This window comes from Saccostrea echinata, unplaced genomic scaffold (assembly GCF_033153115.1).
Source record: "Saccostrea echinata isolate AGI-Se365-2 ecotype Australia unplaced genomic scaffold, CSIRO_AGI_Sech_v1 ptg000014l, whole genome shotgun sequence".
In the NCBI taxonomy this organism is placed as follows: domain Eukaryota; kingdom Metazoa; phylum Mollusca; class Bivalvia; order Ostreida; family Ostreidae; genus Saccostrea; species Saccostrea echinata.
Genome location: NW_026889763.1, coordinates 11,924,579 through 11,996,667, shown reverse-complemented (window position 1 = coordinate 11,996,667; position 72,089 = coordinate 11,924,579). Strand labels below are relative to the sequence as shown.

At 32.9% G+C, this 72,089-nt stretch overlaps 3 protein-coding genes across 5 annotated transcripts; 1 reads left to right on the top strand and 2 right to left on the bottom strand.

Moving 5' to 3' along the window:
• Positions 1-5,824: 5,824 nt before the first annotated feature.
• On the top strand, positions 5,825-12,716 carry LOC133187225 (monocarboxylate transporter 12-like). Its single transcript, XM_061322582.1, has 5 exons — positions 5,825-5,855; positions 6,119-6,262; positions 9,536-9,679; positions 10,449-11,237; positions 11,789-12,716. The coding sequence occupies exons 2-5, from the start codon at positions 6,136-6,138 to the stop codon at positions 11,905-11,907; spliced, it is 1,179 nt and encodes a 392-aa protein (XP_061178566.1). The 5' UTR covers positions 5,825-5,855; positions 6,119-6,135; the 3' UTR covers positions 11,908-12,716.
• Positions 12,717-15,538: 2,822 nt separating this feature from the next.
• On the bottom strand, positions 15,539-23,433 carry LOC133187224 (probable cytochrome P450 CYP44). 3 transcript variants are annotated; one of them, XM_061322580.1, is made up of 10 exons: positions 23,353-23,433; positions 18,470-18,709; positions 18,115-18,346; positions 17,824-18,014; positions 17,489-17,687; positions 16,917-17,082; positions 16,566-16,732; positions 16,365-16,443; positions 16,020-16,226; positions 15,539-15,886 (listed from the first exon to the last, which is right to left on the bottom strand). In XM_061322580.1, exons 2-10 carry the CDS (start codon positions 18,696-18,698, stop codon positions 15,779-15,781), a joined length of 1,578 nt encoding a protein of 525 aa, XP_061178564.1. In that variant the 5' UTR covers positions 18,699-18,709; positions 23,353-23,433; the 3' UTR covers positions 15,539-15,778. The 3 variants fall into 3 exon arrangements, with proteins under 3 accessions (XP_061178564.1, XP_061178565.1, XP_061178563.1); XM_061322581.1 differs by lacking the exon at positions 23,353-23,433 and adding an exon at positions 19,115-19,311; XM_061322579.1 differs by lacking the exon at positions 23,353-23,433 and adding an exon at positions 19,122-19,311.
• Positions 23,434-63,176: 39,743 nt separating this feature from the next.
• On the bottom strand, positions 63,177-65,648 carry LOC133187223 (uncharacterized). The gene is made up of 5 exons (XM_061322577.1): positions 65,592-65,648; positions 64,914-65,046; positions 64,692-64,748; positions 63,365-63,456; positions 63,177-63,237 (listed from the first exon to the last, which is right to left on the bottom strand). Exons 1-5 carry the CDS (start codon positions 65,646-65,648, stop codon positions 63,217-63,219), a joined length of 360 nt encoding a protein of 119 aa, XP_061178561.1. The 3' UTR covers positions 63,177-63,216.
• Positions 65,649-72,089: the final 6,441 nt, after the last annotated feature.

Sequence of the window (72,089 nt, the reverse complement as noted above, 5' to 3'; positions counted from 1 at the left end):
CAAAGCATAAGAAATAGTGCATTTGTTTTAATTCATTATAATAATTAAATTCCTTCACTAATGTTTGTCTTTTAAGGTAGATATTTACCAAGTAGATCTAGAAATATTAGTTTAATTTGAAAAATTCCTTGGAATATCATGTTTTTATACCTTATGTCAAAAATCTTGACGCGAGCCCATTGCAGAGGTGTCTGAGAGAGAAACGAACGACAACTCTGCATAGGAGATTGCAAACATACAGTAGACTGTGGCTATGCTGTTGCACTTGAAGCGCGTATCATGGAAAATATACCAGCAGAGGAATTGCTATTTTTACCACCATGTTCACTGAATTTCGTTTTTTATTATTTATATTTGCATTCTATGATGTTGACAAGAACGACAGAGGAAAGGCTGACTGTAATATTTGTAACACGGTTGCTTACAAGTCAAATGATGAAAATAAATCAGCAGATTTACCTGTTCAGTTCAATTTAGTTCCATACGAATTACGTACCACATTCACGATATTTCTAAATACTAATTTTACACTACCTGTTTACATGTTCTCTTTGCCAACTTTTTGTTTCATTTTCACTCGTCGTACTTCATAAACAGTACCACGGTATTATTCGAAGTATTTTACTCTCTGACAGATAATTATAGTAAAAGAAAAGAATTTTATGTTTTATGTAAGTTTTTGCCTGTTTTTTTCCCTTCATTTTATGAAAATAAAATAAATTCTGAAATGCAAATATTTTAAGAATATTCAAAACAATGTAAAGTTCACGACATATCACTGATTGTGACGTCATTTTGCTACGTAAGAACTAAATTTACCCTTGTGAAGAGTTATCACATAATTATGTATAACGTTACGTGTTTTACTTGGAAAAAAATTTATTGTACAATTTTAAACGTTGCTGACAATTAAGGGGGACCGACCCTCTGATAAAGAGAGATAATCTTCCAATATTACTCATACTTTACTTAGCCAGAGTTCAATATTTGAGACATTTGAGTAATCAATTCGATCAAACCTGATTTTTTTTTTTTTTTGAAACATTGATTTCTATTTTCTTTTACATATACTTTTCAAATTGTTTTATTATATTTGACAAAAAAAATTTAAATCCAGTTTTCAAACCCTTTCAAATTGAATAGGTTCTATCTTTTAATGGGCCATTTTAAAAATGCTTTAATGTATCAAGTTTTATTAAAGTTACATTTTTTTTCATTGAAAAAAATATTTATCAGAAAGATAACTCTTGCTAATGGACGTAATCTTTTCTCACAATTACATATAACGTTGTGATATTCTGATTTAGGAAGCAGCGTTTTATTACGTTTTCTAATCTGAATTTAATAGGAATGACACTAAATATTATTTTCATATTCACCTCATATTGTTAATTTTATGTTGTGTTTAGAAATTATGAATCTTCCTATTCTCTGTGTTAAAATTCCTTCATATCATGATCTGACATAAAATCATTTCTGCAAAAATAAGCAGCGCTTCATACCTCATTTTATTTTTCATTTGAATCTAATGCTATAGCTCTTGATGAAAATCAATGTTGGGAAGTTTAAAACAAGAAAAAAAAAATGAAATTGAGAGCAGAGCGTCATTAGTCCTTCTTATCTTATCATTTTTTTGAGTTTATAATAATAACCTACGATTTTTCTAAAACTATATTTTCTAAATTTCTATATATACTCCTGAATAGCATATCCTTTACGTAGTAGATTTTTCCATGTGAGATTTTGGCACAAAATGCGCATATCTTGAGAGCAATTGCATTTTTGGAGATAATAAAATTAATAAAATTAATACAACTCCTAGGTACAGGTTTACAGGGGAAAATAACAGAGCATATGCAAATTTATTACATTATCTACAGTAAAATACTGTAATTTAATATATTGAATAAACATGATATTTTGTTAGTGTGAAAGAAAATTAGAGTGATATTTTGTCACAGTGTGAAAGAATATCATATGTGTGGCAAAACTCTCGATTTTCCTTCCTTTAACGAAAAGTGTATAAAAAATACTTCCTGGCCTGTTATAAAATAGAAAATAAATAAACCATCCTGACAGAGACTAAAACTTCCAAAGATTCTCCAAATGTGTTTTGAAATCCATGCTTACAATGTTTTCAATCTCACTATCTCTATGATTGTGTTACGAAAGGACAAAGGCAAAGGGAAAATAAAAAAAGTAATAAACGGAAAATTCAATTATTTTGAGTATGGTATGGAATTTATTTCACTCGTGAGACAGGACTTTTGCATATTTTAAGTCGTGCCTCGCTCTCCTGAAAATATATATTAAAAAAAAAATCCTGTCCCACTCCTGAAATAAATTCCATATCCAACTACAAAACATTGGATTTCTTCTATATACTTACTATTATATACTGCGCTTTATAATATATACTGTAGGCTTAGCTGGTCGAGATAAAGAAATGGCACGATCTAATAAATGTCACACAATAGTAGGTATAATGTTATCACATTAGAATATTACAATTTGTTCTTCAATGAATGAAAAAAGGCTAACTGTCATTTATGAGATTTAAATACTGAAATTGTGACCGACCAAAAATAAAAGACCCGTTTGACATTATCAGATAAAGAAAGATTAATTCATTTCATATAGCAACAGATCAACGATTGGAAATTTAGTACAACATAGACAATGAAATATGGTCTGTTTTAGCTTGTATAGATTTCTCTTGTAACCGTATCAAAGTCATTTTCCACCTGTCACACAACATGGTCGGAATAGCACCATGCAGGTGGCGCCCTAAGAGGTTGGCTTTTGCACTCTGAATTTCACATTCATTTTCCCTAATGAGCGTAACAAAAGCAAAAAAGTTATTATTAGATTTAAATACTGGTTTTCGAACAAAGACAAACAGAGGAATTATACGTAAAAATCGCCAAGTGGGTGTAAAGTTCGATCAAGACGATTGTGACGTTATCATTTAAGACCGCTGGTAATATTGTCTGTCGTCACAACAAATAGTCATCAAAGTATTATACCACATAAAAGATCCATTTTTCACTTGCGAAATAGCTCATAAAAATGTGCAAAAATACTTTGAATACCTTATCATTAATTTATATTCACAGAACACATGACTGAAGTTTTTTCCCTCGAATTTCCTATTAAAATGCAAAATATTAGTCGTAGTAAAATGTTGATTCTGTACCGTTTTCCCACGATTTCCTTTCTTATTCATAATCAAACTTAAACAATAATTGCAATATAATATTCCATTTGGAAATTGGTCAGTAATTCTTCACTCAAATATTTTTTTCATCTCTGTTGTCCAGATAAACTTGTTTTTTCAATGACCTTAAATGATAGCTATTTCAAAAGCATACATGTATAATAATTATCCTCTTGATGAACATGTAAACAGAGATACGATAATCTAATCTGTAAGTCAGACTGGATGAACCCTACAAGTTAAGTGGTAAATAATTAGCATTTTAAAAAAAAATCAAAATAATTTTAGTCATTTGGCCAACAGAAAATGCATTGTGCAGATTCAAATTTAGATTATGTCAGACATATGCATGCCATTGCTTGAATAACGAGTGCCTTGAAACATTGGTCACATGCACTGTCTGATGAATCATCGATGATACGCTTGTCCAGATGCAGTAACAGAGTAAACTTGGTCCAAATAAGATTGTACATTAACCTATCAACTGAAGTATTCCATTTAACATATAGCATCCGGAGCAATGTATTCATCGTTTGTGACAATCCATGGGAGCTTGATCTTTATCATATTTATATATATGTACATGTGTATCTATCGGTCAGTTGAGCAGTTAGGCCACACCAATAAAATTTTGTTCGTCGGACCCGCGCGCTCGTATTTAAGCATAACTATACAAATAATATTAATTTCAATTCCCCGCACCATGGAAATTCTGTGCTATTTTCTATTCCATTTCCGCTCTATTTTTCTTATTTTAAATCTGCTTACTGTGCAAAACAGAAAAAAATATAATTGTCCGCTCAAATTTTTTCACGCTCCGCCTAAAAATTTTGCCTACAAAAAAGCAATAATATTATTATTTAACCGCTTGCCCGCTCGTACTTTTTTTCATCAAATGTCCGACGAACAAGAAATTAAATTGGTGTGGCCTTATTTATTTCTTTATGCCAAATGGCTCTTTGGCTTCATTGGAAAGTCAAGATGTATGCGTTGAAAAATCACATAAATGATTTTTTTTCGCAATGTTGTAAGCTTACATTTTACAATTATTGCTGTTTTGAGGTAAATACGGTTATTTAGACACCTGAGGAGTACAATATTCATCGAGCCCGAAAGGCGAGGTGAATATTGTATCTTAAAGGTAGCTATATCACATTATTATATAGTCTATAAATAGCCCCTATATAATTTATACAAACGCAAACGGTTCATAACACTACATATTCACTGGATTTGAAGCCGTATTCACCGGAGGGTTAGTGCGCGTGCAGCGGCATTGTGACGTCACAATCAATACCCCAACGTTGAAAACAATATGTGTATCTGAGCAGGAAAAATGTTAGGCAAGTGTATCGCAGGATTATTTTCCAAAAATTTCGATGTCTTACACACAGCGAAATGAAATCACGGAAGTTATAGATTGTAATATGTACGTTTTTTTTTTTTTTGTTTTTTTTTTTAAAAATTACGACAGAGGTTAAAGATAAAAATTTATGGTCACAAAAAATTGTGCCCCCCTCCCCGATTCTATGTGAAATAACTTTCCAAAGCTTTTTGTATCAGTCTGGGGTTTAGACCAATATAGAGAAAATAAATCCTTTTCTTATACCCTTATTAATATTTTTCTATATATTTATTCTAATAAAAGGTCCAACAAACGAAATGTTCATTGCATCGGTCTAACAATTTCATTGTTGACCGGCTTGTCAGCCCAACATAAGAATTGTAAGACCGCAACGTCACTGCCACGTCACAAGTAATTAGTAGTCGTTCAATATCGACGTCACGGAAATAGCCGAAGAGTTGTCGTATGCTATTTGAAAGATAGAGTTACGGAAAAATTATGCTAAGTGATAAATAATTTCTATGATATAATAATGTTATGATTAAATTTTTCATTCTCTGCTATCGGAACATTTTTATTGATAAAGCCAAATTTTCCACAAAAAGTAATTGTTAATATATTGATTAAATCTGTTCAAATGTTTTCATTTCAGTGGTCTATCTGAAGTGAAGGGTATAACAAAACAGTTATAGACTGGGATTCGGGCAACATATGATTTGTTAGACCTGAAGGTGAAAATGTTACCCTTGGCCTGCGGCCTCGGGCAACATTTTCACCTTCAGGTCCAACAAATCATATGTGCCCTCATACCCATTCAATAACTGTATAGTGTTCACCTGGAAGGTCACGTGTAGGTGAACATAACGTAGTATTTTTTCTACAATGTTGGATCTCAGCTAATCAGACGGAAATAAATTATTCAATCATATAATGAAAATATTTGTTAACATTTAAGTGTCACGTATATGTATTAAAGTAAAAACGTTTTTTTTAAATTCATTTGTTTAACATTATAATATTTCTTTGTTTAACATTACAATATTTCTATATGTACATGTTTCCAGGTTTTTTTTCGATAATGAAAAGGACATTCCTTAATTTTGTATGGGTTAACAGTCCAGGGTAGACTTCCTACAAAGGTACATTGAGTACCCACAGGTATATTGACTGAATGTGCTGAGTCTTTGATGTTACTTAGAGTTTGTCACATGTTCGTGACCATGCATACATGTACTTATTGTGTCTACTCGTATTAGAAAATGGATACCGGATATTCTTGGATTGTACTATCAGGTTGAAATTTTAAAATCATATAATAATTTTACAAAGATAATTCTGTATACAGTGAAAAGTTATTTGACAAACCTCTCTTTGCATGTAAATTTACCGAAGTTTGTCTGCTTGGGGGGGGGGGGGGGGAAATAGACCACGTTTTCAGAATAATAACTTATAACTGAAATCAAGAATGTGTGTTTTTGCTCCTGTATTTTTGTCCCTCTCACTTTTAAAAATATACTATAGGCTTGTGAAGTCAATGTTACCGACATTTGTTGTAGCATGCTGTTGTATAAATATGTTGGCGTTTGGTCTGCTGAAATCCTATGGAATGTTGTTAGTGGAACTATTGAAGGTCTATGACGGTGGGGCAGGAACCACTGCCATGGTGGGGTCGGTGACTTCACTAGTAATGAGCTTCATTGGTGAGGATCAAATTACATTATGTATTTGAGATAGTTATTATTATTGTGAGTGAAGAATTTAGCGACAAACATTGATATGATTGAGGTTTACCTTTTAATTATATACTCTACCGCTTCATTTAGATATCTTAAGGTGGGCCTTTATGATAGATGACAAATTGTACTTAGCCACAGGGGTCTGGGGCGCTATACCATATAAAGATCCAGGACAGCTCTTGTCTATTTTATCTCCTGCTTAAAAAGCTAATAAAATTCCCTATAAGCATTACATTGCTGGAAAAACTTGAAATTTTTGCGGAAAATTTGTGGGACCATTACTGCTTTCCTTCTGAGCAATATGTCATATATGCTACAAAAGTTCATATCCCCTGACGTAAAATGTATCAATGTATTTTTTAATACTGTTCTGTATTCACCTGCTGTGTTGTCATATATTAATTTACGTACATCAGTATTGTATGTTCGTCAGAATCGATCATTTTTTCCGTTTATCTCCATCATAGGGGCTCGATTTAGAGAGATGAGCTCCAAATCGAAGAAATTGTATCCGTTTTCTGTGATTAAACGCGTGTTCACGACTGACAAACGCATCAACATTTAGGAAAATCATCACTGTAGGGGACAGAACCATGGCAACGAAATAAATTAATGCTCTAGAAATAGGCGCTTAAGTGGGTGGGGGTATTTTTTTTCCAAGATGAGAGCTTTCGTCCCTTGTAGAGTTTATATATATAGATGTGGTTTTTCTTGACTGAAAGTGTCAGAATCTCTATTTTAACAACTTTTGAGTGTATTTAAAGACGATTTAAAATTTTATTAATTTATTTTACATTTAACAAAATCCGGAAGACAAGCCTCTATGATCTCCATCACAGGCAAGTGATGTTTTTACCATCTACAGTAGTGTGCCGTGAATGAGTTTGCAAAATGGCGTCGTTGTTCCATCTTCCAGTTCTTGCTTCATTTCAGATATGCATTTCTGCATTAATATTTGAGCATTCGCGATCCAATAATATCCGAAACAAATATTTTTTATCCTTTTAACCGTATCTAATCTTTATTGAGTTATTCTTCTTTGGTAAAAACAATTTTATCGTCTGCCTGGAAACGTGCCTTCCCACGGAGGAGAAATGACACCCGACCAGAAAGAAATCATAATTAATTTATCATCTGCGGGTAATTCAAGTTACAAAATTCAGAATGTAACTGCCGAACAATTCAGAAATTTCTGAAATGGGTACTAGACCGAGGGAATATCTAGATAACATGCTGAGAAGTGGGGGTGCTAGAAAGACAACAGCGCGGGATGACAGGATTCTTCTTCGAAATATGAAAGGGGATAACAGACAGACTTTAAAAGATCTCATAAGTAGATTTAATGAAAGAACACATTGCCAAGTATCCACGAGAACAGTAAGTCAAGGATAGTTTGAGTATGGTTACAAATGTCATGATCCCATTTCTAAGACCATTACAATATCTCGTGTTAACCGTGCGAGAAGGATTACATTTTGTGGGCGGAAATTAAATAGGACTGTTGAGAACCAATCAGTCATTTTTAGTGTTGAGACAAAAATTATTCTTGGAATAAAAAAGAGAATGCGTCCCAATTGCTTGGGTATTATGGGTGACAGGGAGATAACATGCAAAGCATCTGCGATGTTTTGAGGGTGTATTACGTACGAGTTGGAACACTTGTACCAGTGGATGGTAATATGAATACAGATAAGTATATTTCTGTTTTGAATGATAATTTTAAGCCAGTTATTGCAAGACATTTTGCTAACAGGCAGTGGATATTACTAGATGATAATGCGCCTTGTCATGTTTCGGCACGAGCTCTCGCAGAGAATATTAACACCCATCAGTGGCCAGCACAAAAACCCTGATATAAATATAATAGAAAATGTGTGGAAAGTTCTAAAATGCAAGATTAACCAACGTTTAAATGAAATCCAAAACAGTCATGACCTAAAACGCATCGTGTCTGACATTTGGAGTACCCTCCCTTTATATTATATAAAAAGTCTATACAGACTTCCGAGGAGAATACGCACTGTGCTTCGATCTCGATGGCAGATTATCAAATACTGAGCCTTACAAGTAAGAAAATTTACTTCCTTTGATTTATTAAAACAGTTTTAATTTTTGCGATTTTTTTTATTTACGTTCATAATGGCGGTCATTTTGCGAACTCATTCATGTCACACTACTGTACATAATAAATCACAGTTTGAGTGATATAAATTATTATTTGTGATAAGAACAATCTATAATGTCAATCGATCAATGTACATTAGCCTGAGCAGGTAAAGGGCTCCGCTTTTCGATTCATTGACCTTCTGATAAGAGAGATACTAAGTAACTCTTTAGGAATAATGAATATTAAATGTGTATTAATTTCACTATAAAAATTGTCAGATTAAAAGTCCAATTCTGTTAAATTTTGCACCGCAAGGTATGCTGAAATTGTTAGCATTTCAGTTATAAATATTCCTTTCGGAAAATCATTATCATTAAAGCAAAATTTTATTTCATGGAACAGATGGACCATTAAACGAAATACACGTGCTATATCGTGCACAGAAGAGCTTAAGGAATTCTAGGCATTTAGAGTGATCTTTCCTTAGATGTAAAATAAAATTAACGGGAATCTACAGTAAAAGGCTCATTTTGTAATACATTACAGTATTCATAGCATTAAATTAGACGAAGATAAAGGAATTGAGTACATTACTTACATGTATTTGCCAATGTAAGTAAACAACTGTTTACTAATCTTCATTGTCTTTGAACATTTTTTTCTGGGGAAATATGGTACCCTATGTGGAAAAGGAACTACTGTAAATGTATGTACATGTACATCTTTTATATACAAGACCGCGGCCTTATAATTTTCTTTTTTCTTTAGTGTTAAGAGCTTCCTTAATGGACTTAGAACCTGGGAGCATAGAGGAGCTTCTCTGTTCTTAGGGAGGATTCTGTTTTTTTTTAGTAAAGTGGACATAACTGACTATCTTAAATTTTGATACTAGCAGCAACAAGATTACATATATAATAGCTTTTACTTTTTTCCGATATCACACTTCAATAAAGGTCAATATAATTCAAACATTAAAAAAATGGAATTTAAAAAAAAAGAGTAGAAATTGAACATTAAAAAATACACGCTTGGTTCCGTCCAAAAATTCGAACAATGAATTTAGTTTTCTGAATGATAAAAAAAAAGAAGCACCGAAATTTCCAATAACGCTTGTATTCTCTATACTAAAGGACTATTCGGATGTACCTTGGGTGAAATGACAACGTTCCGAAAGGTGCTCCTTGTCGGCGGGATATTTCAGTCCTCTGGGCTTTTCTTCAGCGTATTTGTCAATAGATTACCTGTCATGTTTCTGACCTACACACTAATAACAGGTACGTATGAAGTGCTTCAAGAAGCATAACTCGTTTCGAACACTGGACAAGAAAAGAAAAAAAATGAGTTACTGTTCTTGCTATACGCGAATATTTTAAATGTTTTCGATTGATTTTTAGTTAATTGATGGGTGCCTACTTATTTACATTTTTTCTAAAAAAAAAAAAAAAAAAAAAAGTAAATACGAATATTATAGAGGTGAAAGCATGGTTATTTATCGTTCATAAAGGACTGAAATAGGAGGTCATTGAACCTATCTCTTTCATTGTGGGTTATAATGGATCCAAGAACAAAGAACCCGTCTCAAAACGAGTTCGTTGCCTTACTGACGTTTTTTTTTCATTGGGTATCAGGCGTGGATCCAGGAATTGAAGTTAGAGGGGGCACAAAAAGTAGGCAGGGGTCTGGGGCCGCCTTGAGGCCCCCAGTGGGCTCAGGGGGTTGAGTCCCCTGAAGCTCCTGGATTCTAGAGAATTTGTAGGGCAAAAATGAGGTCTACAGAATAGACATTTTTACATTTTCTCAACGAAACTATAATTTCAGCTAACTTTGACTATTTTAGGGGAGGAGCGCCGGGTGCGCACCCCTTAAATCCGCCACTGGATATGGACCATGTCATTGTCATGTATATTTCAGCACTGTTACGGATAAAACGATGTTATGTTTAATAATGTAACCAAGTATCCAGAAAGAATGAAAATAAAATAAAATACTAAAATGAAATAAATAAACATTTTTCATCTTTGAACCGTTTCCCTCATTCTTTAGGGATGGGATATGGACTTTTGATTTCACCATGCGCTACTGTCCTGAACTTCTACTTTGAGAAGCGCCGTGCCTTAGCAAGTGGCCTCCTCAACTCTGCAAGTGGTGTGGGAATGTTTATATTTCAATACCTTTACAGAAGTCTATTCGATGAGTATGGACTGGAGGGTTGCTTACTAATCATAAGCGGGATTGTATTAAATAACTGTGTCGCTGGTTCATTAATAAGACAACCTCAACAGCTAAAGGGGCCTAACGTATCTCTAACCATGACGTCTGATCGAATCCCTCCTATAAACACATTTACAAAATTTCTGAGAAAAGTCTTCAAAACTCGTTTTACGTTGTTCCGAAATCTCTCATTTGCTCTTGAGTGTGCATCGCTAGCCTTGGCCCAGATTGGATACGCTTCTCATTTCTTTTTGTATCCAGCTTTTGTAAAAAGTAGAGGTTTTGATGACACTTCTGCTGTCCTTGCCATGGTCATATTGAGCTCAGTAGAAGTTATATGCAAAATAATGATGGGTGGGCTAGCAGATTACATATCACCCGCCATCCTACACAGCACTGTTATGTTTGTCGGCGGAGTAGCAGCGGTTGTTGTAACTTTCACGAAAAAACTATGGCTTCTTTATGCGTACGCAGCCATTACTGGCGCACTTCCGGGAACTTTTTTTGTTTTCATGCCGCCCATTCTTGTCAGAAGCTGTGGTTTGAAGAATTTGGGAGCCTCATTAAGTACGGCCATAGTAATGGGGGCTCTTTTGGTGGCGGTGTGTGTACCCGGCCTTGGTAAGCACAACTGGGGGTATTTACTTATATCGGAACAAAAAAAATTATACAGGTATAAGCAAGACCTCTTTCAGCCTTACAAAAAATGTAATTATACCAACTTGAATTTTAATCATTATCAAGAATTTTGAGCACTTTTCATTTAAGGAGGCTGGGGGTCAACAAATTAACCACAAATTAACCACCAGATTTAACTTAATTTTTTAGATATGATATCTTAAGCTGTCAACTATCATTTGGCAAAGAAAAATTTCAAAAATTTCAGTTTTAAAATTTGATCATTTTCTATATCTTCATATGGAGCTCTTCTTCTAAAGGAGATCAATATAGTCTAAAATGGCCACAACCCCCCAGCCTCTTTAAGCATCCGTTTTATTTGATGAACTTTGTGCAGCAAAAAGCCATACGAGGCATAGGAATTTGTTGGGAATTCTATGACAGGCAATACAAAAATTGTTATTTATTGTAGATTTGTATCAAATACAGACACCAAAAACGCAGGCGAAAATTGTGTAAAAAGACGAAATAGTTGAAATTTTTATTTTTTTCAGGATTGATGGCTGACTTAACAGCAAACTGGAATCTCTCGTTTCAAGTCATTGGGGCAATATTTTTTACTTCCGGGTTACTTATGGTGGCAGCCGAAGCAAAAACAAGCAGGAAAATTTAGGAACAATTAAGTCGAACGGAAGGCAAAAATTATTATTTTAGCAATAAATTAAGTATACTTTGCCTCCAAAAAGTGTGTTGTTTTAGAAAGAGATGCGAAATACTTTTAAGTGATCTTCAGCGTTTTAAAGTTGACTGGAAGTAACGAAATTTGGAATCTAGACGATAAATCAAACAATAGAATTACAATACTAGTTAAAATAATTACGTGTAAATGCATGCCAAGGATATTGATGCTCAGAACTGATCTTTTACCGTCAGCTGTGACCATATAGCCAAAGTGGAACACCAACTAGGAATGAAGAGACCAGCGAAAAAGTCATTCCGGTGATAAACTAAGCTTTAAATAAAAATATACATAGGCATTGGCTGTGTCTCCTTCGCAGGAATCTCTTTGGCCGGAGTCAGCCGACTCGTTGTCCCTGTCGGGAACTCTGAGAACATAGTTTTGATTTGGCGTAATTTTGACTAGCTTTTCCGAGCTTGCTGGAGACACCCCCCCCCCCCCCCGAGAAGTTGCGATTGCACAATGGTGTCATTTAGCTAGTGAAAAAAGTGACTCCGACCTGACGAGGTCAAGATATGCTGAGTATCATATTTTTGTACTTTTGTTCGAGTTTCAAAAAGTTTCTTCAGTAAGAGGAACGACAGCTCTGAGTTGAAATTGGGACTACAATACGCAGTATCAAAGATCTTTTTGTAGTTCATTATGTTAACTGTTCACATGTTGCTTTGTTCAATTGTTAAACTTTCATTGTACTAACATACCCTATGTGGGGGCTTTAGTGAAATAAAAAGTTTCAAAGTTTATTTCATTCTTGAAGAAATGATCAAGTAAATACAATGTATAACATTACACAACAATAAATAGTGTGTTTGGCGTCTCCTCTAGTATTTGAAATGTAAAAAAAGTCTTCTTAAAAACAAAATAGAGCAAGGAATACGCTTTTGAAGACACGACAGAGTCGCCACATCTGCTTCATATTTAGTTGTTTTACTGACTATAGACAATAATGGCCAACTAATAACTAAAGTGTATGACAAACGGGATGACTTCAGTTTTTCATCGTCAATTTCGATTCCTTTACCTGTGGAGCAATATTGCACATGGTCTTTATGTCTCGCAACTAATTTAATACACAAGAGCATGCTCTGAAAACGATAATTTTTTTAACCCGAGACAAACTACTGACAAATAAATTGATTTTAGAAGGATTCAACAACCCCGTTGGAAGTATAATAAGCTTTTCGCAAATTGTACGGTCGTTATAACGACCTTGTCTGTAAATATATACAACCTATAGATGGATTGAATTTCGCCTGACATGTTTCATACCATTTACTAGGTCATTGCCTTTATACTAAAAATCTGACAATGGAGTGCTCCATATGCCTGATCGATACATAGGGCGTACGGTAGGTGTGACAGGGGAAGCTTAATCCACCTAGGCACCTGATCCCACCTCTGCTGTTTCTAAGGGTCTGTGTTTTTGCCCTGTTCACGATTTGCTTTGCTTACTGAATTTATGAGAAATTATGAAAATGCGAGTAAATAGTCACTATGTAAAAAAGTGAATAAAAAAAACGAATCACGACCCTTGGTCTTTAAAGGTTCTTCCTGCTGGCATGATTAAGGGAACTATAAACTTTCAAATTTTATATCAAAGTAGATTGTTTGTCAGCTGTGATTACATACTTCTTTGAATGCCTTTTCCTTGAAATTCATTTGGAAACATCAATTTTGTGTCCTCTATTTACATATAATCACTCAGTTTGAAAGGTTACGAGACATTACCTTTCTTTCTCCTAAAACAAGAATAATATAAAGTCAACTTTTGATAGCATTGCTCCTCAATAAGATTAAAAATGGAGATTTTAACATACTGACTGTGAAGAATTTACTGCTTAGCTTTTGTTTTATCTTCATTTACCTTACGTTCATGGGGGGGGGGGTTATATACACACTGTACATGTACAGTAATATAATAATTCTGCACGTATACTCGATGTCCTTAATCCGATTTATATGTATAATATATAGATAATTACATATTTCATTGTGTAGATATTACGCAAGGTGCGAGTTCATTACATACAATCTGTCATGTAGGAAGTACTTTCATGTACTAGCAGATACGTGTACATAGTCGTCTGGACATTATAGTACTAATAAAACTGTGTTGTAATTAGTTTGATTTGTAAAGGACATTAAATTGACGGAAAGTCAACAGACCGAAATGATTATTTACCTAATTATTAGTTATATATGTACATGTCTGTAGGTTATCTGTGAATAAACGGATAAGTAAGGCAGTAGAGCAGATATCGTATAACCCTTTCAGGGTCAACATATGAACTAGTATTTGGACTTACAGATAAACGATAGCTTAAAAAATGAATCTTTAAACCTACTGAACAACCTTATTGTCATAATATTCTATAAAAAAAATTAGCATAACACACACATGACGTCGTTTTTTTTCCATTATTGCGTGTTACCGCATTTAGGCCAAAAATCTCAGCAAGTCACATAGCCTTTTTTTATTTTTTAAAAGCTTGTGGTATGTAAGGCAAAAGATCAAAGGGCATTCACCTGAGTATAATTTTCTCGACATACTTCCAATTCACCTCTGATAGCTGTTGTATCTTAAATAATTCAATATTACAAAAAATGTCAGGATCAAACCAGAAACTTTTGAAAGATTTATTCCATTTTAAAATAAGCACACTCGGATGTAGGGGATAGAAATTTAACACTTTTAATAGAAGACTTCTTTCCCAGTATAAACATTTAAATAGTTGGTTTGCTGGACGTCCAGGAGTTTTTAAAATTTTATGCATTTTAAAACGTAGCCCCCAACTCTGTGCATCAAACCAGATCTCACTAAAGGTCTCTCTTAAATCTTCAGTTTAAAAAAAAAAATTAAATTTAGCCCCGCCCTGGAGCATGAAACCCGTATCTAGGAAACATGAATTGCAAATGTTTGGTAGAGGGTTAAGTGCTTATTCTAATTATATAGGCAAACACTTCAAGTTGTGTGGAAAGATGCTGTTTAAATACTTGATCACTTTAACCCAACCCTAGATCGATGAAACAGGTAACTTGCGAAACAGCTTATTGCTCATTAGTATACAAGCAGTTTATTTAACTGTGTAGAGGGAGAGAAGTTTTCTTTCATTGATATGATGCATTTTGAATAAATAACCATTCAGCCCTGGGTTGGAACACATCATCTGGGGGGGGGGGGGAAGAAAAGAAAATTTCCAGTTACTGCTTATTATACTAGTCATACTGTTTTATTAAAACGCAATTTTTGATTTTTATTTTTCCTACGCTCAACAGGAGAGAGACCTATTCACAGTTTTTGTTCCTCTCTCCTTAATATGTTCCACGTCAGATTTACTCAAAATTTGTTCAGTTGGTTCAGAGAAGTGCCAAATATTTTTAAAAGTATACTGAAACTGCAGGGCGAAAAAGGATAGAAAATACCGGTAGGTTACCAGTGATTGAAGTAATCTTAAAATATATATATTTCTTAAGTCAATGATGGAAATTTTCATTTAATTTTTTCCAAACAAACGTATGAATATGAAATATCAAATGCTTCTAATGCATTAGAACTAGAACTAGATTTACACACATGTACATGTATATATATTTATAGTGTTATAACATATTGTTCGTCATGTTTCTTGTTAAATCGCTTTTGTTCATTCATGGGCACTTTGGTACGCACTCCAGCCATATTTTAGTTTATACCCCCTCTCTTTGGTGTTCGATAAGATGTTTCTGTTTCCTGCCATATGGAGCATTTATGTGTACTATATGGACCTCATAGGGAAGAGTAGGTGTTATGACGCGTCACATGACTTCATCGCTCGTGGAACCGGAAAGTCATATTGTTCATGGGCGTGTACGTTATGTTGCAATCTTTCTGCAGTTCCTCGCCTGTATATTCCAAGTGGTAATTTCTCAACAGCTGAAAAATAGATTTCAAATATTAGTATCTAGATTCCTGAATATGAAAACAGCTGTAAACAGACAATCTCTCCCCCACCCCCTTCCAGAAAAAAATGATAAAATAAAATTGAATTAAAAATTAAGACGGATACCTTGATCAGTGCGACGTGACTCTCCTGCTCAGCAAATCTTCTACCAATGCACGCCCGAGGGCCAAACCCGAACGGAACCGAGGCAAAGGGATGCGCATCAGTCTTGGTCTTGTTAGATCTCAGCCATCTTTCTGGCAGGAACTGTTGGGCATCCTCAAAGTGCTCGTCTTGTGTGCAAACCCAGTCGTGGTGCATGGCAATTTGTACCTGTTTATCAAAATTTCTAATAAAATGACGAAATATTCAAAAGTACATTTTTTCGCTATATATTCAGAAGTACACTTTTCGCTATAGTAATATTTGTAAGTTGGTCATAACGGTTTAATAATTCTAGTCCTGTCTTACCCCAGCTGGGATTCTGTATCCAGACAGAACGATTTCCTTCGTGGAAGTTCGGATATTTCCGGGGGCGACCGGTAAAATTCTGTAAAAAAGGGCGTTTATGGTTTAAAGTTTATAGTATTTTGCAGTATTACAAATCAGTTATCGTACATTTTAAAAGTTACAATCCACAGATTAACCTTAACCATGTTCATTCTTTTTTACCTGTGCGTTTCCCTCGTCACAGCTTTCAGGTATGACATTTTTCCAATATGTGAATCTGTTATTTCTTCGCTGTCACCAACAGTGGTCTTAATTTCCTGGTACAGCCTTTCCTGAATTTCTGGATGCCTTCCCAATAGATACATGACGAAGGACAAATGATGACTTGTCTGAAGAACACATAGTTTCATGAGCAAAAAACTTAGAGTGAATTTTAAAAATATACATCAAGGCTTATATTATCATCAATCTAATCAAAAAGTGCAGAGAATTCTTTGCATACATGTTTTATGTTTACTAATTCTTTAAGGAAATTCAAGATGTGTTTATCTGACATTGGAATTTAGCACTTACTGTATCCACCCCCGCAAAAATGAATTCGCAGATGACGGTCAGGACCTCTCTCTCAGACAACGAGGTTTTGGACAGTAAATAGGGGATTAAGTCTCCATGTTCCCCATCAAATGAGGCATTATCCCCGATCTTAGTCAAAGCCTCTCTAGAATACTTTACAGCAATGCTGAAAAAAAGATACTAAAAGGTTTTAAAGTTATCTTATTCGCCTGAGGCTATCTTCATGATATGGTTAATGAGCGGCAAGGTTAAGCACTCATGTTAACAAAGATGGTTTTTTAAGGGCAAATGCGAAAGTTCAATTTCCGTAAACGATCAGTGCAAAAGGGTTATGCTTTAGTTTACGCCGCGCTTGAGGTCAAGATACGAAGTTTACATAAAAACTGTTTATCTCGCCATCACCTTCTCTGATTTATTAGAAAGGACAGTAAATAGAGAATTAGCCAACAGTCATAATTATGTTAATGTCATTAAAATCACTAATAGAATTCTGAAAAAAAAATCTATTAAATATTTGCAAATAATTTATCCGTCGACCCCCCCCCCCCCCAACACTATTTTTTGATACTTACTCTCGAATGAAACTCTGAGCTTCAATTAGCTTGTTGAAAGAGGGTGTCTTAAAGAGTCGATACCATGGAAACTGTTTAAACTCTTTTTGACTAATGTCCATTACAACACCTACAGCCTGTATGAACTTTTGGGCGTCACTTTCTGGAGAGAGGTCTTTGAAGGCACCGAGACGCTTATTAAAACACACGACACCGACGCCTGCGACAGGAAGCAAATATATTTGTAACTGATTAGTAATATTTAATTTTTAATACCAGTAAATCTACTGAAAAAAGATGTTGAATAATCATTTTATATTTGCTTAAAGTATTGAATTTTTTTCTATATTGCATACATTCTGCTGCATATTTGTCAAGTTCCGGTCGCAAATCCGTCACTTCCTTTTCATGATTGCGTAACGATATCACGTGATCCCAGAGTTCGTCTGCCACTATAGAGTGCTCTGGAAGGTAAGAGGCCACCGCTCTTGGTCGGAGCATCTTTTGTTGTACTTTTTTCCTTATTACACTCCAGTCATCTCCTTGACTAGAAGTGAAAAGGTCATGCATAAATATATTTGTCAGCCCGGAGAGCAATAAAACAGAAAAATGTTAATATTTTTTCACTAGTAACACTGATACAATACCTGGTTAAAAGTCCTTGAACATTATGGTTGTATTTTTTATTATAATGTGCAAGCATGAAGAAAGCTTGGCGTATTGGATGCTTTGCATCACTTCGGAAAACCTCTTCAAAGTCTTTCGGATCACTTATGTGTACCATTTCAAGTCCTGGAAGTACTGTTTCCCTGTAAATATTTCCATACTCCTCAGTGCACTCTTTATGCATTTCCATGAACTGCTTCTTGTAAAAGCGCCCTATCAAAAGCATACCCAGTATTTAATGATTGATAAGAACCAATAATATCTTCAAAATAAAAATGGAAACATAACTTGTTCCCCCAAAATTCTTAAAGCGTTAATTTTTACATGTAAAATTACCTCCAGGAAAATAATGACGAATTCCGCCAATAAGTGGATAAGATTTGGGGCCCGGGAGTTCACTGAATGGTTTTGGCCCCGTAGTTTTGGTGTCGGGAGGGGCCTGAGATTCAAACAGAACGTCCAGTGGTATCGAGGCATTGGCCGCCGTCATGCTTTCTCTTGTCTGCCTCATCTGACGAGTCAGTTTCAACTTTAGTAAACGCCGTGAATAAGTTGTTGTCGCCATTACTTTTATCGCTGTTGAAATAGAAAACAAACTTTAAAAAACTGCCTCTTTTGATCAAAGTTTTTCAATAAGTAAATCTGTATTTAACAAAACGCTTAGTTTTATACGTTTTTTTTCCCCAGAATAGTTATATTACTCTGTTTCGAAATTCCTAAGAATTCCATCGTGTTTGGATTTTTTAAGAAGAAAGGAAAAATCACAAAAAACATACATGTACATAAAAGAAATACTAAACAATATTAACAGCACGGATATAATTTTTAGCTGGTTTATATAAAAATGATAACTTAATCACAATTTGTAAATGGTATGAATAGATATAAGTGACATTCAAAGTTTAGGACCAAAGTTTTCACAGAGTTACCACTATGCCAGAACTTTTTGTAAAGAGAAAGAAATCAAATAAATATTTTTACCTCTCACCAGTCAAAATTGATCTAATATAAATCCAGAAAACCAGCATAAAATTTTTAATCTTCCAGAATATTAATTTTACACAAGGAATGTCGTTTTTGGATCTTCGATGACCACGTTACGGTTCACCTTTAAATACCGAAGTTATAAAACCTCGACACTTCTAATTATAGCTATCCTTGGTAAATTTAAATGACAGCATTGGGTCGGTATATATACAAGTAACTGTGCAGCGACAACCGGAGACTGAGGACATGAATGGAGTTGGCTGTTCTTATACGTCTCCGTGACCCTGGAAACAAGTACACGCGCACTTAACGATAAGAGCCCAATTATTTATTTATTACAAGTTAAGCGTGGTAAAAATAACCAGCGAACTATCGTATCAGGTCTCTACGAATGCAGGCAAGGTGTCTATAATATGGTTTGAAGTCAAATTCTGCGTGCACATGCACTGACTCTGTGAACTTTCATGCCTACATTAGTCTAGATTTGAATTAATAAATTAGCCCCCTGTCAGCTTGTAACACCCTTCTGATAAATCGTTGTTTCAGGAGGAAAAATACTTCTTTCTGGGAAAAAAATCATTTATCAAAAGCATGCAAGGTCCCGTCTGTCAAAAATTTACATGTTCCTAATTAACATCTTTAATAAATATTAAAAAGTTAGCCTAGCTACAACTTACCAATACAACGTCACATCGATTTGTGGGACATAACCATAGTAAATAAACTGAATGATGTGTTTGAGATTGGTTTTTTTTTTTTCTAATTTATATATTCGTTCAGAATGTTGATACACTTGTTTTTTCTTTCAAAGTTGGAATGTTGTTTACATTTCGGAGAAATTATTAACGGTTTCCAGATTCACAGTGCAAAGATGTGCATGGTTTTAACAAGATTTTAGCTCACCTGAGCTGAAAGCTCAAGAAAGTTTGTTTTTAAACAAATGTCGTCCTTCGTCCGTCCGCCCATTGTTTACTTTACTTTTTTGACCTGTTTCCTAGAATTACTGAGCCGATTTCAACCAACTCGCTATAATGCATTCTTCGGCAAAGCGAGTTCATTTTTTTTTCAAACAGCTTGGAAACAATTAAGAAATTAAAATAAGTTTTGTTCACTTAAAACTATTATCTAGGACCACTAGCACTGACAAGACAAAACTTATAATTTGAAAGCTTATTTTCTAGTGCAGATTCAAGTATAATCAAAGCTTGGTGGTAGGATGGTGCAAAACAGAAAATTTTACATAGATGTTTATAGGAAAAATCTTTCAAGAACACATGACAGGGGCATATTAATTGCAAGTATTCCCATGAAGTGTTTATTCAAAGTTGTTCGAATCTTGGCAGCTTGGGTTAGGAGTAGGCCACAGGAGGGGATTACAGATTTTCATAGGAACGCGTGTAGGCTATCTAGGGAGTGTTTTTTTTTTTTACAAAGATCTTTTCAAGGGCAGTGCCGAAGTTAGTCACAGGAATAACTAAATATTCTCATGAGGTGTAAATTCAATTTTGTTCCAATTATAGCCTTTAGTGTCTAAGATGGAGAAAAAAGGACCAAGAAAGTAATAATTGTAATCTACTCAATCACAGCAGGACCGCAGCTAGTCCTACATGTATTACCAATAATATTATGCAAGCATAGGAATATCGTTTAGATTTCAGTTTGTTCAGATCATGGCTCCCGTGCTGTGGCTAGGCTAACGACACAATAAGTGGCCACGTTTTTAGGGAAAATCTTAACTTTTTCTCTCAAGAACACCGGGGTCACAAGTATACTCCTTTTCAAATGCAAGCATCTTAATATAGTGTAGGTTCTGATTTGTTTAACTCACATTCCTCCGGGTAAGGATAGAGCCACATCAGAGAGTAAAAAGTTTTACGCAAAAAGAGAGAAACTGTGCAAGTATGAGACTAAAATTTGTAAAATTGGACAGAAAGCCGCCATAATTGCAAATCAGAAGTGAGCATTGTGGACCATGGGCCTCTTTTTGTGAATCAATGTATATGTACTATCAGGCAAGCAATCAAAGAAGCTTGACTACGCTAAAGAGGGTGGTGACGCAGTAAATGATGTCCCCCGTTAGATAATGTTGGTGAATTGCGTTTGTTGGGATTAAATATTACACGAATCCCTGTTTTCTGATCAGGACAAGTCATCGTGCAGCGTGTCACTCAGAGCAAATGTGTGTCCTCTATGAAGGAATAAATACCAGGTTGAAATAAAAACCCTTTTGAGATATTGAGATTTTCCTTTTTTTCATCTCTGAAAATATGGTGTTTTTGAAATAAATACTAAATTTGAATTTTTAACCTGCACAAGAATAATTATTTAGAACGTCTACTTTGAAGAAGGGGTCTTTTCTGAAATGCACTTTTTAAAAGAAAATTGTGGTAATAAATAACTTCAAACTTTATTGAGTAAAGGTTATTGAGTATTTTTGAATGCAAGCCCCGATGCATATTTTGTAAAAATCCAGCTGATTAAATGTGTTAGACATTGTAAAGAATAGGGCTTTGTCCGTTTTGTCACCCTTCTAGATCGGCTGTATCTGTATTTTTACATTTTCATTCTTTTTTTCATAATCAAGCGGAAATCATTCCTGTTTATTAATATTAATCATTAATTGCTTTTTATAATAAGCTTTAAAAGAAGAGGCCATTCAGAGTGCACTTTTTTGATCCAATTCCAGTACACGTGTACTCACACAAGTACCATCTTGATATGAGGATATTTAAGTAGATGGCACGTCCTTGAAAACACACCTCTAGGGCAGTAACTGGATCTCGCCGACCTACCTCTTCTTTTATACATAAATCAAAAATGTCAATTCATTTCCCCAGAATTAAAAAAAGAAACAAAATAAAAAAAAAATATTTACTACTACACATTTTGCATAAATTGGGATTTGTGTAGATCTCTTTCACTTGATATAAACATTTTACGAAATAATAATGAAAGAAAAATGTTATATAACTCCTTTTGAATGATTAAAGATTTGTATAATGTGGTAGTTTTGTGGAATCATTTTCATTACGGAAAGTCGGAAATCAAGAAAAAATATCGAACAGGTGTAAACATGTACATATATATGAAAGTTAATTTTGAGCAAAAGTAACCTCGCAGAATGTCGAATGAGAATTAATTGCCCCAAAGAGAGATATACTAAAAATTGTTTTAATTTTTCATGCTTAATTTATCTCAGGTATAACTTAAAAGAACTATAAGGATTAAAATTCTTGCTTGTATGATAATTTGTAAGAAATTAAAATATTTTTGCATATTTTTTTCAAAGATTTTTAATTTTAAGAATTTCATTACCTGCTTCAAATTTGTATCAAATTTAATATTTAAGAATATTGGACAGACTAAGTTGCAGTTAATAGATTCTACATTTTTCCATTCTTTTAACATGGCAACCAAAGCTACAATTCACATTAAAGAAAATTTATTTGTGGGACGTACATATACCTATATTTCTTTTTTCTTCTTCATAATACTTTTGTTGATTTAAGACATAATTATACATGTGTGTGACTCCTGATGATATGATCCGGGCCATGTACCGCGGTATAGACAACCATAAAAAAAAAATCTGGGTCACGGTAAACAAGAACTCAGAATCTCGGGTTCCGTGGTCTGCTTTTCAAAAATTTAATTAAAAAATAAAATAGGAACGTACACATTAGAATTTTAAGGAGATAATTGTAAATATAAACAAGAATTGTGCCTCTGCTATAGAGTGATCTCTGACGTTATTAAAGACATTTACTGTTTTTATGATTTCCCTGACAAAAATTATATCGTTTAGATAGCTATATAAGTGAAGAAACGTCAAATCTCAATCTCTCTCTCTCTCTCTCTCTGGATCTAGGAATGTGCGGAATGAAATGCATGAGAGGCATACATGTTAAAAAAAAATTATTTTTAGAAACGAGCAGTTTGTAGCAGTGTGTATACGTGCAATTAGGTATAAACGAAGAAAAATGTTCGATTTCACATGTACTATGTTCATAAAGTGCAATTTTACGTTTAAGTCGTATAAAGTTATTATGAAATTACTTTTAGAAATATTTCGAAGAGTTCAATTTCAAAATAATAGATTTTGAAATCTATGTGTGTTTTATTTCGCAATGTTTTAAAGAACAATGAGTAAATTTTAATTTTGAAATGAATCTGATTTCTAAATACCCGTAATATTGAAATTACAATATAAATTAACAAAATGCATTTCTTACCTGTTTAGTAACTAATGCAATAAATAACTGCAAACAATTTACAAATCTTTCCAGAGTTTACAGGGTACTTCGTATTATTTAGGTACAGTCATTCGAAACATTATTCCCTGACATTGCCACATTATTAAGTGCAGATATACCTCCTCATGCACTGCAGAAATGACCGTGACCTGCACTCAGCGATAATATGCCTGTTTCTATCTCACTCAGAGGGCTGTACTCAAGGTCGCGTCAAAAATTCAGGTAACTGTCAAAACGACTGCAAATTTTGAAGATTTCCAGATTTTCTTTTGAATTATTTTATGGCTGCTTATATTCTTAAGTTTTTTTTTGAAATTTGCGCTTGATTACTTACTTTTGTGATATAGGAAAATCTTCTTAAAGCACAATGCCGCTAAATTAATTTGTAACACAGGATATCATTAGGTAGTTTATTATTTTTAGTCAAAACCATTTATAAACTAGAAATTATTAAATAAGTTTGTCACATACATGTATTCTCGTGTCCCATGCAGTCTTGCGGAAATCGACTCTTGTTGTCTATTTGTTATGTGATTTTTGTACAATGTAGCCACTAGTACATAATATTGACATTTTCATTTCACAAAATCTCTCTGCATAATAGAAAAAGTAGGGATCATAATCCGAGACTTGCTCAATTTAGTTATACATGTAAGATCTAGTCAACCCTCCTTGCAAAGAAAGAAATATGATTTAATAGCTGCCATGACGTGAGTTGTTATATCATTTTTCAATCATTGTCATAAGGACTACAAAGTTGATTCTATAATTTATTATAAAAATGAAGTGAACTTAATCTGTGGGGGGAAAGTCATATTGAAAAATAGCACAAACGTTCGTACATGTATTCAAAGTGCATGTGCACTTAAACACGGTCTTTCTTCACGTATTCATCTGTTTATAGCTACATACTGTTGAAATTCTATTTACCTTGACAGTAAAATATTTAATCAAATGGCCAATTTAAACAAACCATTTGAAACTTTTTTATCATAATACAATATGTCCTTCTAAACCCTGTAATGTCTAAATGAACTCGAATTCAGACAAAACAAATAACTACTTGTCGCAACACCTTTTAAAATCAACGAGCAGTTACAAGGTTTTTACAAGGAATTAAACACCCCCGCAAGGATTTTCTTTAAAAAACTTACTTCGGATTTATCCAAAGAGAATGAACTACTTATAGAAATTCTTTGTTCTGAGAATCAGACAGATTGTCTAGATAATGTCCAAGTTTTCGACTAAATCTGTAGCTCCTCTGCTGGTCTGAGATGGAAAGACCCCCCCCCTCCCCTCCTGAATTCATAATGCCTTGGTTAATGTAATAGTGTTAAATTAAATGTTTGTACGAGCTCGTATTATTCTAACCGATAATTCACACTTCGTTTTCTCTTTTAAAGGTTTGTTTACACTGGGACAATAACTGTTAAGATTAACCGAATCAATGTACGCCCAGTACAGATGTACTCCAGCTGTGGTAACTAAACCCTCTCCCTCCCAAAGCTTGTCTTTAGAATAGATTCTGAACTCTTCATGTCTTATCTCAAAAAGCATATTTTGATAATAAAAGATAATTTCTACTGCAAAAATGTGTTCAATAAAAATACTAGACGTTAATGTTATCGATTCTCCAATCAGTTCTCTGAGGACATGTGCACTTTCCTACATATAACCTTTCACCGCGGTTGATACAATTAGAGTATAAGACCTTGACTGACCGGTTCTGTCAGGTTACTGTGATATATACACCAGGTAATATAGGTAAAAATAGAATATGGAAATATGTAGTTCAGAGGGGATTTAGGAGGCAGGAAAGCGAGTCACTGATGAATGTATATAGGTATATATAGGTGTCGTATGTAATTTGTGTACGCTTACATGCATTTTCGTTTTTCTCACCCACAAACCCTGGCTTAATTGCATGTTGCTCGAGTACTTACCTCAAAAGTGCAGTTAAGTTAGCATTGAATTAAAACAGCACTGATCTGATTTTAGGACAACAATTCAGATACCATAAATCGGTTTTTTGGGAGTTCAATTTTGGTCCAAAACTCTATGTTCAACTTATAGGCGAGTCATCAAAAGAATGGTATTGTTCTGGACAGGAAAATGTACGGTATTTTTTTCACAACTTGAACGATTATCGTGACAAATGTCTGGACATATTCTATTATTAATGTATTCTAAGATTAAGCATAAAGTACAAGTATTTACATGTTTAAATAATTTTATTTTAATCTTAAGTGTATTATATTTATTTCATTATCATTCCTTAAAAAAGCTTAAAATCAAAGCTACTTTTTACCGTTGTAAAATTCATAGAGTTGAACTGATTTATTTAAAGTATAGACCAAAAGTCGAATTCATACACTGTAAAAAATGTGTTTACAATTCAAACACTTTTCTAAACACTTTCTTGTCACCTCCTTTTTTATATGTTTAATATCTAAACATGTAAAATTCCTAAACATGTCTTAGAAAGTGTTTAGAATTTAAACACTTGTGTGCTTAGAAATTAAACATATCTAAACACATAAACACAAGTGTTTAAATTCTAAACACATAACAGCAGATGTGTTTAAAATCTAAACACATCATAAGTTTAATTTGTACCTGCAGAAAAACAAAACACTCTCGTAAATTTAGGCACAAAAAGTATATGTTTTTTAAATGCGCATTATTGTCAAAATTTTCAAAATATGTAACCAATATTAATTATTTTCCATAAAGCCACTGAACGTTGGGATATGTATTTAATTATACAATGCAATGGACACTGTGCGATGTACATGTACTTAATTAACACAAATAATGTAGGAGATAGAACTGAATAGATTTGATTAGTCTCAACAATTCAATCAGAATGACACATAATTTATAATGTACACATAGATAACAAACTTTTAATCTTCAAAATTATTAAGAAAATAATATTAAGCTGACAATTTAATATCAAAACTTCATTGAATATTTTTAAAAGGCTTTATTAAAGAATTGTTAAACTAAAAATACAAAATGTATATTTATATATATATTTATTATAATCATTATAATTTGAATCGGCTGCAGAGTTTTCCTCGTGTCAATCACAAAATATCAAATTTTATGAACTTTCAGCAAGTCCCAAAGCACCACATATTATAATCTATATCCCATCAATAACTGCCAGAAAGTAACACATTTCGAATGCACGAGGATACCTAATTGTAAACACTGTCGAATTAACACAGTAGTCTTCAACAAATGAAGGTTTCAAAGTGTTGATTATGGAACAACAACATTGCACTTGAAGATGACACCAAGTACTCTGATACGTTGTATTTTTAGTTCGATCTGGACTACGTACGGTGCCTGTAGGAAAGAAAGCCAGATTTTAGAAAAAGTACACTATCACTGATATTTTACATTACTTAGAAAAACAAAATTGTTCAAGTTTTCGTGAAACTACACTGATATAAATATAGTTGTTTTTAATGACATTTAATATTATTTTCTCTCCTGCAAGTCTATGAACGAATTCAAGATATCTCAAGTCAACTTTATTTATGTTGCTCATCGTGGTTAAGTAATGCAAAGAAGAAGAAAACAAACCTTTAATGTATTGCAGTAACAAGATGCCCTTTCGCGTATTTCACTATTTCGTCATGGTTATCCCTTGAATTGGGTTGTCATAACTCTCATTGATACATCACCTTAGCTTGTTGTGTTTTCTTTGTTTAGATAGCCGCTCAAATTAACGTTCAAATATATGTGTGTCATTTCCGGGAAGATAACTCTGCACTTTACAGTAAAATGTGTTTAGATATAAAACATGTTAAGACATAAGTGTTTAGTTGTTAAACACAATACTATACACGTTTAGATCTAAACATGTAATAGAAGTGTTTATTTCCTAAACACAATTTTTACAGTGTAGTCTATTTAAAAGTCTACATTTTATATCTTTATGAGAATTATATTAACTTGATAAATTTATGCTTAAAAAGATTTAGAGGGGGGAAAATGGAGGAGGTCAACCCTTTACGTTCAAGGTTACGAGGTCATGTTTGCCACCTATTTTTTAACCATTCAATTACCAATCGAAATATCAAAGCCTTGTATCCTAAAGAAAAAAAAGATATAATTTTTGTAAATAGGTCACTGATCAAAGGAGCAGTGATTTGAACAAATCTGATTATTAACTACATGAAGATGCTTGTGTATAATGTGGCCCTGTTGTTTTGAGACAAAAGACTTTTAATACACTCCCAATCAAGTACCCTACTGTAACCCCACTATAGTCACTGGTATATAATTTGTACAGATCTGATTTTTCACTAATTAAAATGCTGATAAACATGACTTACTGACAGGTGCCCTGCCGTTATTGAAAGCAATTAGGTTTATATTTTTTTGATGTTTAAGTAAATAAAACAAATCTGTTTGTATAGCAAAGTTTTTCTGTTTTTCTAAAGAAATGGACAGTTGTATTCATTTATGGTGAGAACCTAAGTTGTTAGAATGGGTTCAAACCAGATGTATCATATTTATACAATATGTTGAAGTCAAATCAAGTAAATAAAATTTGACCCTCTACTTTTGGCCCACTTTAGCCCTCTATAAATACATGTAATTTGTAGTTAACATAAATTTGACATGCTCTGTTTGACAGTGGATGAAGTCTTGAATAAAGGATCGTTTTATATTGATATTTTTGACTACACCCATTATTACGGAAGCCGGTGGGTGCCAGGTAGAAAAATATTTTATCTGGCGGCAGCCACATAAATAACTGGCGGCCGCCAGAAAATTATTTGGCGGCCGCCAGATAAAATATTTTTTCTACCTGGCACCAACGGGCTTCCGTACATTTTAATAGTGTATGTCAGTAAACTATATTGCACACTAAAAAAATCTAGGGTCACTACACATTTTCAGTTGTTGCACCACACAGAACATTTATTTTAGATTGCGGCTTGCAAATAAAATTTGAAAGCGACGTTTAAGCCAGAAGTGAGAAATAATATTGTTCTTTAAGGAATAATATTGTCATGTTGTAAATTCTTAATTGACTCTAAAGAATAATATTTTCATGTTGTAAATTCTTAATTGACTCTTAGGAATAATATTGTCATGTTGTAAATTCTTAATTGACTCCAATCAGTAAATTAAAAATTTACTAAAGGAAAATAAAAATATATGTACATATTGTTACAAGTACATGTATATTGCTGTCAATTAGTAAATTTTGAATTTACCGGGTGGCAATAAATACAAAATTTACAACATTACAACTCTATTAACCTGTTTCCTTAATTTGATAATAAAATCAATATGCACAAAATTTAAGTTCTTTTGTTTTACATTTTGTTCACACTATGTGCTATTAAAAATATCCGGTTGAAGGAGATTGAAAAAAAGAAACATCTATTATATTAATGATTTGCGAATATTGTCCACATTCTTATAGAATCATTGATGAAAGAGTGAACCACTAAACTTCATCGTAATATAAACTTAGATCGCATTTTGAGAAGAGGCAAGAAAATCGGACAAATTAATATTGTCTTGAATTTTCATAAATAATACAGTCTAGGACGAAATGTTGAGTTCCTTCAAGTTAACTACACTCGATTTCAACACCTATTGTAATGTTAGTATATAATTACTTTGTGGATTTTTATTAATGATCCAATATGATCCAATACTTGCCTCCTTTATTTTATTGAGACCTTTCTTTGTTGATTTTATTTTCCAATTTAACAATATAAAGGATCCATCGTGTCGGAGAAAAATGAAATTAAAAAATGTAGAGTAGAGGGGAGGGGGTTTCGTTGATTTTCTTCAGGGCATTGTATTCTCTGATATTTGTATGTAAAATAACATATGGCGATAAAATACAGTAATTTACCGAATAATATTGAATTCAGATGTAGAGAAAAAAATTCATTGTCTTTAGAAATAATTGATGATTAAAATCTTTGAGTGACATCTGAAAAATATAAACTAAAGAAATGGTGGTATGAATTTAAACAAACAAACCTACTTTCTGAAATGCCTTTGTCCGTGTATATGTCCGGGTTGACCAAGGAAATTATGTGTAAAAATGTATGTTATCCGGGACAAATCGTAGACAATGATCAGAGTGCCTCCGGCCAGTTTGAACCTACGGGTTCAACTTCAGAGTATAATATATTTATCTCCTGGACAATACAAATAATTGATTAAATAATTGGTAAATAGTTCTTTTGTAAATATTATGTAATTGTATGTAATTTGCTGTTTTGTACATTTTTAGACAGTTAGCGTCTGGCTTGCGCCAAGACAGCCACGCTGGACACTGCTCTCGTCCGCTTTATGTGAATAAATCACATGCTATAAATACAAACGATAAAAATGTGTTTGTTTGTTTGTTTTGGTTTGACAAGTTCATACGAGAATGAACGGTAGCTATCATTGCAGATTTTTTTTGTAATATCTTGCTTGAGCGTTTTATGCATTTCTGCAATGTTGCTACCGTTAATGATTCCACTAGTTTAAGGAGGGATTCTTGTCTGGTTTCTGACTAGATGAAATATTCTAAGTATATTTGCTTATATGTCTTATATATTTAGATGTAAGGGATTTAAAAGATAATAATTTTCTTTCCTCATCATAATTGTACAACTTTAAATAGAAATGGTAAACTGATTTTCAAATCTAGCAGGGACTATATTTTTGGCGGAACGGCGGCGGATGAAAATATCTCCTTTTCTGCTTCTCAAAACTACTATAGAACAATGAATTTAGTTAAAAATCTTTTAAGGAGGGATTCTTCTCTGGTTTCTGACTAGACGAAATAATCGAAGTATGTTTGATTGTATGTCTTTTATACGTAGCTGTAATTTACTTTAAAAATTATATTTTTCTTTACTCATCATAATTGTACAATTTTAGATAGAAATGGTAAGCTGAGTTTGAAATCCACCAGGGACTAGAATATTATTAGCGCAACTGCGGCGTATGAAAATATCTCCTTTTCTGCCTATCAAAATCACTTACAGAACAATACATTTATTTAATTTTTTTAAACAATCAAAGACTTAAAGAAATTTTGAAATTAACTGAAATTAATAAAAATGCCCTAAAGTTTTAAACTATAGCAAATAATAATGATTTTCTAAACAAACTACAATTTTGTTAGCTTTTGAAAGCTTCAGATCTAAAAACAGATTTGAGCAAAAATCAGTAAAAGGTGTTTTTTCTCTCTTACTAAACGGTCAAAGCTTTTTGTTTTCATATCATTTTGTATATTTCTATGACTACCTTACCATATGTGAAAATAAGAAATATTTAAATATAAGAAGTATATAAAAATAACGAATATATCCTGAAAAACTAAGAAAAACAGAGGAAATTCGGATTAGCCAATATCTCTTTTAGTTAAATTATGTCAATTAATTTGGTAGAAACATCTGATAGACCCAATATGATAACATCTTTTTGTGTAAAAAGAAAAACATTTTAACTTTTAAAATAGAGTAGGCATCACATGATTAGCAAAAGTAATTTTTTACTCTAAATGTCAAGGAAAAAGATAATGACCTGACCTTGCTTCTAAAATATAACGGTCAAATTCAATCTAACTGATACCATCACTTAGTGATAATGTCTTCTTGAATATATGAAAATTTCATTAATTTTTACCGGTAAATACAAGAAATATGAGAAGAATACCTCCTTAAACAATCAAAGATTTTAAGAAAATTTCAAGTGTAAGTTAAATTAATAATAATGGACTGAAGTTTTAAAATATATCAAATAGATATGATTTCCAAACAAACTACAATTTTGTTAGCTTTTAAAAGCTTCCAATCTAAATACAGATTTGAGCAAAAAATCCGTAAAAAGTGTTTTTTCTCTCTTAGTAAACGGTCAAAAGTTTTTGTTTTTGTATCAATTTGTATCTTTATATGACAACTTTACCATATGTGAAAATAAGATAAATTGAAATATACAAAGCATTTAAAAATAACAAGTTTATATATAAACTGGAAAATGCGTACTATATATTTGTTTTTGATATTGTTAATTTATTTAGTTCACCTTAGCCCAAAGCTTTGTGCTTAGAAGTAAATTTGTTCAAGGCATTAACTTGGGGGAAAATTGACTTTGTTAAAATCTGATATTTTACACACCATAGGATTGGTATCTTCATATCTAGTCATATCATGTTTCTTTTAGTCGTAGAATGTAAAAGTAGGTCATGCTGAAATAATTTTATATTCATTCTTAGATTGTTTTTAAAGCTTGCATACCTCGGACAAAAGCTGAAGATCATCAGATCTGTTGATATATTTTACGACCTTATAGTGTGCCAACAAAGAAGTCGAGTCCTCATATTTTCATATTATAATTCCTTTACTTTACAAACATGATTTTAACACTAAAATGTGTAGCGACAGGAAACCTCTGAGACTGAATATGGGCTTCAGATTGTGTCAGTCCGAAATTTGTCCATATGACTTACCTCTTACATTTTACTACTAATCATTGTCAAATATTTTGAGCTTTGGTACAGAGAAGCCTAGGATCGTCACACCTTGTCAGTCATTGTTATATCTTTATCATCTGTTTGGTATTTAGGTCACCTTAGTCACTCAGGTGACCTATTGCTGTCTGTTTTCGTCCGTCGTCGTGCGGTGTGCGTTGTGTGTTAACATTTGAACATTTTTAGCTTCTTCTCTGAAACCGCTTAACCAATTTCAACCAAATTTGGCAATTAGCATCTAGTGAAGGGGAATAAAAATTTTGAATTTCATGGTCCCTGCCCCCCCCCCCCCCCGGGGGGGGCTGAGAGGTGGAGCTAAAACCACCAAAATTAATGCAATCTTTAAAAATCTTTTTCTTTACGCCTGGACACCAAGCAGTCAAACTGTTTGCATGATTGTAATAAGCATTGAGCCCTCTACCAAAATTGTGAAATTCATGGCCCCAGGGGCAGGGGTTCTGGTGTTAGTTCGGAGCTCTATTGATTATATAGTAAAATTGCATTAATTCTTTGAAAATCTTCATCTCTGTGCCTGGGTATTAAATAAACTAAGTACATAGTTATGGTGAGCAAGAGTGCCTCTTCCAAAATTGTGAATTTCATGGCCCAAGGGTCAGGGGTTCTGGTGTTAGGGCGGCGCTCTATTGATTATATAGTGAAAATTCATTTATTCTTTGATAATCTTCTTCTCTGCTCCTGGGTATTAAATAAACTAAGTAAATACATAGTTATGTTGAGCAAGAGTGCCTCTTCCAAAATTGTGAATTTCATGGCCCCAGGGTCAGGGGTTCTGGTTTTAGGACGGGGCTCTATTGATTATATAGTGAAATTGCATTAATTCTTTGAAAATCTTCTTCTCTGCTCCTGGATATTAAATAAACTAACTTATTACATAGTTATGGTGAGCATGACTGTCTTTTCAGAAATTGTGAAATTCGTGGCCCCTGGGTCAGGGGTGCTGGTGTTAGGGCGGGGCTCTATTGATTATATAGTGAAAATGCATTAATTCTTTGAAAATCTTCACTGCTCCTGGGTATTAAATAAACTAACTTAGTACATAGTTATAATGAGCAAGAGTGCCTCTTCCAGAATTGTGAATATCATGACCCCTGGGTCAGGGGTTCTGGTGTTAGGGCGGGGCTCTATTGATTATATAGTAAAATTGCATGAATACTTTGAAAATCTTCTTCTCTGCTCCTGGGTATTAAATAAACTAACTAAATGGTGAGCATGGCTGCCTTTTTAGAAATTGTGAATTTCATGGTCCCTGGGTCAGGGGTTCTGGTGTTAGGGCGGGGCTCTATTGATTATTAGGTCACCTGAGTCACTCAGGTGACCTATTGCTATCTCTTTTCGTCCGTCGTCGTGCGTCGTCCGTCGTTCGTCGGTCGTAAACTTTTGAACATTTTCAGCTTCTTCTCTGGAACCAGCAAACCAATTTCAACCAATTTTGGCATATAGCATCTATGGGTGAAGGGGAACAAAAGTTGTGAAATTCGTAGCCCCTGCCCCCCTGGGGCCTGAGGGGTGGGGCCAAAACAATCAAAATTAATGCAATCTTTAAAAATCTTCTTCTTTACTCCTGGACATCAAGCAGTCAAACTGTTGGCATGATTGAAATAAGCATTGAGCCCTCTACCAAAATTGTGAAATTCATGACCCCAGGGTCAGGGGTTCTGGTGCTAGGGCGGGGCTATATAGATCATATAGTGAAAGTGCATTATTTCTTTGAAAATCTTCTTCTCTACTCCTGGGTATTATTGAAACAAATTGAGTACATAGTTATGATGAGCAAGGGTGACTCTACCAAAATTGTGAAATTCATGACCCCAGGGTCAGGGGTTCTGGTGCTAGGGCGGGGCTATATAGATCATATAGTGAAAGTGCATTATTTCTTTAAAAATCTTCTTCTCTACTCCTGGGTATTATTGAAACAAATTGAATACATTGTTGTGATAAGCAAGAGTGACTCTACTAAAATTGTAAAATTCATGACCCCAGGGTCAGGGGTTCTGGTGCTAGGGCGGGGCTATATAGATCATATAGTGAAAGTGCATTTTTTCTTAAAAAATCTTCTTCTCTACTCCTGGGTATTATTGAAACAAATTGAATACATAGTTGTGATAAGCAAGGGTGACTCTACCAAAATTGTGAAATTCATGACCCCAGGGTCAGGGGTTCTGATGCTAGAGCAGGGCTATATAGATCATATAGTGAAAGTGTATTATTTCTTTGAAAATCTTCTTCTCTACTCCTGGGTATTATTTAAACAAATTAAATACATAGTTATGATAAGCAGGAGTGACTCTACCAAAATTGTGAAATTCATGACCCCAGGGTCAGGGGTTCTGGTGCTAGGGCGGGGCTATATAGATCATATAATGAAAGTGCATTATTTCTTTGAAAATCTTCTTTTCTACTCCTGGGTATTATTGAAACAAATTAAATACATAGTTATGATAAGCAATAGTGACTCTACCAAAATTGTGAAATTCATGACCCCAGGGTCAGGGGTTCTGGTGCTAGGGTGGGGCTATATAGATCATATAATGAAAGTGCATTATTTCTTTGAAAATCTTCTTCTCTACTCCTGGGTATTATTTAAACAAATTAAGGACCCTCTATACACTAGAGGAAAATATTTTTTGGACATTGAGAAAATTATAATGTGTAAAGGTGTCAATATGAGCTTATCTATCACATTTTCAATAAAGGGTGCCTTGCATTTACCCCTGGGAAAAATGTTCAAAGACGATGAAGTACTGATGAACATAAATCACTGTTGTTTACTTAAGTGGGAAAAATACCTGCAAATGAAGTGTTCTATCTATTCATCTTGGCCTATTAAAGTGTTATGAATGCTTGATTTGATCACAAATTAAGTAATAAACTGTCAATTTCAATTTATTTTATTCTTGATCAAAGAGCAGATCACTCTATCTGCATAAACATACAACAAAGTCAGAACTCTCTAGTGTGCAGTGTATAGAGGGCTCTTAAATACATATTTATGATAAGCAAGGGTGACTCTACCGAAATTGTGAAATTCATAGCCCCAGGGTCAGGGGTTCTGGTGCTAGGGCGGGGCTATATAGATCATATAGTGAAAGTGCATTATTTCTTTGAAAATCTTCTCTTCTCCTGGGTATTATTTAAACAAATACATGGTTACGATAAGCAAGGATGCCTCTTCCAAAATTGTGAATTTCATGACCCCTGGATCAGAGGTTCTGATATTAGGGCGGGGCTCTATTTATTATATAGTGAAAATGCATTAATGCTTTAAAAATCTTCTCTGCACCTGGGCACATCAGAGGCAAAAAGAGTAAAAGTTTTAATAAGGAAGGGTATTTTTACCAGATTTTTGAACATCAGAACCATTTGGTCAAGTGTTCTGGTCCAGGCCAGGGCTCTATTAATTTGTATTCTACTGAGAGGAGTTATTCCCCTTTGCCATTTACTTGTGATAATTAATCACTGTAAATAAAGTACTTGAAAGGTTAATAGAATAAGAGAATTATGCAAGAATTTTTATTGTATAATACAAAAAGTACTTTCATAGTTTTAATGATCAGGTAGACTTGTAAGTAACAGATAAATAAAAATGAGACAAAAATAACTTGTCTTATTGATTGTTCCTCAAAGACCAAGAGAGGCCAATGTAAGAGATTTCAACAAGGAATTAAAAGAGTACAGAAGCACTGATTATAAGTCTGTCTGGTGAGAGTGATAAATGGGGGAACAGATTAGAACCTAATTTATGTACTGTTAATGAACACTAGACTAATTATTTTGTTGATCCTGATCACCCTATATTTCTTGCTTTTGGGCAACAAAACTTCACCTTTCAGTTCATTTTATACACTATGGATCCTCTAAATTGTTGTATTATACTCAGGTGACCGATAAGGCCCTTGGGCCTCTTGTATAGTAAAATTGCATTATTTCTTTGAAAATCTTCTTGTCTGCTCGTGGGTATTAAATAAACTAACTTAGTACATAGTTATGATGAGCATGGTTGCTTCTTCCAAAATTGTGAATTTCATGGCCCCAGGGTCAGGGGTTCTGGTGTTAGGGCGGGGCTCTATTGATTATATAGTGAAAATACATTAATTCATTGCAAAATCTTCTCTGCTCCTGGGTATTAAATAAACTAACTAAGAACATAGTTATGGTGAGCATGGCTGCCTTTTCAGAAATTGTGAATTTCATGACCCCTGGGTCAGGGGTTCTGGTGTTAGTTCGGAGCTCTATTGATTATATAGTAAAATTGCATTAATTCTTTGAAAATCTTCATCTCTGTGCCTGGGTATTAAATAAACTAACTAAGTACATAGTTATGGTGAGCAAGAGTGCCTCTTCCAAAATTGTGAATTTCATGGCCCCAGGGTCAGGGGTTCTGGTGTTAGGGCGGCGCTCTATTGATTATATAGTGAAAATTCATTTATTCTTTGATAATCTTCTTCTCTGCTCCTGGGTATTAAATAAACTAAGTAAATACATAGTTATGTTGGCCCCAGGGTCAGGGGTTCTGGTTTTAGGACGGGGCTCTATTGATTGATTGTATTTTGTTTTCCGTCCCATTCGAGAATTTTTCACTCATATAGAGACGTCACCATATACCGGTGAAGGGCTTCAAATTTTGACCTTTACTCGGTACTCAGAGCAGTGAGGGATCTTTATCGTGCCAACGCCTGCCTTGACACGGGGCCTCGGTTTTTAAGGTCTCATCCGAAAGACCCGCAACTTTCACTCCAAAGTGCCGAGCGCATGGCGAAGGAACAGTTGCTACCTATTTTTTATCGACTTAGGTCTGTCGCGGCCGAGATTCGAACTCACGACCTCCCGATCACGGTGGGGCTTTATTGATTATATAGTGAAAATGCATAAATTCTTTGAAAATCTTCTTCTCTTCTCCTGGGTATTAAATAAAGTTACTAAATACATAGTGATTTTGAGCAAGAGTGCCTCTTCCAGAATTGTGAATATCATGGCCCCAGGGTCAGGGGTTCTGGTGTTAGGGCGGCGCTCTATTGATTTTATAGTGAAAATGCATTAATTCTTTGAAAATCTTCTTCTCTGCTCCTGGGTATTAAATAAACTAACTTAGTATATAATTATGGTGAGCATGGCTGCCTTTTCAGAAATTGTGAAATTCGTGGCCCCTGGGTCAGGGGTGCTGGTGTTAGGGCGGGGCTCTGTTGATTATATAGTGAAATTGCATTAATTCTTTGAAAATCTTCTTCACTGCTCCTGGGTATTAAATAAACTAACTTGGTACATAGTTACGAGGGTTGTCCCAGAAATACGCGAACTTTTTCAATATCTTTTGTTTCAAAAATACTTTAAAGTTAAAAAGTGGCATACATCATGACCAACAGTTTTTGAATAATGCATAAAATTTCGAATGAAATATCTCTATAAATAATATTTCCCTCTCAGGTAAACGAATCTTAAAAAATAACTGTCGACGCAACACTGACGACGTTAAGTCGTACCCCGTGGCGTTTATGAATTTGCTTTGGAAATGTGCTTCTGATAAAATTCGTTTAAGCATAAATTCGACGCTGTATTTGATTTTCTTTTATTTACCAAGTAAAACATCTCAAATACTAGTGTTACCAAAATATTACAGAATTAATTCTTTTAGTTCATAATTTCTCAATCCCGTTAATAAACCTAACAGTCCACATTGTTTAACGACGGCCTTCACTTAGGCCTATGACGTCCAGCTCCTAACTCTCAGTTTGTCTTCATTTTTGTTGGTCTACAGAACGTCTCTTCTATCGGATAACCAGTCAAGCAACCCCCAAACCTCTTCGACTAGGGATAAACCTGTGTCCGAGATTTATGTTTCCGTTTTTCCATCGTTAACATCTCTTTTATCTTATGGGCAGGAGTCATATCCCGCTCAACACATTACTGCTTAATAATTTGGTACTCCACATTATCGCCAAACGTCACCATTTTTGACAATATCTAAATAAAAGTGTTTTGGTATAGAACGTCATATATTTGTCATAAATGATGTCATATTAACGAATTTTTATATACGAGTACACCAGATTAATGCGTATTTATGGAGGTAAATTTTGTGACATTATATTTTCTTATAGCCTGGTAATAAAGAAAACATTATTGACAATGCTTCTTTTTAAAGTCAAAATATTGCCGTGCGCCGACTACCGATATTTATCACCCTTTAAATGCTGTTTTTATATACTTAAGACATCACAAGCCTAAAATATTTTGTCAAAATACCGAAAATATCATTTTCTAACAACGTGTAAAACATTAGTAGTTTTTGGCGAATAGTTTCTGAAATATTCAAAAAGTTCGCGTTTTTCTGGGACAACCCTCGTATAATGAGCAAGAGTGCCTCTTCCAGAATATGTGAATATCATGGCCCCTGGGTCAGGGGTTCTGGTGTTAGGGCGGGGTTCTGTTGATTTTATAGTAAAATTGAATGAATTCTTTGAAAATCTTCTTCTCTGCTCCTGGGTATGAAATAAACTAACTAAATGGTGAGCATGACTGCCTTTTCAGAAATTGTGAATTTCATGGTCCCTGGGTCAGGGGCTCTGGTGTTAGGACGGGGCTCTATTGATCATATAGTAAAATTGCATTATTTCTTTGAAAATCTTTTTCTCTGCTCTTGGGTATTAAATAAACTAAGTTCATAGTTATGATTAGCATGGCTGCCTTCTCAGAAGTTATGAATTTCACGGCCCCTGGGTCAGGGGTTCTGGTGTTAGGGCGGGGCTCTATTGATTATACATTGTATATATAGGGAAAAGGCATAAATTCTTTCAAAATCTTCTTCTCTGCTTCATGGTCCCTTGGTCAGGGGTTCTGCTGGGGGGGGGGGGGCTCTTTTGATTATATATTGAAAATGCATAATTTCTTTCAAAATATATTTTCTACTACTGGTTATAGTGTAAAGAAATAAGTGTATAGTTATGATGAGCAAGGGTGCTTCTTCCAGAATTGTGAGTTCATGGCCAATGGGTCTGATGTTCTGGTGTAAGGATGGGGATTTATTTATCTAATTATATAGTGAAATTGCATTTCTTTGAAATTCTTCTATGCTTCTGGGGATGTTCGATGTAAACAGAGTAAAAGTTTTAATATGCAAGGGTATTTTTACCAGAATTTTTAACACCTGGACCATTTAGTCAAGTGTTCTGGTCCTTGCCAGGTTCTATTAACTTGTATTCTGCTGATCAAAGTTATTCCCTTTTGCCATTCACCTTTGATAATTAATCAATGTAAATAATGTATTTGAAAGCTTAATAGAATAAGAGAATTATGCAAGAATATTTATTGTATAATACAAAAAGTACTTTCATAGTTTTAATGACTTGGAAATAATAGATGAATAAAAATGAGACAAGAATAACTTATCTTTTTAAATGTTCTTCAAAGGCCAAGAGAGGCCAATGTGAGAAGTAATAATATAGGGTTAAGGTATCCGACCCATAATAGCCTCAGATTCAGTGAATCTGAATATATAACAGATATATATTGGCTGAATACTCAGTATATGTAGACATAATCTTCATGTTTTAGTATCAATATGTAAGAGCGGAATGTGTCCTAATTTTTTACCTTGTCCTGTCCTTGAAGAGTTATCCCCCTTTGCTTTTAATCAATAAAAATCAATTCTAAAAAAAATCTATCTGGTTAGTTTTCAATCGCTTTTCTATTCCCTATAATTAAATACATCTTTCCACCACAGCATTTTTTGATATTCTTAGTATTTAAATTTTTATTTTCAAAAATTTGCTTGTCCCCATAGACATCAATGCAATCTTCATTAATTAATTACTGCTTAGGTAATGATATTTTTGAAAATTTCTCTTGGTAAATCCTTTACTACTCTAAATTGCTTTGAATTAATATCAAACTATTTAATACAGGATGGATATTTAAGGTTAGAAAATAAGGTCCTAATATGGGTCGGATACCTTAAAAAATAGATATTTTTTTTAATAGTCTGCATGGTAATAGTGATAAATGGGGGGGGGGGGGCAGATAAATACTAGACAAATTATTTTGTTGATGCTAATCATACCATTTTTCTTGCTTTTGGGTAACAAAGCTTCAATGATCAGTTTATGGATCCTCTAAATTGTTGTATTGTACTTAGGTGACCGTTAAGACCTTGGACCTCTTGTTTTTATTTGAAGTAAATATGTCCGTAGAATATTCTAGTCACATTTCCATAGTTCATTAAATACTGTTAAGTAGGTCAGGGTAATGAAAAAAGCGGTTAAAATGACGTATCAAATTGAGTATTCAAATGTTCCAAATACGAACTGACACTTTGACCTTTGTGAAGCATATTAATGTAATGTGATACAGCTATTCAGGAATCACTTTTCTACTGACAAACTACAGATATAATGGTAGTTAAATTCGTTTATGTAACAAATTTAATTTAATTACGGTATGATTCTTACATTTGCAAAATATAAATTTGAATGAACTGAAAATGGATCAACAGAATATGAATATGCAAACAAATGAATGAGGGTAAAGAGAAACACTCTGTTGAAACATTATGAGAATTGGGCTTGAAAAGAAAATGATACAAAAACCATTTTTTAAAAACCATTTGATATAACCAATGTCTCATTTTATCACATTTCCCCCCATCTTTCATGATTTCAATTCCAGAGAGATTATACATGTATAATAAGTTATATACAAACTACAATTTGGTGTTCTGAAAATATTTGGCGTACATTTAGTTTTTAGAAATGTTCTAAATATTGTATAATCAATTCAGTTTTAACATAGCATTTGCAGACAAATTTTGAAATGAAAATGGCACGATGAATATCACAACTGATTTTGATATTAAAAATAACTGAAGATTTTATCTAAACAATTAAATACGTTTTTCTTTATACGGCGATCGCTAAATTGCAGGGGAAATACATAACCAGCTACTTTTATTTTTAAAAGAATATTTACAAATGTACGAAAATACATTACTTCGTAGAGACTATTTTTGCATTGTATGGCTATTCAGTTCCTATCGTCATTTTGAGATCTCCCGTGGGTGATTACTGTTGATTCATCCGCGACAATCTGGCAAAAGTAACCCATAAAACGCGACGAAAAAGTTTCCCATTCTTTTATTACTTATTATGTTTTAAAAAACCTATACACGAGTAAGTAAAGTTGTTATCTAGAATATAATTTCGTAGAAATAAACTTGCTTCGATCAATAATATTTAATTAATTTATTTATAGTTTAATTTTATTTTTATTTAGGGAATGGAGCATATTTTCCATTTTAAACTAGTAAAAAATATTTCTAAACAATCTAACTACCATATCCATTTTGTTTATTAATATTTTGTTTATCATCTACTTAATGTAAATATACAATTAAAAGTATGCAATTAAAATTAACTTACTTATATTCCAGACAAATTGTAACGGTTCAGTTAATATATAAGTAATTAAGGCTAGTAGAGCATGGTGATATTTCCCCTAACCCCGAGAAGTCGGTTCGCATGGCAAATCATTGATTTTTTGTCTTCTTATTTGCTGTTGTAAAATTCAAATATTCCACAAAATAAAAAGGTAATGTGACCTGCTTTGCAGTTAGACAAGAATCTAAAAAGTGGTTCAGATATTCCTTGTATGAATATACAAAAAAAAAGACTTGAGCTAATAGCAGCAGAATTAGCCATTTGGTATTTACATTTCTATATTTAAAATCTAGCAAAAATGGCATTTAAACAGATACAACAGTATATTCCAAGTATGCACAAAAGGCATAAAATTAACTCTATTGTAATTATTCAACTCTAGTGTATACACTGCTAAGACTGAGTTTGTAAACTAGAGACACAGAGAACCAAAACGCAAAAAATCTTTATATAACATACATTTATTTATCTAGACTTATATTTTTGAACTCGTTAAAAACGATTAATATTCAATGTATTTTAGATATTATTATTAAATATTATTATTAAATATTATTATACATTTTATTTGTAACATAATTCCTGCTTCTTTTTCTTCTTTTTTTTACCAAAATTTTTTTTTTCAATGATCTTCATTATGGCAAAAGTCAATAAAATGACAATTTGTGAAAATAAATAGTTTATATTACATTTGATATAAATATGTTTTTGCGTTCTCAATATTTTTATTGTAGTTTCATTTCCAGATGAGATTTATGCTACTTTTTTATTATGGTATTTCAGGACAAACGTTTAACTTATAAAGAAAAAGTTTTTAAAAAATACGATTTTTAATAGATTATTGAAGAGTTTAAAAATAATCATTTCAAATACTTATTTAAAAAAAAAATTTTAAATAATTGGTTACATTAACCTTTTTTTTTAAGTTTCTAATGTACAACGTGAAAAATTAGTTTTTTATTTATTTATTTTTTTGTTATTTTTTTTTATCAGCAATAGCTCTGCTCATTGGAGCTGTTTAAAGAGACTCAGCTACAACAAATTTTTATACATTTAATAATTAAAAACATAATTTTCAATTGATATTTTTTAATTTGAATTGTTTGTTATTTATAAGGTAAAAAGAGTCCTATCATAGAACAATTTATGGTTTTAAATTGTTTGAAATCTGTGTACGTGTATGTAATCCTTGAATGAACATTATGTTTTTTATCCTTTTCTCTTCAATGTGTACAGGTATATTTTGAAAAAAAAAATCTTTATTATGTTGATTCGATTCTGATTTATCTTTTCAAATTATTGAATCTCAACGCTGGAAATTTTTAAACACATTGATTTTATTTTGGAGTTTAGAAGAAATTTTTTTTCTAGCGCATACATTACCAAAATACACATTTATTTGCAATCAAAATATCATTTACTTGAATGCTAAAGAAAAGGTACGAGAAAAAAAATCTCTTTTTTATTTTATATATTTTGCAATAGATTGCTTTTTTACGGAGTGTCGTGGGCGAAAAAGAATTTAAGAAAAACTGCAGTAACAACTAGAGGTGCAAAGAGCAGTGTTGATATGAATGCCGTAATCTGACCTACATTCTCTTGACGAGAAGTCAGGCAAAAATATCTCGAGCAGACCATTTTCAAATAAATATGACCTTACTGGAGCATATACTTCAACAAATGATGTTTAAGAAATGCATAAACACGATTTGTTTGAGGTAATTTTTTGTAGCAGGTCTATTTCACCAAGATCGAGTTTATATATATAAATGCATTCTAATTTTAGATAGCTACTTGCTAAAATTTTTAAGGGAAGACCAATTTATCCAAAGTTTATTTAATATTTGGATTTCACTCACTTAAACTTTATTACATTGGTCAATTTGATATTGGTAAATGTCAATTACGTAAGCTTGTGTTAATTATTTCGGTAGTACATCTAATTTCGAATTTATCTGCATAATAAACATAACAAAAATAAAGGAAAATAATCTTTACTTACAAACGTATCCACTTAAATAATCCCAGAAAATACTGTTTAAGATCCGACAGAATACGTACAATTTTCAGGTATAGAAGAACTTGCAACTCAAGCACTTTTTTTTAGGATTCACACAATGGGGTCAATGTCGTTTATGTATGGGGCTATACATTCTTAATGACAGAGTCAGCTATATAACAAGAGACAGAATGATAAAACAAATTGATCTAAATCATATTCAGCCTACTCTAACAAAAGACCAAATGTTTGAGAATGCTGATAAATGCAAATTTTGACATTCAGCTTTGACATTTATTTTAAAAAAGACGAATCCCGGGTTGAATTTAAAATAAACTATGGAAAGTGCAGATGCACTCGAGGTTGTAAATTAGGCGCACACTCTTTTCCTTGCATAACCATGTACGGGCAATCTAGGGCAGTCCCTGAATAGGACACTCGACAGAAATGAGTTTATATATATATATATAAATGCATTCTAATTTTAATTAGCTACTTTCTAAAATTTTTAAGGGAAGACAAATTTATCAAAATTTTATGTAATATTTGGATTTCACTCACTTAAACCTTATTACATTGGTCAATTTGATATTAATTATTATTAATTATAAATAAATATTAATATAGTCTTCAGTTAAGCACTCGAAAAAATATTTTAAAAAAATAATGAAAAAATAAAAATAAGAAGTTTAATTTCATAAACTGCTGTGTAATGATTATGTATAGGTTGCGTGAAATTGTTTTGCTACATGTAAAATCGTTTTATGTATTTTTCAGAGGGAAAAAACAGCTTAACTTGTATTTTTGCGTTTCCTTTTATTGCATCTATGTAAATCTAAAGGATTTGTTTTGAATATCAATTAATCAACTGAAGCTTGATTTTCCTTATTCAAACATTATCCTTTATAGGGATCACTTTAGTACAAACGCACTGTAAGTTTGTCAAATGTCCTTGCCTTAAATAAGTACAAATGCACTGCATGACCAACAAATGACCTTTGTCTCCTTTAGTTCAAATGCACTAGTGCAGTCATGGAAAAAATGGAGTAATGTTTGTTTCAGATAAAAATCAGTTCAATGGTAGTTTTTGAATACAAAAAATAATTGATGTGTGTGGTACTGAATTCAAAAGTTATAATCCTGAAGCAAATTTGTTCATCTAAGTTAAGTATTCATCTTTTTTACTGAAAATTTATATAATTATTCAAACAGATCAGTTTTGCTTTTTATATATGTTAATTTTGTTTTTTAACTGGGATATGATAAACCTGGAAAAAAGAACAATGCAGTGAAATATCTGTTTAAGCGTGTGAATTGTTTGGATTTAAACGGAGGCATAGAGAATAGTGTATATCTTTTTTTCAAACGGTTTGAAATCTGCACACGTTTTTAATTTTTAAACAATTTATATTTTACATCCTCTTTTTAACATTTTATTTTTGAAAAAAAAAACTTTATCATTCTTAATCGATTCTGATTAAACTTAAAATTATACAAAATCTCTAAATTAAAAAATTTCAAATACTGTAAAATCACATATTTTTCTGGGGTCAAATTTTTGTGGTTTTAGGAAAAGCTATGGATTCATGGGGATTTGATTTCGTGGTTGAAGAATTGCTGAGTAGTTATGTCTATGACATCTCATATTTCGTGGTGGACGTGAATTCGTGGGTCTCTCCATACCTCGAAAACAACGAAAATTAATCCCCCCCTCGAAAATGAGTGATTTCAAAGTATTTTGTGAAAAATAAATAGATAAAATAATAAATAATTAATTATTTAATTAAATAAAACAAAGAAATATTTTAAAAGGATAACAAAGCGAAATGCACTTTTTGGTAGAGCAAATGAAAAAGGGTGAAGTTAACGAACCGTGATCAATCTCATAAAAATTTCAAACATTACAAATCTGTGAACAGGGCATAAAATACGGACCCCTGGAAATTCCGGGGATCAGGTGCCTAGGATGAGTAGCGAAAAAGTTGGGAGATATAAACACCATATGTAGGTGATAGCGGAATATTACTACATAAATAAGGAAAGTTGACGATGGAAAAACTAAAGTCATCTCGTTTGTCATACAGTTTATTTGTTAGTTAGCCTTTGTCGTCTATAGTCAGTAAAACATCCAAATATGTAGCAGACGTGGCGCTCTGTAGTGTCTTTTATTTCAAGTTCACTGGGATAAATCGAGTCGATATATAAACGGAAATATTTCATCTAAACTAAAACATTTTACAAATTTGCATGATAAACAAAAAGTTATTCTGGATAATAAATTGTGAAGAATTAGATATATTAAATTCTCTTGGTAGATTTCTACAGAAGGCATTGCCATAAGTATACTGTATCATGATGGATTATATAAAAGTATGCACTTTCATATGAGTGTGATGTAAGTATGTATGCATATAGATAATGTACATATAAATACTTTTGCTCAGAACTTATGTAAATGTACAATATATACTATATGGTTTATTCTCCCTTTTCATGTCTGGTTTTCCTTTCAAGCAACTCTCTCTCTCTCTCTCTCTCTCTCTCTCTCTCTCTCTCTCTCTCTCTCTCTCGTCTATATGTATATTGTTTAACTTGTAAATGACTGTATATGATTTTCTAATTACTTTGTACTTTCTTTTTGCCCATAGAGGGCCCTTATTGGTCAATATGAACGAAATGAATTGAATTGTCTACTTCTAATTAACATTTGTGAATATTGATTAATACATGTGTAAATAAAAGTAATTCTTACTTATTAATCTTCAATTTTATCTGCTTGATAAACATAACACAAGGACAGATAATTATATTAAATTACAAACGCATTCACTTTACTGATCCTAGGAAATATTGATTAAGATCCTGTCCGAGAGCGTTCGAATTATTGCAATGCAAGCACTTTCCACAGACTTCACATTATAATAGGGTCAATGTTGTTGATGTCTGGGACCTCACCCATTTTCATTGTTGATGACAGGTACAGGGAAAGTAGGACTCGAATGGATTTGTAATGATCTTCCATGTAGTGAAATTTTATGCACGTGGTTTTTTACAGCATATGATTTTACTAAGCATTATATTGAATGAAAACTAAAAGTACCATAAAAGAGTTTTTTAGGTGAGGTCCAAGGCCAATTTTTGCTTACTTTCCTAAATTTAGAGCTATGAAAATACCAGGATGGGGTACGTTGAACCCCCTACTAGATCTGCGCATATAGATTAATAAATCTACAGAATGTTAGAGTAATTTTAGGTGTATCATAATTTAACCGTAAGCATGTGAAATAAGGTAACCAATTGTCTAACTTTCATTTTAATCCCTGAGAATCATCAATTATATCGCTTAACTTTTGTACTTCTTTAGTCAGCTGTTTGCAGGATTGATAAGACAAATTACATCCGATCAGTTAAATGGTACTCTGACAAAGAACCAAATGCGCCACAACGATATATAATGCTAATGTCAATAATCAGCATTAACGCTTGTAATGAATCCAGGCCCCAGGATCATGAAACAGATTTAGACTTAAGTCAGAAAATTTTAATCATATATAAAATGTTAAAAGTTGTTAAATGAAACCCATAATTTGCTCAAGACAGCAGAATGGTCAGGCAAAATTGAAATCATTTTCATTTTGAACTGCATCACCTCAAAATCATTTCAGCACCATATGCATTTTTTGACTTAAGGACAGATGATACAAAAAATGGATGCCTGGATTGGTATATATTTTTGAACCTTTGATTGTAAATAATGCAAATAATAAATTTCTAAATTATTAAGAAAACTTTTTATGATGTTCGAAAATCTACCTTTCTTTCTTAATCTATACAAATTTTTGTCACTTTAAATTCCATTATTGTGAAACTTTGAATGAAAAATTAAAAACTAGGCAGTTGAACTTATTCATTTTACTTATATAAACATGAGTTAAGTTGTTATTTTCAACATTTTTGATAAAAGTTTGTTTGTATCATCTGCCCTTAAGCTTCAGGTGCTTCATGACTCCGGAGACAGAAATATAAATCCAAAGTGCAGATGCACTCGAGGTAACAAACTAGAAGCACATTTCTCTGCTTATATAAGTACATTTAGAAGGGTTCATTAACGATGTACTTATCAAAGAATGTCCACTAAAGAGGAAAGGAACAGAAAATGAGAATACATAGTCTTCTGTTAAGCAAAATGTTCTAGAAAAAGAATATCAAACAGAGGTTATGAATTAAGAACAACTGTTTCAAGTTGTCCTTATTAAACAGTATCCTGGTCACAGATTGGCACTACAGCTCAATAGTGCAAACGTATGGTCATCAAATGTCTTCGCCTTACTTAAGTGCAAAAGCACCGCATGACCATCGAATGACCTATCCTACTTCAGTGCAAACGCACTGCATGATCATAAAAAAAATCTTGGCTTATTGGTTGTTTCAGATGAAAATTATTGCAAAGGTACGTAAAATTTAAATATAAAAAATATAATTATAAATGATTAAAAGGGAATTTCTTCATGTAAGATTTCACAAGTTTCAAATACTGAATACATTATTTTTCGAACAGTTTGAGTTGTTTGTGCGTATCGAATCAACTAAGAGACAAAAACCTCATATGCAGGTGATAAGGGTATATTGCTACATAAGTAAGGGAATTTGACGATTGAAAAATTGAGGTCATCACGTTTATCATAAAGTTTTGTTGTTAGGTTACCATTAAGTCTTTTTCTAGTAAAATATCCAAATATGAAACAGATGTGTCAGACTCTGTGGTATCTTTTATTTCAAACTCACTGGGATATATCGAGTTGACATTTGAATGGAAGTAACTATTGTTAATTGATAATACGTCGTCGATATATCTAAATGTCGAGTTGAAGGCTACAGCAAGTGTTTTTTTCTCGTGTAGAAGTTTTTGAATCAATTCTGCTTCATAAGAATATAAAATAGGTCTGCTAACAAGGGGATAGAGGTATATTTCTGCATAAAAGAAGGAAAGTTGAAGATGGAAAAGCGTCATCTCGTTTGTCATACAATTTAGTTGCTAGTTGGCCCTTATCTTCTATACAGTCAGTACAAAATCCAAATATGAAGCAGATTTGTCAAACTCTGTGGTGTCTTATTTCGAGTTAAAAGGGATATATCGAACCAACGTACGTATGAAAATACATGTATATATTGTTAATTGATAAATCGTCATCAGTATATCTAAATGTCGAATTGAAGGCCACAGGAAGATAATAATTCTTTCATGTAGACGTTTTTGAATAAGTTCTGCTTCATAAGAATACGAAAATAGTTCTGCTAACAATGGGACACAATAAGCACCAATCCAAAATATTAAGAAAAATATTGATGCGCACAGCTAATAACAATCATTTATCTTCTCAATGAATATGATATCCTCAGTTTTAAATTATTGCATGCAAGCATTCATTTAATTATATCATTAATTTAATTGAAAAGAGCAAAAATTCAAAAAAAAAAAAAAAAAAAAAAAAAAAAAAAATGAAAAAAAAAAAATCATGCAATATAAATTTTAGCTCGCGTTCATTCAAATTCATTTGATGCGCGCAACAGTTCAATTATTAATAGCATTAACTCAATTATTCCAATCAACAATGGAATCAATCGTATCTTAAAATAACTATTTAGAACTAATTCTTAATTTATCTAAGTTTATTTTAATTAAGGAGCTTCGTAGACATTTATCGCCGTTCCATTCAATGATGTTACATTGAGGTTAAGGTCTAAAATGACTTTAATTTTAATCTCACATCATGATTGTAATCTCAGAAACTTGCAAAATAAATAAGAACTGGAAATAGATGGCAAAACATTTCAGATAGGGTGTTTGTCGCCCTTAACTAAAGAAATATATTGCATTGAAAGTAAATTCTAAAATGAAAAATTATTAAAAATTAACAGACCCATTTGCCATAACACCCATTCAAGTACTAATTGTATATACATGTATAAACTTTGATGCAACCACTTGTAAAGATCCTTTTACGACTTATAACTATGAGCCAGTCATCTATAAGTTTTCACATATCATAGGCAAACCATCGTGATAAGACCCTTCGATTAATACAATGTACTTTTTTCGCAGACTTAAGTATAAATTTTACAGACTAATGTTTAAAATTTACAGAATAAAATGTATATTTTAAGGATTAAAGTGTGAATCTTTAAATTTAATGTGTAAATTTTACAGCATAAAGTGTAAATTTTATAACATTTAATTGATTTAAGTGTTATATATGCAGATAAAATTGTACAATTTACAGATAAAAATGTAAATTTTAAAGATTAAAGTGTCAATTTTACAGATTAAAGTGTAAATTCTGGAAATTTAAGTGTAAAGTTTAAAGATTAAAGTGTGGAAAATAAAAAATGTATTTATGTGGCTCTTATAAGCTTCAATGGGATTTTATTATTTTCTTCTAAAAATTGTTCTTAAGGTAAAGATTTTGTAACTGCTTTTTTGTCGCTTGATCAATTATGACGTCCTGGCCATTACTGATAAAAATTTCCTTAACACGGCTTTCATCACTTACTGGTTCCATAATATATATACTCCATTCAAGTTGCAACAACTAAGGAATCAAGCTATTATAATTTGTGGTCTCACAGATGTTGATTTAAAACTTCATCTATACTGTTATGATTAGCTGACATTGTCAACAAATGTTTTAATGTGGCAGGTTGGAGAATCTTAAAGAGTGAAGATTGTTTTCACCCTTGCATTAAAAATAAGTAAATCAGCCAACCATTACAATCACCGTTTTTTTTTTACAACTCAAATTTTTTGAGAATAATTTAAAATCTTGAGCCATAACTGAGTTTTTGTGATCAAAGCTGCGTGATGCATGTATGTCTCTATATTTAACTGTTTGTCGGGAATTTGACCTTTTCAAGAAGTGCATTGGGACAAGTTTTGCAACCAGGAGTGAGAGGAAATTTAAATCAGTTTTAATGAATAGTTCTGCCCCTTTCCAAGTTGAGAAAATTATAAATTAAATCGAACCTAACATAAAGTACACACAAAACTTGAAGAATAGAAATGGACATAAAGAAAAAAAAACTTTATGAAAGAAAATCTTTGCTGTAGCCATTCGATAAAGTACAAACTATAAAGTACAACTTCCTTGTAAACTTTTTAATTCATTCATCCTTTTAATTCACGACTAGGACCAGCTATTGATTAATTTCTTTGATTACATAAATGCTACTCTGAAGAATATTCTTTAAGAGTTATAATATCTCGTTTTGATATGAAGACATTCCCATATTTGATAGATAAATATTTGTTTAAATCACGAAATTAGACAGTATTTTTGCTCATGTGCAAACACTTGGACCTCAAAATGAAAGTATGGTCATATAATGTCAGATTCAATTCTCAATACGAAAAAATTAGAAACAAATCAAATCTGTGAAAAGGGCTTATCTGTACATGTACTTTTACATAGAAGTAATTGAAAAGTGTACTCGGTCTTGTTTTGTCAAATTTCTAAGGTTTTATCACTTATCTATGTATAACTTTAAGACCAATGTTACTTGTGTGAGTAAACTGGAATAATACCTCTTGTTTATTGCATTGTAAATGAATTTGAATAAGAAGTTACGTAGCTATTTGATATAAGATTGATATTACTTTGAGTATTATTTTAGTTATTAATTCCCTGGTTAAGCTGCTCTATGAGATTCTCCTGCTTGAGAGACGTGAAAAAGGTTATTTGGATTTAAATAGGACAATTGGACTATTTATGATGAGGTCGTTATGAAGGCCTTGGATATTCGAACCGTAGTCCTCAATTTGATTTTCCGAAAATCCCTCAGATGTCTTTAAAGAAATCGGGTCAGAATATTTGAATAAATATATATTTCTATTCATAACACTTCATTATCAAAAATTTTCAAGCGTTAAAAATTGGCTTTATATATGTATGTTTTGAGTAAAGTGATGTTAATAATACATATAGAAGTAGAATATGGGCGTGACTGGATTTAAAGTTAGAATGCAATAAAATTTATGGCAAGTATATTTTGGTGAAGGATGATGCACGTAGAATTTAAGAGTCGAATACATATTGAATGATTCTAAATGCACCTATATGAACTGCATTTATAAATTTAATGTGTTGACATTCACAATTTAATTTTAAATGTACATTTTTTCGCCTAACTTTTACTTTCTTCATTTGCATTAATTCATTAACTTTCCCAGAAAAAGGATGAGAAATAAATTCCAGTACAGTGAAGTCTAATACAGTTGTATTGAAAGCTAAACTATTTGTCTCTTTTTAAGTTCATATCTTAAATTTTAATTAGCATGGAACTAAGACGAAGACAACTATGTATATGATCAGGATAATTATATATATAGGCAAGCTATTGACAAAAAGTTGCTGAACAAGGATATCAACAGTTTTGTTTAAAGTCATCGTGTCGCAAGTTCTATGGTCGATACAATGACCTTTTTAGCAAATACAATCTATCCTAAAGTCGAATTCTGACTGACGTTTTTCATACTAATTGTTATACCATTATTTAAACACTTAATTGTCCATGGATTTTGCCGTTTGACCTATCATGGCAATGAGCACACGGCGGATGTGACTGGTGACCGGTTGAAATGGGATGCGCTCTTCCATAGCACTTGGTCCAAGCTCTGATGTTTTTGAGAGGTTCTTTTTGCTCTGCTCCCCATTTGTATTGTTTCAATGGACTTTTGAGTTTGATTACTGTTTGTTTTTTTAATTATTCATTTGAAAAGTAGGTCAAAGGTCAAGGAAAAGGGACACGAGGTCCGTAACTATGGTAATTTACAAAAGCAATAGTGTCAAGCAAGTGTATGTGCAAATTATCAAATACATACTTCTTACAGTTCCTGAGGTATAAGGTGTGACGGACCCCTAAGTGTCGCCCTGTTCTGCAAGTGACACAAAAAGTCTTTAAAGTAGCTCAAAAGGACTCCTTTATTGAAGTACAAATTATTTTTTTAAGAGAATCATTTTTCCTGATTTTTTACTTGTGTGAAAATTATTTTCCGTCAGTGAAGTTGATTTATTATTTCATACTTTGACAATAACACAAAAACATCTTGAAATATTTTTCAGTTTTGAGAAAAGGAAAGAAAAGAACTTTATTATTTTTTTTATGATGCATGTTTCAGATAGAAATTCATTCTTGCACTTACTGTCTTCACTAAATTAGTGTACTTTAGCGATATCCTAAATCAAAAAAAGTATTGAAATGTAAATCTAGGCCTTTCAACTAATTTTTCAAGTTGCGCGTATGGTAAAAAAACATTTGATAGATATATTTTACAGCTATGTGGAATTCTCAAAAAAGATTATAATATATATATACCTTTAATTAAATCTTTAGAAAATTTAATTATTAATAATTGATTTGTACGATGTTGTGTTTTAAGGACAGGTAACTCAAGTGCGAAAAACGACCAACAAAGTGCCGATTTATGAGTTATCGTTTATAGGAATGACATATAGGCTGCTTCAGTTGGTATTGTTATGTGCACAAAAGGGTTGACCAAAACAAGGAGAATATCCTCACTCTACCTGATATAACGGGATCAAATGAATGGGGAACGGACTATATTCAAGATTTTTAACTCTGACAGTTGTTACGAGGAAGAAAATATAATGTCATGTTTTTTGTGTGTGCATTGTTGTGCTTCTTATTTAAAGATATACATTTCTACAAGTAAATGCAACAATTAATTATCTTATTCGTTTTACTAAACACGAAGAACGACCAACAATAAAAATTTAATCAGGTTAAAATTAAGAAAGGGGGTAGATTTCACTTTATATTTTTATTAAAAACTTCATTTATATATTATTTCCCAGTGTCGAAAACTACATTATAAATAATTTTAACATGTGTGCTAAATTTTAAAACCACTGCATTCTGCTGACAGCAAAGGAAAAATTGGGAAATGCTGAAAATTAACCGGTTAAAAAACAACTAGATACCTCGCACCTGCTTTAAACAAGTTCCGGTAATGAGTTATCGTTCTTTATATCGAACCCTAGCGGCAGTTGAAAGGCCTAGTAAATCATTCATGATCAGTCACATCAATTTGCTTAAAATGCTATGAAGGAAAATTTTTACTTGCGTTTAATAGGCGTCTCTTTAGTGTAATCAAATGCCGTAAATGCCACTGGAGTGTTGCCCTTCGTGGGGCTTGAACCGATAACGATGCCACGAAGTCTCTGCAATGGAAAGAACTCTTTTTCTTCTTTGAAAGGTATTAAAATTCCTTAAAACTTTCCCTTTCATTCATTGATGTTTTGAGCATCATTTCCTGTAAAGAAAAATAATATAACTTAAAGATCAAATAATGAAGTACATGTTTATTTTGTCTTCAGGATTTCCTATTGACGTCATAGTCTTTATATGATGTCATTTTTGTGTGGTCTGCAGAGCAAAGCGATACTTAGAGATCACTTTACCCGGTGTCTCTCTGTCTGTCCCTCAGTCAGTCACACATTATATCTCAAAAACTGTGAGGCTTATCGATTTGATATTTTGCAGATATATTGCTTCGCCCTACGGCTTTTGTAAAATACCATGGTTACCGATCTCTTTACCTTTAAACTTGACATTTCACCTACTTTTTGAAAAAGTATAAGATAGGATATTTATAGCTTATTTTTGACATTTGAGAGGTAAATCTGTGCTATTTAGCATGTACTCTTTGTCATAAGATATTATTAAAAATAATAGTGTGACAGTACACTTGACCTTTGAAAAAATACTTGGTACAGTTATTTGAAAACTGTCTTTTGAATTTTGAGAGGCAGAGTTTTGATATCTAGTATATCACATGTTTTTAATAGCGTATATCTGTACTTCGAAATTATTTTATACGGTTACCACACAAAATGAAATTCAAATACTATGAAAATACATCGGGATCGGTATTCCAAAATAGACCGCACATCAAATAAAGTTGTAGACTGATTGATTGATTGTATGTTGTTTTACGTCCCATTCGAGAATTTTTCACTCATATAGCGGTGAAGGATTCAAATTTTGACCTTTACTCGGCACTTACGGCCATTGAGCAGTGAGGGATCTTTATCGTGCCAAGGTCTGCAGTGACATGGGACCTCGGTTTTTAAGGTCTCATCCGAAGGACCCGCAACTTTCACTTCAAAGTGCCGACCGCATGGCAAAGGAACAGTTGCTACCCATTTTTTATCGACTTAGGTCAGTCGCGGCCGACATTCGAACTCACGACCTCCCGATCACGGAGCGAGCGCTCTACCGACTGAGCTACCGTGAACGGTAAGTTGTAGACCGAGAAATTTTTTTAGAACATTAAATTTTTACTTATCGCATAAAAACGTACGGTACACAGTTTTTGTTTATATTCATTAAGTAAGTATTATAGGTGATGCATGTGACTGATTCTATTTTATATTTTATGCAGCCAACAGTTACTTGAGGAAATGATAATGTTTAAAAACGGTTTCGTTTTTGTTCGATTTCCATCCGATTACATATGTAGAAGCTTTACGTAAATCTTCTCAACTATAGTCTCGATCATTCAGACGCATGCCTTTATCACACAATATTTCCCGGGCGACAATTGATGGCAACATCAATGTTTTCTTGTTTCAATTTCGTTATTCGTTTTATCCTTGAGAGTTTGGGAATAACTTTTTATTTAATTGTCATATTTTATATTCTATCGAAGTCTTTCCATTTTTTTCTTTGCACGCAAAGCATGAACTATAATACTAGTACAGATAAATAACTGACTACTCTTTGAATTATGATGCTATACAGCAGGCGACATATGCGTTTCTTTGAACACCCTAGTTTATCTTTGAAATTGTTTCAAACCACAGACTGTAAAGTTCGTGCCTATTAGAACGTTTAGCCTTTGAATAAAAATAGCAGTTGAAAAAAATACACAAATATCAAATTTAGACAAGAGGCCCAAGGGCCTTAACGGTCACCTGAGTATAACACAACAATTTAGAGGATCCATAGTGTATAAAATAAACTTATAGATGAAGCTTTGTTGCCCAAAAGTGAATGGCAAAGAGGAATAACTTCTCTAAGTTGAATAAAAATTAAGAGAACCCTGGCCAGGACCAGAACACTTGACCAAATGGTCCTGATGTTCAAAAATCTGATTAAAATATCCTAGCTTATCAAAACATAAATTCTGTTTGCCCTCGATATGCCAAGGAGAAGAGAAGATTTTCAAAGAAATAATGCATTTCACTACAGATTCAACACAGACACTAAAACTCATGTTCCAGGGTCATGAAATTCACTAATTTGGTAGAGGTACCCTCATCATCATAACTATGCACTAAATTGAAGTTTTTCAAAGAATTAACATATTTTCACTTCATCAATAAATGTACCCCCCCCCCCGGCCACGAGAAACACCAAAGCCTGGGGACCACAAGTTTTAAAAATTTTGTAAGAAGCACAATTGTTCATCATAACTATGCACTTTGTTTATCTGCTCAACATTAAGGAGCAGACAGGATTATTTCACAAAATTAATCCATTTTCACTATATTATCAATAGAGCCCCACCCTTACACCAGAACATCTGACTAAGGGGCCATGAAATTCACAATGTTGGAAAAAGCATCATTGCCCATCATAACCATGCACTTAGTTTCTTTGCTTTATAACCAGGAGCAGAAAAGAATATTTTCAAAGAAATTATGCTTTTTCACTATATAATCAATAGAGCCCCCCCCTTCCCCGTAACTGGGGCCATGAATTTCACAATTTTGGGGGGAAAACATCCTTGTGCATCATAACTATGCACTTACTTTGTTATAATAATACCCAGGAGCAGAGAAGACGATTTTTAAAGAATTAATGCATTTTCACAATCTAATCAATAGAGCCCCGCCTTAACACCAGAACCCCTGACCCAGGGGCCATGAAATCCACAATTTTAGAAAAGGCATCAATGCTTATCATAACCATGCACTTAATTTGTTTAAATAATATCCAGGAGTAGAGAAGAAGATTTTCAAAGAATTAATGCATTTTCACTACATAATCAATAGAGCCCCGCCCTTACACCAGAACCCCAGACCCAGGGGCCATGAATTTCACAATTTTGGAAAATTAATAAATGCTTATCGTAACCATGCACTTAGTTTGTTTAAATAATACCCAGAAGCAGGGAAGAAGATTTTCAAAGAATTAATGCATTTTCACTTTATAATCAATAGAGCCCCGCTCTAACACTAAAATCCCTGACCCAGGGGCCATGAATTTCACAATTTTGGAAAAGGCATCATTGCCCATTATGATCATGCACTTAGTTTGTTTAAATAATACCCAGGAGCAGAGAAGAAGATTTTCAAAAAATTAATGCATTTTCACTATGGGCCATGAATTTCACAATTTTGGAAAAGGCATCATTGCTTATCATAACCATGCACTTAGTTTGTTTAAATAATAAACAGGAGAAGAGAAGAGATTTTCAAAGAAATAATGCACTTTCACTATATTTTCTATATAGCCCCGCCCTAGCACCAGAACCCCTGACCCTGAGGCCATGAATTTCACAATTTTGGTAGAGGGCCCAATGCTTATTTCAATCATGCCAACAGTTTGACTGCTTGACGTCCAGGAGTAAAGAAGAAGATTTTTAAAGATTGCATCAATTTTGGTGATTTTAGCCCCGCCCCAGGGGGGCAAGGACCATGAAATTCACAATTTTAGTTCACCTTCACCCAAAGATGCTATATGCCAAAACTGGTTAAAATTGGTTCAGCGGTTCTAGAGAAGAAGTTGAAAATGTTCAAAAGTTAATGCACGACGCACGACGACAGACAAAAACGGATACATGTAGCAATAGGTCACCTGAGTTATTCAGGTGACCTAAAAATACAAAGATCCGCATAGAACTCGAGAGTGGGATGAAGATGAAGTATGTGAACGTTTTTGCTTTCTGACATAAATTATACAGATTGCAATAGCAAATTACATATCCTTGACGACAGCAGAGTCAATATTGAATTTTATACTTCTAAGACATTTCATGTAGAAATATATTTAAAAAATCAAACTTTGTTAACGTGCTTTATGCAGGTTCATAATTTATTTTCTAAATTTATTATTTTTTTTATAAATTGAGGACACTCTAAATGGTAAAAAAGATTATAATTTCCTAACTTGTTTTGCATGAAGGGTGTGCGTGTTGGTAAGCAGTGATGCCGGAAATTATGCATTCGTCCTTGAAGCACATCCTTTGTAGAAAGCATTTCCATCTGAAAGGCCTAAGAATTTTTATTTGATATCTTTTAGCGGAGACATTTACATTTAAATATGTTTACGCCATCAAGTCTTTATGATTTTCTGCAAAATCACAGGAGCCAAGGGCGTAAACCAGATAAATCACACATAGAAAGGCGTTTTTAATAACAATAAGCTCATGTTTATCAAAAGAGCTCGATCGCCACTTTTACCATTTCAGTTCAATAACCCAATGATTCTAAAAATGTGAAATTCGTTCAATTATCAAAGCTCCTTTTAAAATGACATTCTCAGACAATATTTGTATTCATTTTTTTTTTAAAGTAAGGATGGTAGAATACTTGACGTTCAAAGACAACGCAGCAAATAAAAAAAAATAAAATAAACTGTTCTTGTACTAACTTTAATAAAAAGACCCATCACATTTTTAGTTGTGCATATTCTTAAGTTTTTCGTGTTTAATCTGAGCCAGTGATCAACAGCATTCGAACGTAAGTATTCACACGGTACGCTGCCGTCGTATGCGCGATTTCAAAACCATGCTTCACTTCTCTTATGCACATGCTAAAATTAGTCATCAAAGAATCGTTTAATGGCAAAATAATATGTATAAATAACAACAACAGTATAAACCGTTAAAAAAGCTGCAAAATTTAGGCAATTATTGTTATTTCATAGTTACAGTGTTTGTACATAATATTTTTTATTTTCTATTGAAGAATGAAAACACATGTGAACATATCATCATTTTACGCATTTCAAATATCTTTTACAATGAAAAGCAAGAGGTTAAACAAACCTTGCAGTCAGTGTCATTTCTTGTTTACAACTTCAGCCCGACAAACCAGATGGCTATCAAACCGACTTTCGATCATGTTTCAAAATATTTGTTGAGATATTTTTGTACAAAATAAATAACACACAATTATTTCATTCCGACAAGATAAATGCATAAAAAATATTTATTTCGTTTGGCATTAAAGAATTTATTTACGTTATTGATTGGACACATGTATTAAGACAAAGGCCAGGTTTTATAGTATGCCGTTATTTAATGAAAAATAAAAAAAAATCAGTGTTATACCGAAAAGGTTCTTAAATAACTCTTGATAGACATAACGAACAGTAACCGATTTCAAAAATTCTACAGACAATACAAATATGTGAACAGGGCATAAAACATGGGTCCCCGGAAATTTCAGATGTGGGATCAGGTGCCTAGGAGTACATCATCCCCTGTTGACCGGAAACATCCGCCGTGAGCTCTATGTATCTTATCACAAAATCTACATATTGAAACGGATAATCATACGAGTACCTCTAAAGATAATCAAATTTTGCAGCTCGATGCTGTTGAAGATAAAGTTTATTTTGTACTTATTTGTCTTGTGTATTCGGAACTGAGGAAATATTTTACTAAGAAACTTAACTTTTGAAAACCAAGTGTTTTGAGATGAAATTTTCTAAAGAAATGCTTCGTTAAAAAGTCGATGTCTTGTGTACAGAACAAAAAGTAAGAAACCAGCGAAGCTGTGGAGAGAACGTCACTGGTCTATATTAGACACCTAAATATAAATAAAAATAAATTTATTTTGGTCAAGATAAAGGCAACATAACTGAAAAAATCAAATGAAGTGATATGGTATGAAAACTTCGATCGTTAAAATTTTGACCTACAGATGTATTTTTCCTTCTTAGCCAAAGTTATATTAATTCTGATACTTATACATTGTCCTCAAGAAAAAAAAATTATTTTTTTTCAATTTTAATTTGGTTGAAAACAGTTCTTTAAATCGTCCGATCATACTGGAAAAGGGGGGAATTGAATCAATTAAAAAATGCACAATGGCGATTCGGTTCTCTTTAACATTGTACTGCATAAAAATCAGGCTTGTAGATTGCATATCTCTGCGTACTTTCTTTGTGATTCTGGGACAAGGTCAAATACTTGAAGTGTTGAAAGTAATCACATCTTAAAATGTACCTTTTTACCAATGATTATACACAATTTTATTTGTTATTTGAGATGAATGCATTGGAAAAGAGAATGCTAATTATACTACTCTATAATATAAAAGAATTTTAAGGGCTAAATATAAAAATGCGTACAAATTTATAGATCTCTTTTATTTATTGTCTTGAACGAAATCTGAGGAAGATAACTCATTGACTAACCACATTATTGAAAAGAAAAGAGGTTTCTTTATATAACTTTAATGCCATTTTTTATTTAGTTATTTAATAATAATAATAATTATAATAATAATAATAATAAATAAATAAATTATCTACTGTAACAAAGAAAGCCTTTAATGAGATTGAACTGTTACGCCGGTGAAAAAAGAAACTGAATAAAGAGAGATTACTCCTCAAAACATGCATGTTTTGTTTTGTAACCAGGGGGTTTACAAATTGTATCCAGTTATACAGCAGTAAAAGAAAACATCATGGTTATTTTACAAGAAAAGTATTAAAACCCGTTTACGGTACCATGTTATATTTCACTAAGAAGGTGACAAATGTATATAAAAAAAAAATTATGTTCTGTCGTAAACTTGCAAGTATGCATGATGTATTTTCTTGTCTTTCTCTTAATTCTGTCATGTTTATCCCATATGAAATTACAATACTATTCGTCAACTTTTTCTTTACCTTGACATTGGTCTACTCCAACATTTTTTCAAATTTGCTTAGAATACGTTATACCTTATGAATTATGAGAATGTATGTACAAACGTATAAGGATTTTAAGTATTCAGCATGAATTTAGCATACCTACACCTTCATGCATTCATGATGATCCTTTCCACCTCCATCACACATATTACTTTGTGCTATATGGGTCTCGCAATAGTTGAAGATCAAATTAGTAATGCTACTGGTCTAATGTTGGTGTTCTGATATTTTAATTTTTTCAAAAACATTCTCTCTCTCTCTCTCTCTCTCTAAAAAGAACGAGGACACTTTAGATTAGCATTCGGCAGGAATCTTGGCGCACTTTAAAAGTGAAATTTCATTGATATGTCACATGAAATTTTAGCATTTTTCTTATATATAGGGTTCATGTGAAATAAGAAAGGGAAATATTTTCCTGATAGTATGTTTTCATTTGCTAAAAAATACCTTGAAAATTTGCTAGATGAGTCGTTTGTACAAAATGTTACATTTTTATACAAGTTTTTCTAAAAATTTGGCGTTTTGCTATCTCTGGGTCATCTCTCCATGATTTTGGAGCATTAATTGTGTGTATTTTAATTCAAAGAAACCAATAAACATTTGTAAAAAATTGAGAGAAGACCCAGAGACCATAAAAAAGGAACTTTTTCGAAAAAAAAAATCCTATCGTGTTAATGCAGTGCTCCTTTTGAAATCCACATTTTGTGTATGTATAGCGATTATATCTCAGTAGTATGCGTTACCCGTCCAGTGTAATGGAATCGAAAAGTTTTGGTTCGATCCTTACATGGAGCGTAAAGCAAACAATCAATTCTTTTGTCAGTTTAAGTTTATGTACTTTTTTAATTTTAAATTAGATAAATTCTGGTTCTGTTGCACCGAGAGCAAAACCAATTGCTCCAACCTACTGATACTTTAATATAGAAATGTACTTGTAATTGCATTTGGCTACACCTTTATTATACAGTGTACTAATTATTAAGATTAGCGGACTTAAATATAACAATTTGACAAGATATTTCAAACTATATGTAACATTCTTCTATGTGCGTAACTTTGGAAAGTCTGTCCAGCTGTGGTCAGCCGACCAAATCCTGAACATTTTTATAAACTATAAATGTCTCGTACAGATGATTCCTGCAGATAACACTCTACACAGGAAAAATGTCAACATGTGTTAAACATATGTTAAACATGTGTTCAACATTTGTTTTTTACACATGTAAAACACATAAAAAGAGCGCACATGTATAGGGTGTTTATTTTTACACATGTTCAACATATGTTTAACATGTGTTAAACATGTGTGAAAATAAACACTTGGTATATTTATACATATAAAACATGTGTTGAACATGTGTAATATACACGTTTTACTTTATATGTGAATTACACATGTATAATATTACTGTTGTGCTTATTATCTTTTTTACTTTTTTCTTGTCTTTAAATACAGTTAATTTAATCATGCATGGTGATTGAATAATTTGTCTGCAGTAACTGTTAGCTGAATTAGAAGGTCTACATCTTCGTTGGTTCCTTGTTGAACAGAATACAATGACACAACAGTGTATTACAGGGTCAGCTCTGCCCATGCAGTCCATCCCCTTACCAAAAATATTGCCTTCCTGCAAACATTTGCTGCAAGTCTGCAGCAAACATTGCTGCAAACCTGCTGCAGACATTGCTGCAAGCTTGCGGCAATGAAGCTAAAGAAACAATGACAGCCTATACAAAGCTTCTGTGTTTGCAGCAATTTTGCGGCAGGTATGCAGCAAGCTTGCAGCAAACATTTTACCATGCAAATGAGGTTTGCTGCAAGTCTGCAGCAAACATTGGGTTTTCCAAATATGGAGACCTTGCTGCAAGCTTGCGGCAAACATTGCTGCTAACTTGCGGCAAGCAATATATTTATTGTTTTTCAGCACATTCCTGCATACAAGCAGCAAGTTCGCTGAAAGCCTTTGTCCTGACCTTAATCTGTTTATTATAGAGAAAATCCACCATATGTGCAAGTTTCTGAATTGTTGACAGTCTTTCTTTCTTTTCCTAGACAAGGTTCCCATACTATTCTTAATTAAAATGTAATATAAATTTTGTTCTGACATGTACAGAAAAAATTAAGAACCCTTGCACATGACTCTATATACATACAAATTAAAATTTTACAGTTAATACCAATTTATTTGAAAACCTATAAACATTAATTAAAATTGATTTTGAACCTTTCATACATTAAAGAAACATACAAATGTGACATTAAACTAAAGATTGAAATTCATCAATAGATTTAGATTTAGCAAGTACACAAGTTTTTCAAGAGATATAATTACAATTGTTTCATATTAAAATAAAACAAAATCAAATCTTACCAATTTGATGTTTGTATGCCAATGTACTCCTACGTCCAGAATTATGCTTTTGTAATCATTCAAAATGGTATATATTTCTAACAAAATACTGAAACATCTACAACTTCAATTCAAACATTTCAAAATGGCGAATTCTGTATTGACCTCAGTACAGTCTGCATTTCATTGGCTGATTTGACTTGTTTACTGTTCTTGCGAACTTCCTGCAAACATTCAATTTGTTGAATATTTCCTGCAAACTTGCTGCGAACAACAGATTGGCGCTTATGTTTCTTGCAATGTTCCTGCAAACATATTGAGTTCCTGCGAATTTGCTGCAAGCTTGCAGCAATTGCTGCAATGTTTGCCGCAAGATCGCAGCTAGCAGCAATCATCTGCGAACAAGAAAATTTTCTTCCTGTGAACAATTTTGTTTGCTGCAAACTTGCAGCAGACTTGCTGCAGGTCTGCAGCAAACGTAACAGTTTGGTAATGGTCTTTAATTATTTTCCTTGAATGGATTATATTACAATAATAAAATACATATATTGGTTTCAAGTTCTTTATTTCATGTACCAAATTATAATTTCATTTCTCTCTATCCTGCTCCTACAATTTAAAAAAGTGAATTACTTAATAATTTAGAAAAATAGAACTTTTGAGTCTTTTTTAAATCTTTGTTTAAACTTATTGCATTTAAAATGTCATGATCAAGTTCTTAATCAAGGTGACTTACCTCTCGATATCGCCTAATTCTTCTCTCCTCCTTCTCTTGGAGGAGTTCCCATATGTTGGATCTTTCATCTCTTCCGATTGCATCATAGAAATCTGAAAAAAAAGAAATGAAAATGTTCATGAGGATGCATCAGGTGTTCAACCGTTCCAGGCCTTATCCATGTTATCATCAATTTAATTAAATATTATATGAACTTTCATGATGATTTGCCAGTTGCAAACACTAATGTTTCACCAGCAAAGGTAAAAAATGTGTGTTGCAAGTTAACTCAGTTTGCAACTATTAAATCACCATGAACGGTAACAATAAATAGCAAAATGGAATACTTAGGAATTCCCTAAATTTAGTGAAATTTTGTGATCTTGAGTGTTTAACAAGAGGCTCAGAAGCCACATTATGCTCATCTCATTTACTACAGCCCTGCTGTTCTTCAATCATCATATATAAATATTGCATGTAGTTGAGTGTAACATTGAAAAATTTTCACCCCAAGAAAGCCATTGTCAACCGAGGCGTAGCCGAGGTTGACAATGGTTTTCGAGGGTGAAAATTTTCAGTGTTACACTCAACTACATGCAATATTTATCATATTATACTGAATGTTTTATACAATACATATAACAGTGAACCTTGCGCGCATAAATTATGCACAGTCGCTATTTTTTGGAATATCACCCGTCATCAAGCAATGTTGACTGTTGCTAGGCTGGAGGGCGTGGCTTTATTATTCAGCGGGTAATAGTGTTTTTTAACGAATGTTTCTCGATGAATCAGATTCAACTAATTTACATGAAAGTATAATATTCAAAAATATGCCCTGTAATTGAAGATTCAGGGGTATATAGTTTTGCCCTGTCCATCTGTCAATCTGTTTGTCCGCAAAAACTTTAATCTTGCCTTTAACTTTGATATGTTGGAGCTGACTTGCTTCCATATTTGTATTCCTAATTATGATTAAAAATTTGTTTCACCTTTTTAGACCAACAGTTCTCTAGAAGAAGAATTTTAAAAGATGCCAGAATTTTTTTTTAGTTCTTGATTATCTCCCCTTGGAAGAGGGTGTGGCCATGAAATTGAAACAAGGATGCTTTGTCAAGTTTGGTTGAAATTGGTCCCGTGTTTTATGAAAGAAATCTCAAAAGTGAAAAGTTCATAACATAAATCATGACAAATTTTGATCAGAAAAGCTCATTTGAGTCTTCATCTTAGGTCTGCCAGCTAATCATTTCTAGCAGTGTCATGTCATAGTTCAGCTATTAATTTTCACAGTTGTTACAGCAAAACATTTGTTCACCATGTTCACTATTCAAAGTTAGTACATCCTTACCTTTAAATTCAACCCAAAACTTGCTGCATTCTTCAAATTTTTTACTGAATAGAAATGCTCTCCGAAATGTAAAAGTATGACTTTAAAGTAATTTTTCCCTTACATTCAGGCTTCACTATAAATTGATCAACATTATATAAATTGTGCTACCTAAGACAATACCTGCAAAGTGCAAACATAGGTAATTCTATAATAGAATATCAGTTTTATTGTTATTGAAACTTACAATTGCTACAGTCATCCTCATCCTCTTCTGGTCCACTGGGCTTTCTCCAGGTGGAGTGAAAGGCCTGTACAAATAATTGCACAGACCTTCCAGGGATAGTCCACGAATGTCCATTGTGGAGTGGAACAGCTACAAGTAGTATGATTTTAAAACATTTTATGTAAATAAATTATTCCTTAGTGCATATTTTATACCTACATGAAAAGTACAAATTTATCAAAGATATAAAAGGCTCAGAAAATTAATTTTTAGTTTCTCAGTCAAAAAATATCAAAATTCATTGCTGCAGGCAAGTCCTTTTTTCTTGAAAGTTGAGAAAATTATATCATATGATTTTTATTTATTTAACATCCAATTGTAATATCAAGCAAATTGATATGGTGAGGAATCGTTTCATAATATTTACGATAAATCGTGTTACAGTTATTGATGTTTCAACCACAATTATACATGTATTATTTACAATAAAACACACATATTTAAACACAATAAAAAGAGTTGATGTTACAGCAAAGTGAATATCATTCTCTGTGGATTTAAAATATATTGTGAATTTATTGTCTGTCCCTGATAATTAATTACTTTCACTTAATTGTTATGAGAGTGTTTTATTTTATATATAAAAACACACATTCAGGCAGGCAAATAAATGCAATACCATAGATTTCACATACCATCCTTCTGAGCTGGTTTCGAAGCTGCGTGAATTTATGTGATGCATAACTACACATAACTTTGTATTTATGTGCGTTCTGGTCACCAATATACTGCTTCACTTCTATCTGCACATAAAAATCATACAGATTATGGTGTACAATTCTGATCAATAATAATAATAATAAACTTATCTATTATATGCTTAATATCGTTTTTTTAAAAATCATTTACATTTACCTTGAAATTCTCTTCCTGCGTATCCAACCAAGGACAGACACAAAATTTTCCTTTCAGGAACTGGAAATATGCTTTCTATAAAATGTAACATTTGCACATTAAAACTTGATTACAATTTGTAAATACATGTACATGGCTGAGTTAAACAAGGTAAATTAAGCTTTAAAACATTACTGACAGTTGCCATCCCACATTTTCAGTGCTGGTAAATAGCATAAACTTACATGAAATCCCTGGTCCTCTACCCTAAACTGGGCGATGTCTTTATGAACAGTGTTTGTAGAACTTTTCTTCAGCTCCTCCACACTTTCTCTCAGTTGTTTGAGTTCTCTTACTGCAATAATTCATACCATAAAATATTCTGATCTATGGAATTTATATGACTTAACACAATGTATTCATGACCAAGAGTTTGTGTTCAAATATCAGTCAATCTAGGCAAAGCATGCTGTAAAGATTTGACATTAATAACATTTGAGTGTAAGTTTTAAATTAATTTAATGATAATAAAATGGCATGGAAAATTGATATTGAAGAATTTCGTTACGTATAGCATCATGCATCAGAAAATGATTGAATCATTTAGAGGGTATTACTATATTATCTTGTTGCACAAAATAATAAGCTCACATATATCTTTTAGAAGTTTCTCCGGAACGGGAACTAGTCCTTGTTGCCACTGGCCATTGTCACCAAACAGATCCTGACTGACCTGATTCGAAGGATCCTCTGTCTCACTAACATAAGTTTCTTGAGAATCCTTTTATATAAAAGAGATTATTATAAATACAGTAAACACACACACTATATATTCTAGCATTTAAACACATTCTTCATACGAGGACAAATAAATAAAATAAGATCTTATTAAAACTCACATAAATGTTCTGGGGTACTTTCGGCATCTTCGATAGGCCTATTTACATCGTCTGCCAAACTCGTCATAGTGTGACGTAAGACAAAAATATACAGTATTTCCGAACCCGATCTAGTCTTGATATTCTCAAAGCAGAATGGTATTTTCAAATATATATCTGACAAAAACATATCTAAATAAATCACAATACTTCTTGTGCCGTATTTAATCAAGGTAGCTAATTATAAAAGATCTCATCATCTGGACAAACTTTATGATCACTCTATCCCAATTTTGATCGGGCACATAATAACGTTTGACAGTTTCGCGGGGAAAACAAGATGTACGCCTGCGAAAGCTGCGGGTTTAAATCCGTAAAAGAAAGTAATTATATACGTCATTTATCAACAACCAAGCATAAAAAAACAGCTTTTTTCCTGAAAGAAGACGACAACATAGAAGGACCGCCTGAAAGGAATTCCTTTACGGACCACGTACATCAGGGTATTCATCAAGTACATAGTGACGAAAGCACAGGACTTGTAGATGACATTTTAGATGGCGAGGACACTCTAGACGATGGTACTGGTTTAAAGGAACAGTCACAGATCAAGAATTCTTTTTTCCCATTCAAAAGCAAATTGCACATGCTATTGTATGTGTTAAAGAACTCGCCAACACATCCCGTGGTAAGTCATAACAGGGACTTGTAAACTTAGATCCCTGGTCATAACTAATAGAATTGTCAGATTTATACTAAATAATTACCTTCAAATAAAACTTAATCAATGCATTCAATTATGATTATACTTAAAAAAAATATGTCACTAGAGAATGCGCATTGTCTGTTTATGATAACAAAAAATCATGGTAGATCAGATGTACACTATAATATCTTTGGTTTGTGTATTGAGAATTTCATTATGTACAATGTCAAATTCAAGGAATTCAGAATTTAAGAGTACTGTCAAAAATCTGCTCCAATGCATGGACTGACCATCACGAAGTGTTTTAAGCAGTGCTAAAACTTACAAGACTTGTAGGCAAAAATGTAAACAATTTCACAATTGAGTCCCGATCTCGATCAAATGACATTGATACAGTGTAATAATCTATTTTTTTTAGTCCTAAAATTATGCATACAAATTTTATTTTTCATTTTAAGTCAAACATTAACAAACGATTTTATGTCTTATGAGTTCATTTTATATTGGTACAATAAAATTACCCTTTTTATGCATGACTTCAACATAATCCTTGCCTGGCTTTATCTTGCTGACATGACTTTGAGGGAGGTGCCAGAACAATACTAATATGTACCGACATTAGCAGTTCTTAGACATAGTTTATATTTTCATACAGATGCATGCTAAGTGACTTCCTCTAGACAGCTAATGCATATATGTACATGACTAATGATCATTTATTGTTTGTGCTATTAAAATCGTTAACATATTGTATCAAAGATGTACTTGTTTATATCTTTTTTATTCCTTTTCTTTCAGAGCAATGAAGTTGTGAAATTTGTTCTTTACATATTAAAAGAGGCTGGAGTCAAAGAAATACCAACGATGCGTGATTTGGAGGAAACAAGGTTTGGAGATTTGAATTGGAGGAATTTAGTACAGGAGGTATGAAGCTAAGTCAGTTAGATGAGTGAAAATCTTCTATTTCCTGTTTCTGATTTGCATTAAAAAAAATAATTACTGGTATTTTTGCAGAATGAAGCAAATGATGGAACAACATTTTGGTGTCTGAAGCCATCAGAAATTTTAAAATTATTTCTAGCAAATCCAAAATATGCAAAAGATGTTATTAGGTGAGTAATGAAGTCTTTCCACTTTTGAAGAGTTAAACTATGCATCTTCATATAATTGCTTCCTGAAGGTTGGAAAAGTTTTAAGTCAGGCCATTTTAAGCCACCCAGTGAGGAGAGGGCAACCAAACAATTTTAAATTCAAAGATGGCCTTTTCATTTCCATTTTAAAAATCTCTTATTATTCAGTGTTTATATGGAGCCTAAAAATTATTTTTAATGTGTTCTTAGTTAATCACCATTTTTCACTCAGCGAAAGTACATGTGTATATTGTAGTAATGATAACTAACTGATGAAACAAAGGCAGAAATGTGATATTCTTTTTTTTCAGTTCCACCAATTAGTATTTTCATGATTGGTCATTCCTTAAATATAAAAATTGCTTCTCAGCTAGAGTATTTATGTCGTACTAATCTGTATATACAGTTACACACATTGTTTAATTTGAAAGTTGAAATTAATTACTAATCTTTAAGATTACCAACAAATCAAAATAACCATCCCTCTGGAGCTGAAAAATGGAGAAAGGACATCACATTTCACCAGTTGCAAATTGATGATTTGTCCTTCTACACTGGTAAAATGTATACCTACAGAGACAACCAGACTGGTGAGGAGCAGCGTGGAGTGTTGAAGAGCTTCATAGATGAGGTACATGTTTGTATACTTTGTATTTAGTTTAAAAGAAATCAATTAATTCTTATTCACAAATGATGCAAGTAAGCCACCAAAATACATACTGTTTCTCACATTGAATAATCATGCAATTTTTATTAAAATATGACATTTTTTGAATAGAATGATGTTATCAAGGGTGTTATCCAGCCATATACATGTATGACAAACAAAGACAGCAATGGCTCTCCTCAAAGGTTTGTATTTAGATAAAATTAGAATACATATATTCAATACGTATCTAATCTGAAAAATATGTACCTCATACTGTAAACCAGGTTTTATATTTAACCTCTGCAAAGAAAGTGTATGTGTGGATGGTGTTTATACCATGCAAGTGGAATTTTTTTGGGAGACACAAATTTAGCAATTTGTCCCCCAAAATCAGCATTTAATTTTGGAAACTTCATGATGCAGAGAAAAGTAACCTTTAGTACGAAATAATTTTCAACTTTATTTAAATTTCGTGATTTCGACACCCTCACGAAAAATGTTAAAATTGAATCTGTGCTAAAATTTCTGCTAATGTGGTATTGGAATCAGAATGTCCATCGCCAGTTTTATTCTGAAAGTGATTTTCAATAAAGTTTTTCTTTCTTTTGCCTAGGGATGTGCATGATATCAGGCCAAGGGAAGAGACAATAGAAATTGATGTCAAACACCTTAGAGAATGTACAGAGCAAGTATGATCATTATTTGTGATAAGACCTACACAAAGCAGAATTTTATTTGTTATAGAATCCTAGTAGATGTTGACATTGTTACAGTTAGCATGAAAGGTTTAAATTTGCTCGATTGCATTGAAGCTGGATAAATAACATGGTTAAATTTTGCATATAGGCCTATTACCAGCATGAAAATTTGTCCCCATTTGCTGAGAAATTATTGCCTGTTTGGACCTTGCCTGTGAATATTTTTATTGATGACACATCAGCAAACAGAAGTAAACGATGGCTTGGCCTACATTGTATCCAGATGCAACCTACAGGTAGTTATGTTATATGAAGTTTTAATTTAATTGACATCATGGCCATGTAAGCTCCCAATTCTGCCATTTTTAGTCACTTGAGACACTCAAATTACCTATTGCCCACTTTTTATTGTAATTTTAAAATAGTTTTCACCTATTTTCTGGAATTGCAAAACCAATTTTTGACACAGGGGTGTGAAATTACCATTGTTAGGGCGGGGCTCTATTGATTATACATGTAGGGAAAAGGCATAAATTCTTTCAAAATCTTCTTCTCAGCTCCTGGGTATTTTTCAAACAAAGGAAGTGCATGGTTAGAATAAGGAAGAATGCCTCTTCTAAAATTGTGAAATTCATAGCCCCTGAGTCAGGGGTTCTGAGGGGGGGGGGGGGGTCTATTGATTTTATAGTGAAAATGCATAATTTCTTTCAAAATATTTTTTCTACTACTGGTTATAAAGTAAAGAAACAAGTGTATAGTTATGATGACAAAGGGTGCTTCTTCCAGAATTGTGAGTTCATGGCCAATGGGTGATAAATAAATTGAGACAAAAATAAATTATCTTTTTAAATGTTCTTCAAAGGCCAAGAGAGGCCAATGTGATAAAGTAATAATTTGGGGTTAAAAAATAGACAATTTGTTAATAGTCTGCATGGTAATAGTGATAAATGGGGGACAGATAGATACTAAACCAATTATTTTGCTGATGCTAATCATACTATTTTTCTTGCTTTTGGGCAACAAAGCTTCATTTATCAGTTTATGGATCCTCTAAATTGTTGTATTATACTCAGGTGTCTGTTAAGGCCCTTGGGCCTCTTGTTTAAATTCTTCTTTGACTTAAGGACAGATGATACAAACAAACTTTTATTTAAAAATCCTGAAAATAACAACCTAAGTTTATTTTAGGAATGACTCTAATTCTTGGCCAAATTATTCAAATATAACGTAGTTTGGGTCAGTTTACGCTTAATATAATCCTTGAAGTGGATTGTAAAACTGTGTAAATTGACCCAAACCAGTTATACTTGAATAATTTGGCCAAAAATTAGAGTCATTCCTTATAATTTAATTTTAAAATCATTAAACAACTGGGGGTGTAGAATTTTGTTGCTTTTTAGTTCACCTGAGCCGAAGGCTTAAGTGAGCTTTTCTGATCAAAATTTGTCCGTTGTCTGTCGTTGTCGTCAGCATCGTTGTAAACTTTTCACAATTTCATCCTCTTCTCCAGAACTACTGGGTCAATTTCAACCAAACTTGCTACAAAGTATCCTTGGGTGAAGGGGATTCAAGTTTGTTCAAATTAAGGGACACGCCCTCTTTCAAGGGGAGATAATAAAGAATTAGTGAAAAATTAATAGCATCTTTTAAAAATCTTCTTCTCAAGAACCACAAGGCCAGGAAAGATGAAACTCATGTGGAAGCATCCTCAGTAGTGTAGATTCAAGTTTGTTCAAATCATGACCCCTGGGGGTAGGGCGGGGCCACAATGGAGGATCAAAGTTTTACATAGAAATATATAAGAAAGCCCTTTAAAAATCTTTTTCTCAAGAACAGCAAAGTCATGAATGGTCATATTTATATGGAAGCATCCTCAGGTAGTGTAGATTCAAGTTTGTTCAAATTCTGACCCCCAGGGGTAGGGTGGGGCCACAATGGAGGATCAAAGTCTTAAAAAGAATATAGGAAAATATCTTCTGATGAAGAACTGCAAAGCCATGATTAGTCATTTTGATATGGAAGCATCCTCAGGTAGTGTAGATTCATGTTTGTACAAATGATGACCTCTGGGATAGGGAGGAGCCACAATGGGAGATCAAATTTTTATAAAGGAATATATGGGAAAATTTTTTTAAAATCTTCTCAAGTACAACAAAACCATTTGTTATATTGACATGGAAGGATCATCAGCTGGTTTAAAATTCAAGCCCCCCCCCCCCCCCCGGTAATTTTTTCAAT

Excerpts from the sequence above, each read along its gene's own strand:
- LOC133187225 (XM_061322582.1), top strand. The coding sequence starts at position 6,136 with ATGTTGGCGTTTGGTCTGCTGAAATCCTATGGAATGTTGTTAGTGGAA. Across the intron at positions 9,680-10,448 it reads GACCTACACACTAATAACAG|GGATGGGATATGGACTTTTG; the intron begins GTACGTATGAAG and ends CTCATTCTTTAG. Across the intron at positions 11,238-11,788 it reads GGTGTGTGTACCCGGCCTTG|GATTGATGGCTGACTTAACA; the intron begins GTAAGCACAACT and ends TATTTTTTTCAG.
- LOC133187224 (XM_061322579.1), bottom strand. The coding sequence starts at position 19,161 with ATGCTGGTTTTCTGGATTTATATTAGATCAATTTTGACTG. Across the intron at positions 16,227-16,364 it reads GATACAGAATCCCAGCTGGG|GTACAAATTGCCATGCACCA; the intron begins GTAAGACAGGAC and ends TTTGATAAACAG. Across the intron at positions 15,887-16,019 it reads GTCACGTCGCACTGATCAAG|CTGTTGAGAAATTACCACTT; the intron begins GTATCCGTCTTA and ends TCTATTTTTCAG.
- LOC133187223 (XM_061322577.1), bottom strand. The coding sequence starts at position 65,648 with ATGTGTAGTTATGCATCACATAAATTCACGCAGCTTCGAAACCAGCTC. Across the intron at positions 64,749-64,913 it reads GATGACTGTAGCAATTGTAA|CATTTCTATTCAGTAAAAAA; the intron begins GTTTCAATAACA and ends CATTTCGGAGAG. Across the intron at positions 63,457-64,691 it reads GTTTTGGGTTGAATTTAAAG|ATTTCTATGATGCAATCGGA; the intron begins GTAAGGATGTAC and ends CTTTTTTTTCAG.